The following is a 72089-nucleotide window of genomic DNA, read 5'->3' on the forward strand; positions in this document are numbered from 1 at the left end:
GGATTTTAAAGATTCCCTCTGCTTACGTGGGGACACTTGCTTAGGTCCCACAGCAAATCACTGGTGTAGCTGGGGCTGGGGCTGGTGCTGGGGTGCTCCTCTCTCCCAGTTAGTTCTTCCTTCTCCACCACACTGTCTCTATTATTCCATCCTAACAGTTAAAGGAGCAACATCCTGGTCCTCAGAGAACTCAGAGTCTAGCTACATCACAAAAAAGGCTCCAAAGCTTAAATACCACAGTACCCTCGGTATCTAGAAGAGCGTTGGCCCACAAGAGGTTGTTTATAATGCTCAGTGACCAAATGAAAGAAATCTGGATTGCAAAGCTTCAAAGTTGGACATGACTTCAGAAATCTCTTTGTATGTGCTTTTTCCTCTGCCTGGAGCCCTCTCTTCCCTGCTCTCCACCTTCTTCAGCCCTTCATTTGGCCAGCAGCATGGCTAAGCCTTGAGGGCTTGACAGAGAATCTCTCCCTGTGGAGGAAACTCCGTGGTGAAAATCCTCCAGGATTAGCCTTCTTCTCCCACCACAGGGTCAGCTGTCAAGCCTGGTTTCTTGCTGAAAGACCATCTAAGTTTGGTTTTCCCAGAAGCAGTACTTGAGACCAGGGGCAATTGGCTTATTTGAAAGGTATATTTTCCAGGAAAAACCAGCAGAGGGGTGGGGAAGTGAGACAGGGAAGGGAAAGAGGCTACACAGGGTGTGTTAACCAACAGGTAAAGTCCGTAGGCAACTGAGGCTCAATCCTAAGAACCTCTGTCAGATGGTTTAGAACACCCTCAAAGTTGTTCCATAAGGGCCAAGGAACTTGGCCCACCCACCCAACTTGCTGTCACTCAACTTGCTGTCATCGGTTGAGTCTGCTCCCAGGCACATTAACTTCCCAGCACTTCCAGCCTGCTCTATGAAGGGGGCAAGCATTTTTGTGCTACCAGACAAAGCCCTCAGGTAGAGTTGCAGGGGCTTTCAGTAAGAAGCCATCCCTGCCAACAGGACTGGTAAGTGCAGAGGAGACAGCGGTGGAGCACAGACAGCATCTGCTCTGCTCAACAGATCAAATATCCATTCTCTCCTATCCCTGGTCAATAAACCTGTCAGCTCTACCTAAAAAGTGGAAGAATGAAAAAAAAAAGACAAACAAACATTATTTATAAGGGAAACTTCAATGTATAGGATTGATGTTTGCAAATCAGTAAATATTACCCATATTTTATGGGAGCATATCATGCATTTTTGCTCCTTAATGCTTTTAGTGCATGCTGTCCCACATCTTGAATGAATTATCTTAGAAAACTATTCATCCTCCAAAATCCAGCTCTAATACCAACTTTTCTGTTATACCCTTTCTTTATTCCTCCAGTAGAATTAATTGTACTCCCTTTTTTTGCTCCAAAAGTATGTTGTCCTACTCTAAAACAACATTATCATGTAGTGTCATGCCTCCTTATATGTCCTTATTACTTGCTACTAAGAGTAGTAATAGTAGCTAATATTGGAGTGCTTATTATGTGCCAGGCGCTCTTTCAAATATTCTGTGTATTAACTCATTTAATCCTCTCAACAACATTGTAGTAACCTGAAATTGCCATATCCATTTCACAGATGAGGAAATTGAAATAGAAAGGTTAAACAATCTTCCCAAGATCATGTAGTCAGCAAGTGGCAGAGCTAGGATTTGGTTCCAGAGGTTTGGCTTTCAAATTCCTGCTCTTAACTACTGCATGGAACAGCCTCTCTGGCTGGAGTAGAGAAGAGAATCCAAAAACGAAACCCTGTGGATATTCTAGAAGTTTCTGTAGGGCCTTCATGCCGGGCTAGGAAACATTGTCTGTAGAGACTCTTAAACAGGTAGGTACACAAGATTTTAAAAGATCAACTTCACTATTATCCATAGGATGAATTATAAGAAGAGAGACTGGGAGCAGAGATAACAGTCAAGAGGCTGTTGTAATAATCCGGATGACAGATGATGAAGTCTCAAGATCAGTATGGAACCTCTTCCATGTGCTAAGCCTTGCCTACCTCCCCAGCCTCTGCACTGCCCACTCCCCAACCTGCAGGGCAACCATAAATGGATGTGCACTGCACAAATACACCTGGCCAAAGGGGGGCTTGCGGGGTCTGAAATGTGGCCTAAGATACGGCTACCACCAATGAGTCCTGATGAGAACTGTATCTATCAAGAGAAAAGGGTGCTTCTTCCTCACTTGTACAAGGAAGCTACATGGACTAGCAGTAGCTTTGCCCACATAAGCCCTTCACTCTAGACATTTTAAATTGCTTTTTGTTACCTGATGTTTTAGTTTCTCAGCTGCTAAAACAAATACCATACAATGTGTTTTCTTAAACAAAAGGAATTTATTGCCTCATAGTTTTGAGGCTAAGAGAAGTCCAAAATCAAGGCATCAACAAGGCAATCGTTTCCTTCCAAAGATTGTGGCATTGTGGGGCTGGCTGACCATGATCCTTGGCCCTTGACTTTTCTGACACATGGCAATGCATATGGAGGCCTCTCCTGGCTTCCCACTCTGTCTGACTTCTACTTTCCCTATGCAGCACTCCAGTAATCCAGATTAAAGTCCAACCTGATCCAGTGGGTTACACCTTAACTGAAGCAACATCTTGGAGAGGTTTTATTACAATGGATCCACACTCATCAGAATGAGGACCAAGACCAAGAACATGTCCAAATGGGGATACATAATTTCAACCCATGGCACCTGGTTTTGTCATGAGTTTTCCACCTCTTGTGCTTTGAATATTTGGTTTCCTCTGATTAGGCTGCTCTTTCACTCACTCATTAATTTATTTATTTATCATAAAATAAAAGGTTTTTTTTTTTGCATCCAGAATGCTCCAGGTACTTTTCTAGGTGATGGGGATGCAGTGGGGAGGGTGGGGGGGACTTACAATCAGGGGAGGAGATGAATATTAATGAAATAATTATACACATACTTCATATACATTCTGACAAATTCTTTCATGGTAAAGTCAGGAGACTAGGAGGCCATGGTGTGGTCTGGGGAAGACCTGCTTTGGAATGAACATGGCAGTGGCGAGATGGTGATTAGGCCAATATGGCTTCCTTTAGGATGTGACTTTTGAGCTGAGATGTGAGGAATAAGTAGGAATTAATCACGCAAAGAGGGTAGGGAAGGAGAGTAGCCATCCTTCTTACAATTCCACTCAATTTAGCAGAATGCTTAAAGGAGGTAGGTTTGGAGCCCAGTAGAGGCTCAGCATAATAAAGGGAGGGAAACTGAGGAGGAAGACCAAAAATGGAGAAATGGGGAGACATTAGAGAATTTAGAGGGAAGGAGAATGCAGTAACAGGAGGCTAGAGACGGAGGAGAAAACCTACATGAATTTCTTGTAGTGGGCTGCTGCAAAAAAATTTTAAATGGGGCAATTTTATATTGTTTGTGTTTCTGGGGTTTAAAATTTCTTCCCTCTCCCAAATTTCAGGTATATCAATTGCCTACAAATGCCTTGTGTGGATGTTTTTAGGAAAAAGCAATGGGGAGAGGATGCCTTCCCTGTAAGGATGGATGGAGAAAAATGGGGTTGGGTAACCACATGAGATGAAACACAAGTGAGGTCAACAGGCAGTGTAAATAAAATGACCAAAAGGTATTCATAAAGTCATTCTATTTAAATCGACAACAACAGGACAAACTCAACTGGCCCTCGAATTTTATTTGTACCCAGTTATGGTTATTGATTAGTGTAAAATGACGAACAAAGGCAGCTTTAAAGAGGAACTGATGAGAGTAGGGACAGCCTAAAAGACAGGAGAAAGAAGAAGGAAGGGACAGTCTCATTTTGTGTCTTTGGAAATGGACCAGAAGGGGCTATGGGTTGCATTCTAGACATCTGTGACTCGGTTGTTAAAACTCCAATTTAAGAAGACTCCTTGCTTCCACAAGCTGACAACCCAAGTCACTACTCAGTTGGCCACAGTGCAAGGCTTGTCGGGACTTGGGGGAATTAATTCATTCAGCAAATGTTCATCTGAGCACCAGTTGTCTTCTGGGTACTTAGGACATGGCCCTTGGTCCCTGAAACCCATGGTATACTCAATTTAGTAGGGCAGGCAGACATTATAATACAGTGTGGTCAGTGCTGTGATTAAAGCAAGTACGGGGTTATGGGAGCAGGAATGAGAACTTGACCTAGTCTTGGGCCTCAGAGCAGGCTTCCTGAAGGACACCAAAGTGAGATTGTGATGTTTTCCAGGGTAGGTATAGATTTGGCAGACAAAGGGAAAGGGGCAAAAGCTCAAATGCATTGGATCCTGTCTGTGTACCCCTCTGCAGGGCCAACCCCATCACCAGCACTTACCCTTAATTAAGAGTAGCATGTCTTGAATCCTCTTATTTTCAAAGTCATGACTCTACAGCTGGACTCTTAAGTTCTTCAAGGCCATGGTGACGGTGTGCATATTGGTGTGTGAGAGCAGCAAGTGGCAGTATTTGAGTAGGTGCCAAGGAGAGTCCCTTATCTGAGAGCTCCCTGCCAAAAATGCCCATATATCATCATGCTTAAATTCCACCTTAGGCCTCTCACTCCTTTCAGTCTGAGAGTCACCATTGTGGAGCAACCAATGGAAATATAAGGGATTTTTGGGTAGGGTCATACTATAAATAGATTACTGGGGATTGCTTAAGGGCTGAGAGAAAGGTACAGGAACTAGAAAAGGAAAAAAAGGAAAGGAATATGAGTTAGCAAAGATACTTGGAATTTTGCAATTTTTGTACTACTCCTCTTATATCCTCCACTTTTCTAACCTCAAGATTTCACATACAGTAAAAGCTAGTGAATAGGCTAAACAAGAGGGTGAAAGGAGTATTTTTGAGGTAGGGTGTAAGGTAATGTAATAAAAGAGAGCTGGAGTCTGTTTGAGTCCCTGCTGTGTGACCCTGAGCAAACTCAGTGCTCAAACTAGGTCTCCATTTCTCCCCCTATCAAGCATGGTAGTTGGATTAAATGTTCTTCAGGGACACTTGCAGTCTCAGCCTGCAACCTCCAGTTTGAAAAGCAAGGTGAGAGGAGAGTCTGTCTCTCTGGCTGGCCAGGTTTGGGCTGTGTTTGCTCTGAAGCCAGATCTGTGGAGTCATGCAAAATAGCCCCAGAGGAAGATGTTAATGGCCAGCAAAAGGACAGCGTTGATGTTGCAAATGCTTCTCCAGAGTGGCTTTTCATCGATGTTGGTCAGCTTCTGCTGCAGTGCATCCTTCTCCGCTTGGCTCAGGGCCTGCTCCGGCACTCCAGAGAGTCCACAGAACCAGTTCCAGAGCAGCTTCCCCCAAGACCTCTGTGAGCCTGGAAGAATAGAAGCCAGAAGGGATAGGAGAGCAAGGGATGGGGAGAGGCAAGGAAAGGTTGGAGAAAAGGAAGTGGCGAGAGAGGAGAGAAAAGAGAGAGATGGTGAAAAACCAAAACAAAGGTATGGGATGGGGATGTACAGAAGGAGGGAGTGGCGAGGTAGGGACAATTGACCTAACCCTTTCTGCAAACCACAGCCTGTGTGCTCACTAGGAGCAGTGACAGCCTGAGCTCTGACCCTGGCTACAGCATCCAAAGCCATTTAGCAGAAGCATATCAAGGTTCACAGGGGGGATGGTGTTTTAAGGAGTGAGGATTATGCACTTCATCCCAATTCAGATTTCATGCCCCAGTGAGGATGGAGGGAGGAAGCATCATTCTACCAAGGAGGGAGGGCGCCTTTGAGCCAAACAGACTGCTGCTCCTCCTGATGAAATGGGTTCCCTCTGTTCCAGAACTAGTTCTGACATCAGCTGACGGTGAGGTCATATGCAAGTCACTCAACCTTTCGGAGCTGCAGGTTCCTTCTCTCTCAAAGGAGTCAATGGCAAAGTCCCTCTTCTCTGCCTTGTTTTGCACATCAAATAAGAATGGAGGTTTGACGGCACTTTAAAGTTACCAATGCTAAAGCAGCTGGGAAGAAGTTCTGGAAACCATCATGTTCTAAATGTGCATAAGATTGTACCAAGGCAGATATAGGATGCTCCCCAAAGCAGAAAAAGGTCCTACTCTGAGAATTAAAAGGTAGAATAATTATTTAAAACTAAGTTTAAAAGAAGTAATGAAGAAAGTAAATGTATTTAAATTTTTTTTTGGAGGATTAGCTGATAGCATATCGAAAATAAAATTAAATGCGGGAGACGTGGGTCTGATTCCCAGACCATGCACACACACAGTAATAATAATAATAATAATGACAAATAAATGATGAAATAAAATAAAATTAATATTAAAAACCTTTCACTGAGGTTGACTGCAGTGCATCGGGAATGCTTTAATATCTTACTGGTTTTGGAACTTGGTGCTCAGTAACTTCAATTCCACCACAGAGTTCCAGAAACACAAGGACTCTGGATACCATCTAGTCTGGCTCCTTCACTGTACCAAGAAGAAAAAGGCTCCAAGAAGGTAAGGGACTAGCTTAAGGCCATATAGACAATTAACCTCAGAGCTGGAGTAAGACCAATCACAGGAATTCAGCATTTTGTTTGTAGTAGGCTTTATCACTTTACAAGTCCATCCAATTCTTACAGCAATCCTCTGGGGTGAGAGAAGCACAGAGATTAATGTGCGAGTTCTGATGCCCAGAGAGCCTAAGTCACATAAATATTTTTTACTGAGCCAGAATGTAATAAATTTGTGTTGTATTCAACTAAAACCTACGTATATACTTCTTTTGGATCTACTCTGTTGCCCTTAAAAATTTTTTAATTTTCTTTTTTAGGATCCAAAAACTAAAGTACCCTGTTTTGCTTTTTTAACCCAAGGACAACACAAATGGTTCTGTTGATGGAGAGGGGATTCCCTCTTTGGAGAGGGAATTCTTCTTCCACATTCCTGAAGTTTCCTTCTTTGGGGGGGAGTTTTCTGCATATAACCGCACTGGCCTCTCTCTGCCCTTTCACTTTTCCTTGGGAGGTGGGGAGGAGGGACTTCTCCCAAGGACTTCTGTGTTGGCTCAGTACTTCCTTTGTTCCTTCTGGGACCAATCCACAGGCAGGGTGCAGGCATTCCTCTCGGCTTCTCCAGGAAGAGGCTCTGACCCTTGGCATGGAGGATAAGCCAGGGAGGGTTCCCAGTGACTGCTTGGGTAATTCTGTCTAATTTGGGGGTTCAGTTCTGGGGAGTACACCTGACCCTTCTACCTTTTCCTTTGGGAATTACTTTTCTCACTTCTTCTCCTTACCCTCTCTTGGTAGCTGCCTCATTTACAAAGAGCTTGCACTCTCAAATTGCTCTCTTCCATGCCATTAGTTTTATAGGGGCCAGGGTCTCTCTTCATGATAATTGGGGAGAAGCAATTTTGAGACCCCAATATCTAGTACATGGACCATAAATTTCGAGAAAGATATAGGAGTACCATTTTGCAAAGCAAAAGTACACCTTAACTAATTGGGGCAATTGATAAGACCAAGGAGGGGACTTTGAGTCTTGGAGGTGCTTTCTGAAGGGAGCCTATGTGGGTTTTAACCTTGGAAGTTTGCAAAGAATGGCATTCCCCATTATGGATAGATTTTACAATGGACTATAGGCTTTTAACTGCTGCATCTTGGGCAAGAAGCTTTGAACCTTAGGCTGTGTGATATTTTGACCTTGGTGAGACTCTGGCTTTATGATGTTTATGATGTTATTAACTCTAGGTAAGTGGCTGTTTCTTTGGAGTCTGGGCCTTAAGCAAAGGTAGACTGTCCACAAACTCAGGAAAGGTAGAGGACTTTTCAGAACTCAAGGAAGGCATAAGTCCCCTAGAGCCTTGGCAAAATGTGGGAACTGGGTAGCATGGCACTGCCAACTGTGTGCATCTAGCAGACAAACTGATCTCAGCAAAGCCATGGCCCTATGTAGGCCCAAGGTGCCACCTCAGGGTGCAGATGGCAGCTTCACATTGAGCCATGCCCAGTAAAGGGTAGTTGGGGCCTCAGCAGAAACCCCAACCATTGCCCCTAGGTCACAGAAGTCACATGATTCCATGAAGCTGAGGAAAATTTCGTTTAACCAAAAGAGAACTATTCTTTATGCAGACTTCCTAGGAATATATGTGACTTTTAAAGTGCAGACCAGGTGAGATCCCCATGTGCCTTAGAGTATTCTGTGGCAGTTCTGGCTTTCAATGCCTGGTGCTAATCTAGATAGGCAGCAAAGAGAGCAGCTGTCCCAAATCCCACCTTCAGACAGGGCCAATAAGGGAACAGTGTTGGAGATAGACTTGGTTGGATTCCTGTAGCCTGTCCACAAACTCAGGATTTCCACCACTGTACTTGACCTCAAGTTGGCTCTGAATTCATCTCATATACGGCACACACCTGCCATTGGAGGCAGGTTTCTTAGGTCTAAATAATTCCAGAGCAAGAAGCAATCAATAGAAGCAGTTCTTGGGGCATGGGGGTGAAAAATGCCTGATCAAGGTAGACAGTGTGGCCCTACATAGAGCTCACACTCAGTTCCGTGCTGGGTGTCACATGCCTGGAGATCAAAGGAGAGTGGATATTAAAATATGGTCAATGAGCCAGATGGGAAGGACAGACACTCCAAATAAGGGCAATGAGTGGGCTGACCACACTATAAACCTCTAAACTCTTCTGGAGGCAGCTAAGCTTCAATTATCACTCGGTAAAGAAGAGACATCATGCTGAAGGAGATTCCTTTTTGCTCTAGATATGGTAAATGCTTCATGCCATTGAGTTTAGGTTCTCAGGTCACAGATGCTGGAATCGAGCACAGACTAACTGGCAACTGAATGAGCTAAAACCAAGATAAGGATGTTCTCAATCTCTCCTTCCCTCAGATATACTGAGTCTCTGCCGCTGTCAAAGTCAATACTAAATACTAGGTTTGGGGAAGCTATTTGCTGGAATAACTCCCTTAAGGGCTAGGATTTGCTTATTTTCTAATTTGCTTGATACAAGGTCAGTGCTTTGATAATCTTGCCTATGCTCTTACCTCATCGGAATTATTAAAAGTTTGGCACATCAAGGATGGGTATAAAACAAAGATACTTTCTGAGACTGTAGCAGAGCTATGCCAAGTCTATGGGAGAAAGCAAATGCTGAAGGAAATTTACCTTCATCCAGGCACTCTCTAAATGAAGCAGGAGACACAAAATTTTATTGAATGTTTAACTCACAAGGGCAAGAGAAACTGACTTTTGACTCCAACTTGCAAATTGATTTAACTTTTTGATTTCAATTTTTCCTTGGCAATTTCATAATTTGGGGAATTTCTATAATGTTGCAATTTCATGAGACTATCTTAATGTTATTTCATCTTACTACAGGAAGGCTATGGTTTCAGTAGGTCTAAAACAGTTATGTCTTATAATAATTTTCAACTTTAGGTACTTGGAGTAAATTTAATGAATGTATTTTTCTAACATATTTAAGAGCTTCCAGAAGGCAAAATTTGTATTGTACATCAGCAGCCCAAAGAAGATAACTCTAGCACTGGTGATTGGTTTGGATGAAGCTCGTGAAGATAGGTAGACCTGTTTGAATATATGGCTGCTCATCCCCTGACGGTCAGCCATGACTCTGTGTGACTACAGGCAGAATTTTGAAGCCCAAAGGATAAAATATATGGATGAATAAAAAATAAAAAAAGAATAGTAGGGGAACTAGGAGAAGGGCTGTTTCTTTGATATGCATGCAATTTCCTTCCTTCCTTGTGGAGGGAGCTCAAATAGTGTTCACATCCTTTGCTTTTTACCTTCCTTTATATTCATTCAACCCAGGAAAGAAAAAGGGACTTCCCTGTTGGAAAATTTGGGAAAGATAAACAGGGCATGCTAGCTTAGGCCCTCCCTCCTCCTCCTTGGCTGTGCGATGCTCACACATGCCTTGTTTGGATCCTCTTATGACTGGAAGGTACCTTTGACTGACGCAGAGTTCAGTATTAAGAAGTGCATCTCCCCATGGATGTAAGCCAAATCTTTCCACCTACATTTTATAATTAATGAAGGCAATATTTTGACTCCCATGTGCCTTATCACTTGTCTTATTTCCCAAGTAGTTTAGTAGCCATATCGAAAGGGAACATGAGTGGTATTTATTAGGCCCCCTCAGAGATCCTTTCCTCAATATCCCCCATAAAAGGTCTTTGGGGTCCTTTGACATGGTATCTGTCTCAATCACTCCTCTGTGATGGATGCTCATCCACCGAGCACCGTGTATGCCCTGATCCTACCTCCAGGCAGCTCCTGGCCCTGGCTGGTGTTCTCTGATGCTCTGCTTCCTACAGAGCACTGCCCTGGTGATGTCTCTGGTGAGCCCTCAGAGGCTTCCTTCTCAAGCTCAGTGTGGGGGCAGTTCCGGGTCCACCATGTCAGGCGAGCAAGCTGGTGAGAAAGAAAGCACTGTCTTGAGTCAGTTGCCTCCCATCAACAATGAGTGCAAAGCTATGAGTTAGGAGGCATGGGTCCTGGTGCTGACTGCCCCTTTCTTAAGAAATTAGCACTCTTGGAGCACCCACTCTAATCCAGGCTTGTGTGGGATGCTGAAATACACACCTGAGTCAGGCATGGCCTCAGGTGTCATGAAGCTTGCAGACAAACAAGGAAAAAATGGAACTGGATAGGGAGCTTGTGCCCAATATTGAAGGGCTTCAAAAAGTCAGACTGAGAAGTTGATACTTAAAAAAAAAATTGTAGGCAATGGAGAATCACTGTAGAGGTTAGACAAAGGGGAGAGACAATAAATTTGGGGATTCAGAAAGATCTCTATAAGTAGACTGAATGGGTCCCACCTGGAGGAAGAGTTCAAACAGTAAGCTATTGCAAAGGTGAGGCAAGAATTAATGGGAGCCTGAGGCAATGAATGGGGTGAACAGTCTTAAGGAATGTTAAGGAAGTAAAATCTATTGAACATGGTGACTGATTGAATAAGCCAAGTGAGAAAGTGAAGCGGTTAACACAACACTCAGGTGTTGGTGCTCCTCATAGGGGCAGAGAACATAGGAGGAGTGGGTTTTGGTATTGCTGGCAGTGAGATTTGAGAAAGAAAGAGTGTGAATGTGTGTGACTGTTTGAATGCACACACAAATATGATGATGAGCTTGAAGAGGCTGTAGGACTACCAAGTAGAGATGTTCAGTGAGGAGAAGCAAACCTTGCATCTCCTAGATGGCCCTGGAAGCTTTCTCTCTTCTCTCCTTTTGGTAGCTCAATAGAGAAGAAAACAGTAAGCACTTTGCCTGATATCAGTGGGCTTGATCAAGCTGAGCTCTGAGCTGTCTTCTTTCCCAGCAAGGCTATTCTCCTGACACCTATTGAATCAGGTGTCACCTACCCTGCTCCCAACTGCCAGCAAATATGTGTAGCAGCCCAAAGCAGAAATATTCTTCTGGAGAACTTTCTATTGGGAATCTAACTGTGCCCAGCCCAAGCTGTTCTATGGGATTATGAGAGCTCAGGCTTCCTTACTTTTATTTCTCAATAATCCTTACTTTATGCTTCTACTGTGTCACTAGTAGAATATGAATTCTGTTTCTTTATATCACCAAGAGGCAGCTGAATTTCTGATCTGCATCACAGGGGTCTTGGCTGGAGATAAAGAATTGAGTGTTGTTGGATTCATGGACATGGATAAGATCACTAAGGGACTGTAGGGTGTAGAGGGAAAAGAATTACAGGCCAGGAGAGACAAGTACATGAAGAAGGAAAAAGTGCATTGGAAATGTAGGGGGTGAAGATGGAGGGGTAATATATCATGGAAATAAAGAAAGGAGACGTCTTCGGGAAGCAGGAAGTGGTCCCGGGGTTTCTAGTTCTCCTCAGAATTCAATTAAGATAAAGATAGAGAGTAAACAATGATTTCAGCAACAAGAAAGATTCTGGTGACCTTGCTGACAGCAATTTCAGTGACACGGGGGTGGGAAAGCAGCCAGACTGCAGTGGGTTGTAAAGCAGACAAGAGATGGGAAGTGGAGGTCACTAATGCAAACCGTACTTTCCAAAAGTTCAGCTCTTAAAGGGAGGAGGGTAGACAGCAGTAGCTAGAGGGAGAATTCAGGATCCACGGAGGGATTTTAAATTGGGAAAGACTTCATTGTGGGGGACAAAAAAGCAAACAATGAAAGTGCTCATTTATGGAGTGAGCCACTGGAGAAGTCAGCCTCTGTTGACCTTAGTTCCTCTACTGGACATTCAGGTTAACGTTTGTTCTGCTTGTTTGTAGGAATCAATGAAACCAAGGGTATAATGTTGTTTTGTAAACTCTAAAGCACCGTGTAGGTGAAGGGTATTGTTAATGATTTTTAAGCAACTTCTAGCATGGGTTCTGAGGGAAAAAGGCTTTAAAAGACTGGGTGTCAGTATTCAAAGACTGGTAAATCAATCAGTATGGGAGAGGTGAGGATTTGTCTTAATCTGATGGACCTGTCTGTTTCTTTCTCACATGCTTATGTTTTGACCATTCAGCAAACACCTACCCATTCTTCAAGCTCCAACTAAAATTGACCCGATCAGGGAGCTTTTCCCTGGCCTGTCCGGGTGGGGCCTACCTTTCCTTCTGTGCTTCACTCCTCAATTTGAGCTTGGAGCTCCTACACTTTCCTCTTTGTATAGTAACTGCGTTTGTTTCTGTTTTCCACCCCCAAGCCCCACCCTCACCCTGGTGGACAGTCAATGGCAGGGACCTTGTCTTACACATCTTTATAACCGATTGCATGATGCTTGGCACACATAGTAGGCGCTTATTGAGTGATTTTTGACTTGGATGAATTACTTTTCATTTGGAAATTAATAACTCACTGAGCTCCCCCTCCCAAGGACATTTGCATGGCCACGGAGGAGACCATAGCGGAGTAAAACTCTGATGGAATTCCAGGCATTGGGGATGGGGGAGGAATTCTCTGGGGCCTCAGTACGAGCATGCTACTTGCCTGTTCCTCAGGGATGGGTGCTGTGCAGAGGCTGACAGAGATGATGACAATGGCAGTGAGCCCACAGAGGAGAAGTGCAAAGTAGAGGTAGTGGAAGTTCTTCAGCATGGCTAGCCTTTCGTCCACCTCCCCACAGGCTGGAGCTGGATAGGAGAAGTCCAGGATCATGCGCAGAAGCCCCGCTACCAGGCCAAACATGAGGCCCCAGAAGGCTCCCTGTGGAGAGAAGACAGACCTAGGGAGGGGTGAGACAGGTGGGAGACTAGAAGTGAAAGCCACTCTGCCTCAAAAAATCTCTCCCACTAGTTTATCACAGGGTTGAGCACATTTGTCTCAGTGAGCTCCCCATGAATGCTGAGGCTTTATCTCGATTAATGGTGGGCAGTGGTATTTTATAAAGGAATGGCTCCTAGAGTCAACAGACTCCATTTGGGGATAACACAGAACTAGCTACTCAATCTTGCTCACTCAGAGTTGTCCGATAGGCCATGTTAAGGGGGATTAATGAATAGATGATTAATATTCAACTACAATGAAATAAGCTCTTGTAACAAGCAGTGGGCACTAGAATCCCCCTTCCCACAGTTCTGTTATAATTCATCAGAAATCAGAATAGAGATTTCTCTTTTGTTGCTTCTGGGTTTTTGCCCCCTAAGGACAGCTGTGGTATCTTCCACTCTTATTTCTTTATAGCACCTTTTGGCCCTGAACTATACCTGCTTCCAGTATGTGAAAGTTAGATGACTATTTTCAAAACTAAGATGCTGATCCTGATTTCAAAAACTTTGGCACAAACAGAAACATCCAGAATTTGGTTGGGTCCTGCTATGCACTATGGTTATCCACAAGAAAATTAGATCACTGCAAACAGTAGACACCTTTAGACACCTTGCTTAAGTATGCTGGGGGTGGGGGGAGAGGTGGGTTTCTATGATCTCCCTTGTGATACTCTTGAGCCCTCACATCGCTCTTGTGGAAACTTGTCCATGGATTTCCTTAACTCCCCAAAGAGCAACCTGCAGATTTAGGTTTGCCTTTTCCAGACTCTCCTGGAGAGTAGCCAAGGGTACAGTCCTGGTACTTCTAGCTTCCTCCCAGGCTTCTTGTTACGTTTCAGCAGTTATACGAATGATATGTGTGTGCAACTGTCCCTGTATTGCATACTCTGTCTTTATGGTTAGCATTGCTATTATTTCATCTATATGTAGAATCACACAGTTGTTGAGATGGAATGGACCCTATAGATCTTCCTATTTGTCTGGGGCTTTCAAACACACTGTACTGCGTATCTGGAGTGCTTTCATTAATCCTTCATGTCTCAGATCAGGTCATTTTGTCCAGAAAGCCCTCCCTGACCTCTTCCTCAGCCTCCCATAGGTTAAGTTCTTTAGCTATTTACTCTCACAGCACCCATTCTACTTTATTGTTACTGCTTATTTAATCGTCTCTCTTTCCTGGCAGCACAGTGATGGCAGGCCTATGTTAATTTTGTAAACCACGTATCCCTGGAGCCTCCATAATAGGACCTGGTAAATGTTTGTTGAGTGAATGAATGCATTCAGATTGGGAAGTGAAGCCTAGAGGGGGCAGCTGGTTTGCCCAAGGTCACATAGTCCAAGTTATTGACAGACCAGGTCTCCCGACCCTCTGCTCTGCTGGGATAGACACAGGCACGATGCCGCACTCACAGGCTCTGTCACCCTCTTGCAGAACATGGCCAGCAAGAAGAGGGCGGTGATGGGCGGTGCCAGGTAGCTGGTGACAGACTGGATGTAGTCGAAGAGCTGCCCGCTGTTGGAGCTTTGTATGATGGGGATCCAGACGATGCTGAGGGCAACCAGGAAGACCACAAACACTCTGCCGGGGAGAGCACAGCGCTGTGAGGAGAGCCCAGTTGGCGTGGCATGACGGCGGGTGGGGGAAGCGAAGATGATGCCAGGACACCAGGAAGGAAGAGGGAGGGAACATGTGCAATCGCTAAACCAGAAAACATTGGAAGGTGGGAATCCCAAATGCTGGGATTCTGGAATATTAAAATTCCAGAATATTAGAATTCTAAACTCCAAGAAACCCAGAGAACTGAAACCTCAGAATTTCTTAATTGAAAGACATTGAGGTCATATCTGCTTACTGTTTAGTGGTGGAATCATTCAGTCCACCCTGCCCACCTCCCACCTCAGTAAGTGGCCTCTGGTCTCTGCTTGGGATGCCTTTTCTCCTTGTTCACTTCCAAACCATGTCCAATACTGCCTCCTTCTCCAGGCTGATTGCAGCCTCCAGGGACTTCTCCTTCTTTGGCACTGAGCTCAGGGCAGGGATGCCACCTTCCCTATCGCCTGACTGATCTCCAAAATCCTGGGCCGGACCCAGGTTCCCAGAGGGCTCTATATGTATGTTTTTGCACGTGTGAACAAATTGACGGAAATCTCTCCTGGATGTGTTGCATGTAATAATTCATATGGCCACAAGATGGTGCCCAAATCCCACTGATTGATGAAAGAAGTGGCGGGAAAACTCAGCAGTTTCTGTGCAAAGAAATAAAGGAACACTTCTCTTGGAAGGTCTCTGCACACCTGTCAGCTTCTCTCCTGTCCCTCCTACTGCCCTTCCTCAAGCTCCAGTGGAGCAGCAGTCACCCAAGTGGCCTCCCTGCTGCCCATCCTCTTCCCCCTTGTGCAAACTTTCCTGTACTGGGGTCCTAATACAGTCAGTCCCTGGGCACAGGGCTGGGGACCCACAGATGATCAGGCAGCAGGAATTCATCAGAAAGGCAAGAGTAGAAAGCAGCTGGGAGGAGGGAACAGTAAGCGCAAAGGCAGGGAGCTTTAACAAAACAAGATGGCCAAACTCACATACTCAGCCACCAAGCAGGGGAGAATAGACACCTTAGACCAGAAACGTGAGTTGTAGAGCTTTAAATCATAAAGCAAAGATTTCAGGAAGAGCCCCTGAACCCTGTGTGAGCTATAAACCCTCGGTGTCTGGGAAAAATTAGCCACCAAGCTATACTTTCAAAAGCATAAAACTGTCTCAAGAAGAAGCCTTGGTGCTCAAGGCTCTGCATGATTTGGAGACAATCTTTCTATGAATATCTCCATCGATGCAGGAACCTCAGCATATTGCCCATGCCTCTGCCTTTCTTTTTAGTCTGTGAGCATCCTGAGGGCAGGGCCATATCACTCTTCCTCGAGTGTCAGCATGGTGGATGCTCAGAGTAGATCTGAGAACCTTGGTCTGAAAAGCCTGGAGAGTGAGCTGCTAGCTGACTTGTCTCCCATTTATACATCACACCCTTCATTCCTTAAGTACTTTCCCATTTCCCCTCATTTACCCTGTTAATCAATTCCAAGAGAAAGTTAAACAGGCAGGGAAGTGATTTTTTTCTTGCTGTTTCTCTAGAAGGGAAAGAGTGGTCCAGATTTGGGGAAGGACTTACCTAAGGTCCCATAGAAAGTTGACTTGAGAGCCCAGGTGCTCTAAGTGCCAGACCCAACCACATCTCCTCCAGGGTAACCCACAGTTGGCAGGAAAGGGTCTGGAGGACAGTGCCTGGAGGGAGGGGGCACCCTGTGAGAATGAGCCAGCGCACCTGCCCACCACCATCAGCTCCTGCTCGGTGGCCTTCTTGCGGAAGTGCTGCCAGACATCAATGGTGAAAAGGGTGCTGCTGCTGTTGAAGATGGAGGTGAGTGAGCTCATGAGGGCAGCCATGATCACAGCAATCATCAGGCCCCGCAGACCTGGGGGGAGATGAGGTTTGTGCGGATTGGCTCTGCCGGGAACCATGGAGACTGCAGCATCAATAAAGTCAGGAGCTTGGGGGGTGAGGAGGGACAGGGAAGGCACTGGATGAGGTCCCCATGCAGCACAGATAAGGAATCCAGGAGACCCAGAGGACTAGATGCTGGAGATCCAGGTTCTGGCCAAACCCTGCCTCTGCCTTGCTTTGTGCCCTTGGGTAAGTCATCTACCCTCCCAGAGCCTCAATTTCCTCAGTTATACTGTTAAGGTGTTTAACATTAGGTGGTTTAAGGTTTGCTGAAGCCTTGACATCTCGGTCTGGGTTTCACAACTCTTGGTTAGTGGTCCTTGGGGTGGGAAGTGGGGCCAGAGCTGGTAATAACTGAGTGTTTTTGTACCTTCTTCGCTGACATTGTGGTGCCAGGATAAAGCTCAGGCTGGGAGGCAGAAGACCTGGGTTTGTTTCCTGGCTCTGCAAGTAACTAGCTGTATGATCCTGGACTAGTTCCTTGCCCTTTGGCATCTGATTTTCCAACTGTAACACGAGAGGTAGGGACCCACCACTGTCTGAAGCCTCTGTGAATCTAATGACCAAGTTTCCAGGAAGATGACTGTTCACTCCTGGGAAGACAAGTCCTGGTTCCATCTCACTCCTCTTTCTCTCCAGATCTGTATGTTAAGCCACATCTTGGATGTCTCCCTGGAAGACTCACTGGCACCTTGGACTCAATTTGTCCCATACTCAGACCATCATCTTCCTTCTGTTGCCCTATTTGGCCCCTACCCCACATACTTCAACATTATCTTAGAGCCCTTCTTGGGTCTCCCTTCCCCAGTTCCATCAGCCAGTTCCTCTGAAGTTGTTCTTTGTCACCAAGACGGCTAACCATCTCTACTATTTCTTTGTCACCTTTCTCATTCTAAAAGAGGGAAGGAGTAACCCAACTCATTGATTTCCCACCACAAACCTGCCTTTATTCCTTTATCCCCAGACTTATCACTGTAAACCCAGCTTCTAAAACCTGAGACATGGGAGGTGTCTGATTCCTCAGTCTTTCTTATCCTTCAAATATAATCAGTCATCACATCCTGCCAATTCTCACAAATAACATTTAAATCCCTTCCTTCCATCATTACTCCATTGACTTGGACCAAGCCACCACCAATTACCATGTTTCTCTGTCTTGTCTCTCTGCTTTGTCTCCTTGCTTTACCCTAAACCTTTCTCTACACTGAATCCTCTATGCCAAATGAGCCTTCTGAAGCACACATCTGAACTTGCACTCTCTGGCCTAAAACGCCAGTGACTTAGAACTGCTCTTAGAGAAGGTTGCACTGTGTGAGAAGCCTTGACCATGATCTCCTCTCTGGGGAAGGTTGATTTCATTCCTCCCTTGCCTCTGAGTCTATATGGAACTAACTTTGATTCCTGCTTCATACTCTCTCTCAGCTCTGGACCTCTGCACACACAGTTTCTTCTCCCAGGAGTGACAGTTCCCACTTCTCTCCTGCTTTATCTTCTAAGATGTTCTTGGAGCTCAGCTGCAGTTCCTTTCCTCTGGGAAACTTTCCCTGACATTCCCTCAGACAGGACCAGGGGCCTCTTTAAAGATTCCTTAGCTCCCACTGTGTCACCACACTGGTCAGAGCGCATCATGCCATTTGTGAGACGAGGCCCGAATGGATACTGCATGAGGGCAGGGGCCCATCATTGTCACTTCATGTACAGGACCAGGTCATAGAAAAGGTGCCTTACAAACCCTTGTGAATAGTGGTGGTGGCATATGCACATGTGTGCATGTGCCTGCATGTGTATGTGCTCATGTATGCTGTGTGCATGTGTGTGCACTGAATGTGCATGCACGGCTGTATGCATGGATGTGCACTGCGTGTGCATGTCTATGCTCTGTGTGTGCATGCATGTCTGTGCACATGTGTGTGCACTGCATGTGCATGCATGTACATGTATGCATGTGTATGTGTGTTGGGGTGAGTACAGTGGTGAAAGTTTTTCTTTCTTCTTCCCATCCATTCTTAGAATCCTGGGCAATAGGGATTAGAGGAGGTTGGGAGGTGAGAACGGAGGGTAGGTGGGGAAATGAAGACTCACCAATGGGCATGAGACCCATGACCAGCTTAGGGTAGGCAATGTTGGAACATCCCACTCGGGTCCCACAGATTCTTTGGCAGATATCAGGGTCCACACAGCCCACCTCATCTGCAGAAGAAGTGATGGCAATTAGAGCTGTATGATCTTGGGCTCTCCCCATGCCTTCTCTGGTTGACCTGATATTTACTTTCTGACACTATAGCAAAGTGTTCACTGGAAACCTGGACAGGGACAAGTTACTAGAGAGTCAAGGGAAAGATGGGTGTCTTGGTACTGCAATTCAGAAGTCTTTGGGAAATGTCTTGCCCCAAACACTACCCTGCAAAACCTAACACAGTCCTTTGTCTTTTAGGCCTTATATATCATGATAAAAGGCAAATATCCTTGGGCAGTGCCAAGAATGCCTTAACTGGTCTTTCCATTATAAAAGGGAAGCATTTTAAATGCGATGGCATTCAGACCCAAATTCCTCTTATGGAAATACTTATATGCCTAGCCCACGAGGCCTAAACTATTTGCTGTCTGTTCTTAACAGAAAATATTATCTAGTCCAAGATTGCCCAGGACCATCTCTGGAAGCCCCTCAAAGGCCCGAAGAGTGAGACTAGCTCTTACCTGGGTACAGGGCCCGGCTGATCATGCCAGGCATGACGATAAAGAACATGGGGAGCATCTTCAGATAGCCCCCCAGCACAGAGCCTCCCTTGGCATGGGACAGACTCTTGGCAGAGAGAGACCTCTGCACGATGACCTGGAATGGCAGCAGTGAAGGTCAGCCACTAGGTCACTGTTCACTGACTGTGGCCCCATGCCCGTCCCAGAATGAACCCGACCCACTATGCAGCCTGGTTTTCCTGCAGAAAGTCACCTCACTCATAGCGGGTTAGACCAAGCCCTGCTTGGGGCGTTTACCTGGTCCGTACACCAGCACCAGGTGGCCAGCACGGAGAGCCCGAAAATGAGGCCCGGCCAAGGGATATCCCCGCTCACTGGGTCCCGGAGCATGTGGAAGGCATCGGGCCGTGGGAGGTGGCAGGTTGTGTTGGGGACTGTGGCATTGGGGATGGCTTGCCTGTACCTCTGCTGCAGACCTGGGTACCAGCCCACCTCCTGAAAGCCTGTGGGGAGAAGAGTGAGACAGTCCTGAGATCCAGTGAGCCTGTCCTCGGCCCATGTCAGCTTCCAGCCCCATGCATGGACTCTAGACTTGGAACTGGTGTGGGACATAGGGATGGGAGAGGGAGATGAGGCTCAGACTCAAGACCCCTGGTTTGGAGTAGAGAGAGCCCTACTCTTGGGAAACACCGTCCTGTAATGGGGACATGTCTTTGTGCTCTGGGAAGTTCAGTGAAGCCATGGAGATGATAGGCAAAGATAGGTCTGACAGGAAGGGAGAGGTGAGGGTGGGGCTGCATTTAGGCCTCTTCCTTACCCAGAAACATGAGAACCAAGGCTCCCCCGACCATGATCACCGTCTGAAGAGCATCTGTGTAGATCACAGCTGTGAGGCCCCCTGGGGACCCAAGGACAAGGCTCATCAGTCAACATCAGTTGGGGCTTCCTCTCTGGTTGCCCACCCTGTGCTTGGCCACACTGAGGAGACCAGAGAACACATACAGCCCTCTTAGGCAGAGGACCCTGGCCATATGCCTTTTTTCAGCATGCAGTGTCCCACTCTATCCCACCCTGGCAGGTTAGAGGGGCTGGTCACAGTCAAACGTCAGCTTTTCCTCTCCCTGATAGCCTCTGAACATTGTGCCATTAGCTCCACCAGGAAACCTTTCTCCTGTTCCCTCTCGATGATGTCTAAATTTCTCTTCCATCTTTCAAGGTGGAATTTAGCAATCTGTAACCCTGAGTCAGTCTTCCAGTGTGCCCAGTCCTTGGTGAGGTGCTTTGGAAGTGACAGGAGAAAACGAGTTTGTGGCTTTTGCCTAGAGCAGCCCACAGCACAGTTAATAGTCTCCTAAGCTCTCCTTTACTCCCCATTGTAGTTTTCCTTTACCTGGTTTCCTTGGTGTCTCATTTTCCCTGTCTCTTTCAGTCTGACTCTATTTCTTCTTGTTGTTTCTCTTTCAATCTCCTCTTTTCTTAGTTATACCATGTCTTTAAGTTTTGCCCTCTGGGCTTTTCTCTTGTTCTACATCTCTGTCTCTACCTCTCTTTCTCTTGGTCTTTTCCTATTTCTTATTCTCTCTCAGGATCAGTTTTGTATGTCTCTCTGCTCTCCTTCCTTGTGTCTCTCTCCTTCAGTCTGCCTCTCTGCCTCTGCTCCTCGACTCACACCATTCTGAAGTCTCCCTTTGAACTTACCTGCAATAGTGTAGACTGCTGTCACCACCAACAGGACCACCGTGGAGAGATAAAGGTTCCAGCCCAAGGCCATCTGTATGAAGAGGGCTCCAGAGAAGATGTCAGTCTGCAGAGAGCCAGGCCCCAAGAGTCCAGGTCACTTGAGGAACTGGTGTGGCTGCCATGGAGGTGTTACCTACCTGTTCAGCTCCACGTGCCTTCATTCCTCATCACACAGTGGAGACAGCTCTAAATGCTATGCTAAGGAGTAAGGGCTTGATCTTGCAGACACTGAGGAGATTTTAGAGCAGAGGATTACCACATAAAGACTTGAAATTGAGAAAAATTGAATCTGGTAACACCAATAAGATATATATAAAGGAGGTGGTGAAGGAATGAAACGAAAGACTGAGGAAGTAAAGGGAAGGCTGACGTTTCAGGAGAAGTAGTCATTTAGGAGGAAAGAGTAAGAACCCAGGGGGTCCCTGACAGAGCAATGGGCCCCCACTCAGCTTCCAGATGGACCCACAACTGACCTAATGCCCTAGTGTAGATAAACACAGGTTCTGGATAATCTAATTTAGGTATTAGAGGACTTAGGGACATATCCTTTGCCAAAGTTGACTTAGGGTTATTCTGAAGCATTGGTGGAACAAGGGTTGTATTAGTTTCCTATCTGCTAAAACATATACCATGCAATGGGTTGGCTTAACCACAGGAATTTATTGGCTCATGGCTTTGAGACTAAGAGAAGTCCAAAATTGAGGCATTAGCAAGGTGATACTTTCTACCAGAAGACTGTGGCATTGTGGGGCTAGCTGCCTGTGATCCTTGGTCCTTGACTTTTCCGTCACATGGCAATGCATATGGTGGCCTCTTTTCCTTTCTCTTTTGGGTTCCATTGACTTCCAGTTTCTGACTGCCCTCTATGGCTTCTCTTTAGCGTCCAATTTCCTTTGCTTATAAGGACTTCAGCTATATTGGATTAAGGCCCACCTCATTCAGTTTAGGCACACCTTAACTAGTAATATCTTCAAAGGCCATATTTACAAATAGGTTCACCTCTACAGGACCAGGTATTGGGACCTGAACATGCCTTTCATGGGGGCTGAAAGCCAAAAAAGTGTTTAAAATTATTGTTTTTCACCACAGAATTGGCAACTGAATGATTCAGTTCTCCTCAATGTATATTTGTTGATTCTATTCCATGATTGTTTTATGAACTAATTACAGGGTCTAAAACATGGCAGAATAGAAGAAGACCAGGTCCAGAAGCTGACCTGGACCAGGGCAGGAGAACTGAACTTTAGTTCCAGTCCTAAAGAAAGCCTTCTGTGTGAACTTGGGCAAGACATTTGAACTGCATAGATTTCTTTCCTGACTTTAGGTCAAAAGAGAAAGAATAAGGATATTTCTAAGTCTAATATTATAGGCAATTAATACCTCATTGCTAAATGAAGAATCAATTAATGGAAAGATAAATGAGGTAATGAATAAAGAATGAATGAGTGAAGAATGAATTCTAGATTGTGAATTCTTTGGAGTTAAGGCTTACCATTCATTCAACATTTATCATTCATTTGTGGTTCCTCCACAGCTGAGGTGGAGCATACCTTGAAAGTATGTGGATGGATAGCTATATGAAGGAGTGAAATCATCTGTCCATTCATCCATCTTTCCATCTGTTCTAGTTTGCTAGCTACCAAAGTGCAATATACCAGAAACAAAATGATTTCTAAAAGGGGGAATTTAATAAGTTTTAAGTTTACAGTTCTAAGGCTGTGAAATTGTCCAAATTAAAACAAGTCTATATAAATGAAAATCTAAGGCATTCAGGGAAAGATACTGTTCTAGTTTGCTAGCTGCCAGAATGCAACATACCAGAAACAGAATGGCTTTTTAAAAGGGGGATTTAATCAGATGTTAGTTTACAGTTCCAAGGCTGAGAAATGTCCCAATTAAAACAAGTCTATAGAAATGTCCAATCTAAGGCATCCAGGGAAAGATACCTTGGTTCAAGAAGGCCGATAAAGTTCAGGGTTTCTCTCTCAAGTGGGAAGGCACATGGCGAACACAGAGTTTCTCTCTCAGCTAGAAAGGCACATGGTGAACATGGTCAGAGTTCCTCTCTCATCTGGAGGGGCACATGGTGAACATGGCATCATCTGCTAGCTTCTTCTCCTGGCTTCCTGTTTCATGAAGCTCCCCGGGAGACATTTTCCTTCTTCATCTCCAAAGGTCGCTGACTGGTGGGCTCTGCTTCTCATGGCCATGTCTTCTGCTCTGCTCTCTGAATCTCTTTCATTCTCCAAAATGTTTCCTCTTTTATAGGACTCCAGAAACTAATCAAGACCCACCCAAATGGGTGGAGACATGTTGTCACCTCATTCAGCTTAACAACCACTCTTGATTAAATCACATCTCCAGGGAGATGATCTGATTACAGTTTCAAACATACAGTATTGAATAAGGACTATTCTGCCTTTATGAAATGGGATTTAGATTAAAACATGGCTTTTCTAGGGGACATACATCCTTTCAAACAAGCACAGCTGCCTTGGTTTAAGAAGGCCAATAATGTCAGCGTTTCTCTCTCAGCTGGAAGGGCACATGGCGAACATGGCACATCTGCTCGTTTTATCTCCAGGCCTCTTGTTTCATGCAGCTCTCCAGGAAGAGTTTTCCTACTTCATCTTCAAAGGCCGCTGGCTGGTGGACTCTGGTTCTCTCATCCTTCTGTTGTAGTTTTGTGACTCTCTTCTTGTTCTCGAAAGGAACTCTCCCCAAAATATCTCCTCTTTTATATGATTCCGGTAAACTAATCAAGACTCACATAGAATGGGTTGAGACACAACTCCATCTGATCAAGTTTAATACCCATAACCGATTGAGTCATATCTCCATGGAGATAACCTAACCAAGCCTCCAACCTATAGTGCTGAATAGGGATTAGAATGAACCGCTGCTCTCACAAGATTGATTAGGATTAAAGCATGGCTTTTCTAGGGTACATAAATCCTTTCAAACCAGCACACCATTCAATCTGATTGTCAATTCCCTCATGATAATACATTTAGCAGCTTTCTAATCAGCATTTCCAGAGAGACAAGATGGCATATTGGAATGGGTACTCACCGATATCTTAGTGAAGATGTAGAGGATGAGGGATAAGACAGACATGTACACCTGGATCCTCTGCCCCCCAAACCGCTTCTTCAGGTACTGTGGCATTGTGACCACACCAGCTGCAATGTACACGGGGACAAAGATCCAGCCGAGGGCCAGGAGCAGCCAAGTTGCCTGGGAGAGTGAAGAGAAAACATCCAGGTACCACATGCAAATGGAGAGACAGCTTACTACTCAGTCCTGTGCTGTGGGAGTTCCCTGAGCAGAGCAGTAAGGGACCTGGGAGCTGATCTCAGTCCTCCTGCTAATAGCTGTGTGACCTCTGACAAGCCTCTCTGCCTTCTCCAGGACTTGATTTCTTCCTGTAAGATGGGTTCTTGATTCCCCTCTCCAAGCAACTCTGTGGCTTCTCTCAGCACTAAGGCCAGGGACAGGACTAGGTAGAGTGGGCTCAGACCCCCCCATGATCCTTAGAACAGCCTCCAACCCAGCTTCCTTACGTTCCATTCGAAGCCACCCACAGCAAGGCCTCCAGCAGCCCCTGTCCCAGCCAAGCCGATAAACAAGCCACTGCCCACATTGCTGGACATCAGAGATGCTCCGATCTGCAAGGCACAAATGGAGTCAAGTGTCAGGCCAGGATTAATCTATATCAACCTGGAGTCAGAACCACAGGCTTCAGGAGCTGGGAAGGAGCTAGAGACAGCAGGACCGGGACTCAGGAAATTTGAGGTCAGTGGGAGGAAGGAAGCTATTGGGCACCTACTGTATGCCAACACTGTGCTAGGCACTTTATAAGTACAATGTATTTAATATTCACACATTCCTGGAGGGGTTCTGTTGGGTACTAACCTTCCCAATTTATAGAAGAAGGAACTACCGTTCAGAAAAAGGAAGTCCCTGGCTTCAGGTCACCTTCATTCTCCTTCTCCTTGGAGGGCCCCCAGGCAGAGCTTTCAATCTGTCCTCCCTACTCAGACCCTACTTCCCACAGCTTCCTTTCTTTCCCACTTTGCCACTTACTCACTGGGGAGGAGAGGAGGGGAAGGTCCTCCTGCCACCCCAATTCCCCCAGGGTTCTGAGGCAAGGTTGAGGAACTGAAGGTTGAGCCAGGTCAGCCTCTGAGTTGAGTTAACTTTTTTCTAAGAGAGCAGCCATCCAGGGCAGGTGAAGCCCAGCTACTTCACAGCAGTAGGAACGATACTGAGGATGATGAAAATGATAACAGTCATAGAAGTTCTACTTAGCATTATCCAGTGCCAGGTACTACTGAAAATACTTTACCTGTATTAGCTCATTTAATTCTTATGACAACTCTGAGGGTGGCACTATTGTCCCTATTTTACAGATGAGGGAACTGAGGTACAGATAAGAAATGTATTCAAGGTCATAGAGATAATTAGATAGGATGAGGATTCAAACCTTGACAGTCTTGCTCTAGTAACCAGTGTGTGAAATTAATACATGTGAAGAGGGAGAACAATGCCTGGTCAGTGTTCTATCTTATTATTCAACAGGATCCTTGACTGGGAGGGGAGAGAAGGCAGAGGAAAGGGGTTCTCAGGCCTGGGAGGAGGTCTACAGGACACCATGGGGTCAGTACTAGACACAGGCTTTTGAGGGCACCTTTACCTGCAGCTGCAGGTGAGAAGCTATGTTCAAACTTATACCTTGTGTCGCTTTAATAAAATCACTTCCTCTCTCAAGGCTTCAGATTCCTCACTTACAAAATGCAGAGACGACCTCCACCCAACTTCTTCTAGAGGAGCTGGGGAAGTAGAAAGTGAGAAGAAATGGAACATATTGAGAAGTTCAGAGAAGAGGCAGCAGAGCAGTTCAAAGGTGCAGAGATAACAACTAGCCTGGGATTGCTGAGTAGTCTTTATGCTACTTCCCTCATCATTCCCCTCCCTTCCCCTCCCCCCACTGTTACTTACTCTCTCAGATGGTCTTGGGGATGCTGGCTGGACCAGACAGACAGAGGAGAGAGCACTGGGCCTCCTGCTTCAGAGGGAGAAGTTTCCCCCAGGTTCTTTGCAGAGAAGCCAGGTACCTCCACCCCCATCCAACCTAAGCTCATAACTCAAGGAGACATCATGAAGCTCAGCAAAGGGAGGAGGATGGGAGGGGTGTCTCTGGAACAGAGCTCCTTCTGCTCTCAGTTTCTCAGCCACATGTTCTCCTCGGGGCATAGGAGGGAAATGAAACACTTCTCAGGACTGGCTAAGTAGAGAAGGGTGCAAAGATATTGGACATGGTACAGATAGACACCCAAGTTCCGGGAGGTAAATGGGACTGAGATTCCCCTATCCAGAGTGGGTTTTGATCCTGGCCTCAATCTGAGCCTTAATCTCAGGTGCAGGAGACACAGCTCAAAGTCTCACATCCCCACAGTGTGCAGGACTCCACACCTCAGCTCTGCACGTCATTTGGGCACAGCAGCAGCCCAGGTGAGCCTCACAGCACCGTCTTCATGCTGGGAGGCCTCAGGTTTTCCACCACTCCTACTGGGAGAGCCGGAGCTGCACGCTCTGTGGGACTGAACGGGTGCTTCCCTGTAGGCACCAAAGGAGAGGTCCTCTTCCCTGCTGCTCTTCCCTCCCAACGACTCATTTCTAGAGTTGTGGTTCTGAGTGAGCCTCAGCCGAGTACAACGGTTTCAAAGGGGTTTTCTTCTGACAAGGGGGTGGCTGTCAGCACCAGTGGCCCTGTCACTCTCTGGGGACTCCATCATGATAAATAGCATGAGAGCTCCTTGCCCCAGTTCTTATCCCAGATGCCTCCTGTAGGCCTCTAGGGCTTCCTCTCTTTAGTGAGTCCATGATCAATGGTGGGCAGGGAAGGTGGTGAGAACCAAGAAACAAGTAAGAAGAAATGGGAAGATGATGATACTGTGTGAATGCACAGGTATCGTGTATGTGAGGTGTGCATGCCTGAGCAGTATGCAGTTTTAGCTATAAACCATGGGATGATGATGACCTGCCAGTTTCCCAAGCGAGGCTTACTTCCCTCCAGCCCATTTCAGGAAGAAGAGGTTAGTTTGGAAGCCCAAGACAAATGTGTGAGGTGGCAGATGGGGTCAAGTGAAGCTCACAAATGGTTTGGGGATCAATTTCTTGTGAAGTTCTTGGGGGATTTTATCTCTATGATCTCCTTGATTTAACTGTTCTTCAAAGTTAGTCTTATATGTCATCTTCCCAAGAAAATCTTTCCTTAATCCCCTCCCATGTCTTACAGTTTGGGAGCTGGGGGCTTCCTCCAACCTCTCTTCCTTTCCTCTAGCTCCGCATTGGCCACGTTGTTCATGAGTCTGTCTCTGCAGCTCAAGTGTGAACTCCTCTAGGAAAGGGGCATTCTACATTCATCCCTGTAGGTCCAGGGCCCCGCCTAGGAGCCCCCAGTACATGTTATTCCAGGTGCACCTTTTCAAGGTCACTCAGGCTGTGGGGTGGATATGGGCTGGAGAGAAGGAGTCCAGAGTCAGGAAATCCAATAGGGAGACTTGGCGCCCTGGTCCAGGCAAGAAATGATGAGAAAAAGACTGTGGCTAGTGGGATGAGGGGAAGAGACGGCAGCCTCCACCAGGGAAGACCAGGAGAAAGTCCACTTACTGGCCACCAGCTCATGGACCTCCCTGCCAGGAAATAGCCTCCAATGGTACCTCGGCTTGCGCGAATGGATGACTAGAAAGGAAATGGAGAGAGATGAGGATTTCCGGAGCCTTTACCCAAACTCTGCCTCCCACCCCAGCTTCCCTGTCCCTTGGGGCAGGCAGCACGGGACTGCAGAGGGTATAATCTGCAGCCAGACAGAGCTGGTCCTTGTGTGGTTTCTCCATTTTTAACCTATACTTTTGGGAGAGTCACTTCCCCTTTATGAGCCTTGCTACTCATCTCCCAGGGCTGGCATGAAGAGCAAAAGAGGGAAGCAGACTTCATAATGGCAAAGTACTGCGCAAGTCCATGAGATATTGTTATTGTACACTCCAATCCTTTTATCATTCCCTCCTTCCAAAATCGGCTTTCAGGAAATGATTTTGGAATCTTCTTCTGAGGCTTACAGAGGTTCTACTCTCCCCTCCTTCCAGCAGAATTCCCACAACTAGAGGCAGGAAGGACAGAGACGGTTATGGTTCTGGTGATGGAACTTTGGGCACCAGGCAGTGTTAGGGGCTCTTCTCTTACTCTGGCTTGAAGTCCAACCACATTGGTTAGCCCCAGCTGGGGCCCTAGAACACAGGCCTGTCCTGCACCAGCAGGTGGTCAGTTATCAACCTAAATGGGGAGTTGATGTGAAGAATGAAAGGAGAGTGAGGAGTAAAAGAAATTTCTCTGGGATGCAGGGGCAGGGCAGGGGGTAGGGAAAGATAGACTTTGGACAGTTACTGACATGCCAAAGCCAACAGGTCTCTGACTGCGTCTGAAGATATGAGAACTACTTGAAGGAGAGGAAGGAAAAAGGGAAATTTAAAAAAGAAGGTTCTCTTCCCTAAGAGGAAGTAATTAGTCACTAGGGAGTGATAATTGTGGGGGGACCTGGTGCTTGTCAGACTGCACTCATTCTCCCAGGGTCACCTCTGATCCTCTGCGAGGTCTGATGAGCAGAAGTAATTCCATTTTACTTATGTATAGGGACTGTGAGGCCTAAAGAAGAGGAGCAACTTGTCCCTAGTCACAGGGGCGTTGGTGGTTTCCATGACTGACCCCCTCCCAGGAGCCAGCTGATCATCTGTTTGCCAATTTCTTTCTCCCACCAGTGCTGGGACAAGGGACTTATTCACCTCACTTCGCAGATGAGGAATCCGAGGCCCAGAGAGGATTCCTGGCTTTGCCACAGCTAAGTGACCCAGTTGGGACTGAAGTCACAGCAGGGACTAAAGGTACTGGCATTTTTCCTGAATGCTATGGAGATAAGAGGGATCATTAACTGCTTGTCAGTTGTGTGCCAGGCACTGTGCCAGATGCCTAAATGTGTCGCTGAGCAATCACAACAGCTGTAGAGGGCAGTGCTCATTATGGTTCTTGTTCCAGATGAGAAAAATGAGGCTCAGAGAGGCTTTACATATTCCCAAGCCACATAGTTACTAACCAGTGGAGTTGGGATCTGAACTCAGAGGTCTCTGACCTCAAAGATTGCTCTTTCTACTGCACCGAGACTCCTGTGAACAGTGGTAAATAGAAGGACCTTGGAATTTGCTTGGCTCCCTTCCCTTTAGGGACATTAGTCCCAATCCCTTTAGAAAGCATGGTTCCTTGGCCAAGAGACTAGGTGGTGGAGAGTTGGGGTGTGGCAGGGAGTCAAGCATTCACGGAGTAGGAGATTTGGGTTGGGAATGAGGCTCAGGAATAGCCAGGGATGGTTGAGGCCAAAGGCAGCAGTAGTCTGGCCACAGAATCAGGGGACTGGGGCTCTACGCCTGGCTCTGCTAGTAGTTTACTGTGTGACCCGGGGCAAGTTATTCCCTGTCTCTGGTCCTCAGTCTGCCCCTCTGGAAAGGCAGGGGTTGGGAGAGGTGAATCCTGAAAGTCCTTTCAAAGTGGACTATGGTTCTGGGAACTGCCTTCCTGTTCTTTCCACCCCTGCCCCCTGCTCCATGATCCAGCCAAAGATGACAGCCTGCCCCTGCCCCCCAAGCCAGGCCCCAGCCCCCAGCCCCCAGGCCTACTCACCCAGATCCCCACAGCAATGACGAAGACAAAGTAGACGACCACAGCCCCGATGTCGTAGGCGTGCAGGCCGATCCCGGAGCCCGGTGCCGAGCGTGGAGCTGTCTCAGCCCTGTCCCTATAGCCCAGAGCTCCAGGCCTCACTGCTGCCAGCTCCATGCTCATGTGTTAATATCAGTTACCACCAGGCTGGACTTTGAGGTGCCCCTGGCTTCATTCCTTTCCTTTAATGATTAAACAGCCCCAAGTGCTACTAGCCGCTGGAAAGACTCTGAGCCCCACTGGCATATAAAGTTCTGATCCCCTTTTTCCCCTGTCACCTCCATTTCCCCATGCACACACAAACATGCATTCTGTCCCCAGAGAAGCAGGAGAGGAAGGAGGAAAGAAGCACTCGTAGAATCCTAGAGCTGGGAGGGACTTCAGAAATCAAGGTGTTTGTGATTCTACTAGTGTGGAGGGGAAACTGAGCCCCAAGGAAGGAAAGATCACACAGGGGAGTAAGGAGAAGTTGGGACCAGAAGCCAGATTTCTTGACAGCCACTCTGTCACAATTTTCCTTATACCCTGTGGGAGGGAGACAGAGGAAGAGAGGCAGATAGAGCCTACTTTGTCCTTTCAAAGCTGTTTGCATCTGCCATGCCGTCCTGCGTGTCATGCAGCCTGCCAAGGCATCATCCCATCCCTCCCCTTTCTTTTACAGTGAAGAAAGGAAGGCCTGGAAATTATTCCATCAAACAGAGCAGATCCATCTGTGACAGAGCAGGGTAAGAATTCACATCTTCTGATCCCTGGTCAGAGCAGGGTAAGAATTCACATCTTCTGATCCCTGGTCCAAACTTCATTTCCTTGTGCCATGACAAAGGAACTTCCTCTCTTAAAGGATTCAGTACACTGGTCCAGTAAAAAACATCTGCCCAGAAAGTCAGGCAGCCAGCTGCTAGTCCCAGCCGTGCCTCCACCGTATGAATTGTGAAAGGAGTTTGGGCCGATGGCTAAACGTCTTTGAGCCTGGGAGTCTGTGTGACCTATGTCCTGCCTGTCTCTGTGGGGCATCACCATGTTAGGATGCAAACCGTGAGTTTCTGTGTGCTTTGGGGGTTAACTCAGAGGAACAGACAGGACCACCATCTAGCCAAGGGGCCCACCAGGCCCACAGATACACTCATTCGGTCCTCCTGCAATAGAAGCATTTGGGACATCAGATGACCCTGTTCTGCAGGCATCTGCTGCATACGCAGGCCTGGGCTGAGGATGGAGCAGCCCCAGGTAAAGGGGCCCCACTGGCCCTCACCCCCTCAGCATTCAGTGAGCGTCGCAGAGCTAGGTGCCTCCTCACCCCTGGGTCCCTGGCACAGAATAGCAGCATCAGGGCATGCTGACCCCAGAGGAGAGGGGCACGGCTTGTCTTGAGAGACGAGGCTGGGAGGAGGAGCAGGGTGGTCTGCAGCTGGATCAGGGTTCAGCCTCGACTGGGGCCCATTCGGATTAAATGCCAGTGGGGCTGAGATGTAGGTCAAGGTCTTTATAGAGGACGTGCCATTCGGGCTCATATTTAAAGGTGAATGAATAAGAGTATTAACAAGAGGGCAAGGGAAGACAACAGGGGATGTAGAAGGACACAGGTGGGGCAGACGGTCCCCCGATGGCCCTTCAGGGTGAGCTGCATGGAGAAGCCGTGGGAGACGAGGTTGGCGAGATCCTCGGTGTTTGTCAGGGAGTTCAGAGGGAGAGACGTGAGCTCAGGCCACCCAGAGCACCACAATGCGGGTTACTGGGTCCCAGTGAAAAAGGTAACTGATGGATTGATTGACTGTGCATGAGATGTCATTAAAACCAGATCAAAGATAAAGCAAAACTCATGCCAAGAGGAGTGCAGTTGGGAGGAGACAGCCCTGGCCCTTGGGCTTCCACTGCCTGCCTGCCCTGTTCCTCTTTCCACCCTTTCAAAGATGGCTAAGGCTGAGCCCCAACCCCTGCACAGTTTGCCTAAGCCCAGATCAGCAGGTTTTGGCTCACAGCAGCCACTCCTCAAATGCAACCATGACTCACCTGTTAGCTAACCAGGTAGTTTGCCAACCCACAGCCCAGCGGAATTGCCAGCAAAGGAGCAAAATGGGCTTTGAAAAAGCCAGGATAGATATTCTAAAGCCTGTGAACAAGGCCTGAACTTTTGGGTTATCAGTGAACCTCTGTGACCCTCACTCAAGGCCTTTCATTTTTGGTTTACATAGAAGTATAAGCTTCGCTATTGTTTTCCAGCTGACAACAAATTAGAAACAGCTCATTAGGAGTGGAGAGGGGCTGCCAGAAGCCGGCAAGGCTGCACCACGACAGCAGTGAAAAAGGTAACTGATGGATTGATTGACGGTGCATGAGACATCATTAAAACCAGATCAAGCAGAAAAGATAAAGCAAAACTCATGCCAAGGGCAGTGCGACCGTGCAGAATTCTCGCCTGCTGTGCCGGAGACCTGGGTTCAATTCCCAGAGCCTGCCCATGCAACAAAAATAGTCATGCCAAATCGGGACAGACCAACCTATAAAATAGGGCAGACTAATTCTCAAGAAAGGGCAAAGGTTGAACAGCAGTAGTGAATTGACGTGCATATTGATTTCCCTGAGTCACTGAGGACAGCTTAAAGTATGGCCAGAAACTTCTGTTTCAGAAGGTCTGGAATGTGAAATCCAGGCAGGAAGAGTTTCCTTCAAAATGGTTTAACATTTTAGACAGGTGTTGGCATTCAAGAACTAGGCCTCACCTGTGCAGGAACTTCTCCCAGCGAACTCCTGAGACTGAAAGCTTCTCTCCAGTGACCGTGCTTACGATAAGTGAACACTTACTGTGCCCCCAGCACTGGGGGGGCACTGGAGACAGGGGAGCACGTGTGGTCCTTCCCACGCCCGTGGGGAACACAGCCTGTCACACAGCACACAGAGGGATGAAATTCACCCACCCCTTCTTCTTACCCTTGGCAGAAGAGCTCAGAGGAATGAGGAATGAGCAATGAAGCCCAGGTGGGGAGATTGGGCTTTTGGGGAAGTGAGGTGGTGTGAGGCAGCTCTTAAAAAACACAGCGTGTAACAGGATGCTAAAATGGAAATTTCCACTGAGGCAGCAAGATACAGTACACGTAAAAATTCCAAAAGGAGGAGCAGATTTGCAATAGAAATATTAAGAACTGGATTTACCAATCTAAAGACTCTGTTTAAGTAGGGCATAAAAGAACTGTGAGTATTTCTTGGGATAAATCTTTGTATGTTTCTTCAACAAAAAGGGGGAAGGGCATAGGCGCTGCTTGACATTTGCCCCAAGTATAGATTCCAGTGAAGAGACTTTGGCAGAGAAACCTGGAAAACTTGGTAAGTGTTCTCCTCAGTTGGGGTCACTGGTCGGATTCAACCATGAAATTTGTAGAGGACAAGAACCTGTGCTGACTTGCTGCTTCAACTACGGGGTGGAGGACAGTGGTTGGTTTGGGATTGGCCTACACTTCTGGGGCTAGACAAAGCATGGGTGAACTTTTTCTTTTGTATGGGTGGAGCAGATGTGAGCCACACATATGATAAAAACAGCATGGGGATCTTCTTAGGTGCTGTCCAATCACCCTAGAGGGGTGAGGGGTCTCAACTGAGACTCTGAAAGTGGCCCACTGGTTCTGTGGAGACCATGAAAGAACTCAAATGGCCAGCCAATGAGGGATGCAGTGCTGAGCAAATCCCAGATAACCCACTGGAGCATCCACAAGGGAAGAGTCAGCCTTAAATTGTGTCCAGTCCCAGCAAGCCAAAGCCATTTTAGGAGTGTCCTACTCAAGTCAGAACTTTCCTGCACTGTGACTTCTCCTTCATCCTTGGCACTCCAGCTCTCCCAGATCAGAAGCAGTATTTCTCAAGTGGGGAGGAGAAAAATGAGAACATAACAAGGTGACAATATCTTCTTTTCCCAAGGCAGGCAGGTCCTGCAGCCAGCCCTAGGTGGGGGAGGAACCAGTAGGACCACAGCAAGGAACCATTCAATCTTGAATAACAATTGAGGTGTTGAATAATATATGACTCTGAGCATTATAATTTCTGAATAATTTTTGAATTGAAGCTGTGTTTTCAGACCTAAAGTGACAGCCGGGATTTCTATTATTTAATTACAACCAGAAATCTCATGGCAATGTCTGAGTTTTAATCTAGGGTAAATTACTCCATTGAGCAAGTTTATTAAGGGTCAGTTGCATAAGAAAGTTACTTTTAGGATTACCTTCCCTGTGTCCTGTTTATTCTATGTAGCAGTTCCCAGGACTTCCTTTAAAAAAGACCTGGTATGCATAGCCTTTGTATCACAGGGCTCTTGACTGTGCATTTACTGAAGTGTCTGGAAATCATGGTTCTGCTTGATCATGGTGCCAGCTAATCCTGCCAGGCTCATAGACTTGTCTTCCAAAGACATAGACCCCCCCAAATGTCACTCCCTTTGGGTAGCCCACCAATCCCGTCCTCCCGTCCTCACAGAGTCCTGTGTTTTCCCCACCCCTACCCAGCTTCTCACCTCTCCTCTCCCTCTCAACCATTCTCCAGGGCCCATGGTACACAAATGCCACTTTCTTCTGAACTCTATACTGGTAGTTTCTCCACCCATTGTCAGAGCTAGCAGGCTGTCCCATGAGCACTGGCTCCCTCTGCAGCATCCACACGCAGGCCCTTCCTTCTCCCATGCCCATTTGGGTAAGAATATTTGCATTTTTGCTGCACAACATGTGGCCTGGAGATCCATGCTCTCCCTCGCCTCCAGGTCTTGTAGATGCTGTTTCCTCTACCACAGCCCTTCCTTGGAAAGTTTCTCTGGAGTCCTAACCTAGGTGACTTCCAAAGCCCCAATGTACTTTCCTGTTTATCTCACTGATTGTAACTGTTGATTTCTCTGTGTGTCTCCCTTTCTAGATTTGAACCCCTCAGGGACAGTCACCTTGGTGCCTTATTCATTTTCATGCCCCAGCAAGTGGTACAGTCAAGTGCTTAAAGAATGAAGGTGGAATGTTTTGTAACAAACTGTGTTGCAGGGAGCGAGGTGGATATTGGACAGGAGTAGGAGATACTGGGCTAGACAGGTACTCCTGGAGGAGAGAAAAGAATGAGCAAGACAGAGGAGTGTAAACAGGCATAATGTGTTCAGGGGACGGCTTGTTCTGGACCACCTGGAGTCTAGATGGAGCGTGTGGGACAGGGGGGTGATGAGGACGGAATCAGACTGGCATTTAGAAAATCCTGCTTGGGCCAGCATTGCGGGGTGGATGAAAATTAGGAAGCTGGTGCAATAGCTTAGGTGGAGATGAGGACTTAGCTGAGGGCATGGAAAAGAGAGGTTGCTGGCTATTCTTACTGAATTGGAAGCATGCAGACCAGCCCTGCTTCCTCTCCCCACTGGGCTCCCTGCCCCAACCCTCAGACCAGAACCAAGGCCGTCCATTGTGGGTGACCCCACCCCTTGGTGATGCTTCCCCTCAGCCTCCAGTGCCTATAAATGCTCTTTCACTTCAAGTAGCACATTCCCTTCTAGGAGCCATGGGTGAGAGTCAGCCTTGGATTTGTTCTAGTCCTACGGAGTCTGACATTGTGATAGCTAAGATGGAAAAACTTCAGCTAAGGAATGAAGCATTAAGGGTGGGGTTTTGAGCATTAGGAATCAAATGTTAATGCTATTAAGTGGATCCTCATCCCTTGGAGCCCCTGAATCCAAGCCGTAGAATAAGAGTTTTCCGAATGGAAGAGTACCCCCCTACTTGTTGTTGCCTGGGTGTTCCTTTTCCTCCTTCCAGCACTCCTGCCCCCAGTAGACTCCCGAGGAGATTCTGCTATCCCTCTGGCTGGCCACCACCTTGAATACCTACAAGTTCTTCCAGAAAAACCACTCTCAGACTCCCTTCCTGCTGAGAACTTCCTCTTCCAGAACAATGAGGGAGAAGGAAAGTAATATTTACCAGTATGTGCCAGACATACTGTGTAAGGCATATCACATCACAAATCTGGTCTCAATTGTTAAATTAACAGTATGGGTTAGCTTTATTATTCCCTCATTTTGCAGGTGAGGAAACTAAAGCTCATTGGTGAAGTCCCTAACTAGTGGAGATTTTGAACAATCCTGTAGATTGTTTGGGGTTTGAATTTGAGTTTGACTGACTCAAAAAACTGTGCTTTAACACCACTCCCTTTTCTCTTAGCCTTATATTGGGAGAATAAAAGCAAGAAATGTTTCCCTCCTGGTGGGAAGGAAGAAACTGGTTCTGTTTTCTCCCTTCCAGTGGGACGAAGATCGCTGAACTGGGGACAGCAGCCTTGATTCTAGGCTCACTTCCAGAGATCTTTTCAGCACCATCTCTTACCACCGAGCCCTCACTCACCCCTCCTTTCCAGGCTGCCTCTGTGCTGCCCCTTGCACTGCTCTTGCTTTTAGCCCACATGGCCCAATGATGCTATTTTTCCTTTCACACACCGGAGTTCTTCTTAATTCGCATTCAATTCCACTTAATTCACCCCAGTCACTCACTGATCATACTCTGGGCAGGGCCCACGTCAGGGTTATCTCATTGCACAATTCCAGGGGGCACCATTCCCCAATAGCACAATGTCAATGGTGCCCTTGGTGTTGTGGAGGGCAGTGGCTCTGCCCTCTGCACGGGCATGGAGAGATGAGTAAGGAGGAGCTCTGCTGGGGGAGAAAATGCATTGTGAAGAACAGGAGTGGCACTTCTCCTTGATGCCTCCCAAGCCACCAAAGGGCTAAGGCATCTGGCATGGTTCCATGTCCAGCTCACACTGCGAGCCCCTGTGCAGACCCCAGACAGACAGATGTAATTCTGAGAGGAAATGGTTGTTAAATAGGAGGCTAGACACTGAGAGAGATGGTGACAGAGAACCAGCGCTGCAAAAGAGAGAGAGAAGAGAAAATACAGGGGAGTTGCATGTTCTAGTCACTAAGAAGTTGTCCCTACCAGACCCAGCCCAACCCCTACCTGTGCAGCCTGGCCTAGACGAACCTCCTGGGGTGAGTGTCTCAGCCTCAGGCTCCTGGGGCAGCAGCTCCACAGTCATGATGTGGCTCTGGCCTGGCTGCTGACAGCTGCTCTGTCAGCTCAAGTTAAAGTTGGTGTGGATGAGCCCTGGCTCCACCCCCGGGTGAGCTGGCAGGGGCAGGCTTTGGAATTGCACTCCAGCCCACTGGGCCTTGGGTGGACAACTCCTGACCTTGCTACCAGAGACTGTGCTGGAGAAAAGAGAACTCATCCTGGGCTTAGAGTTCTCTAGGACCCCAGGGTCAGAGGTGGAAGACCACAACTCAGGATTAGCTGGCAGCTCCAGGCCCCACACACCTGGCCAAACCAGTTTCTTAAGGCAGGAGGAGGGTGGGGCAGGGCTGGGAGTAGATGCATGGACATTGTCTGGACCTTGGGAGGTCTTGGCAATGGACCACAGGTGTGACTGGCACATACAAACACTTGCACGAATGACTGGTGACTTGTCCAGGGGAACACTGTAATATTAATAAGCACACAGAACTCAGAGTCAGAATCCCAGGTCCATTTGGGCTCCTTCACTCACTAGTAAGGTGATGAGGGCAAAACATTTCGTATTTCTGAATCCCATTTTTCTCTTCTATAAAATGGAGAGAACAGCCATCTCACAGGTTAGGAGGATGAAATTAAATAGTGGATGTGAAAATATTTTCTAAACTGCAAAGTGCCATGAACCTGGGAGGCACCGCTATTACCTAATTTATAGTAGGATTTCAGATTAACCTTGGTTGCCCTCCAGTTTGACCTGGCATGGCAGTGTTGGTATAGTGGCAAGGTCCTAACAGGAAACCAGAATTTGAATCCTGGTTATGCCACTCACTAGGTGTGATAGGAGAATCATTTGCTGGCTAAGCCTATGATTTTGTATCTCTATAATAAGATAATACCTACCTTTTAAAATTGGGGAAATTAAATGAGATAATTCTTATGTAACAAGATGTTGAAATGGGACACTTACTGTCTTAGCTTTGGCTAAGGCACAAAGGTTGAACACAACATAACAGGTGCCTAATATACCCCATGTTCAAAAAATGAGACAGAACCCATGCTGGAGAGCCCAGGAAATGTGCTGAGTTCAGTTACCTGCTGCAGGAACAGAACAGATTAACAGTCCCAGCTGCCACTACTCTGGAATGAACACTGCATTCACAATTTCATCATTTTCAGACCTGCCTTTCTGTCTGAGAGCTCTCTTCCTATACCTGTTTCCTCCCCTTTATCCTTCAGTCATTTCCCCTAGTAAATCTCTCATATGGCTGAGCTGCTACACTTCTCAGTGGAGCCATTTTTGCCATCATCATTGGTCATCCATCTCTAGCCTGTGAAAGTGTAGCTGTTCAAGGGTCAGGAGTAGTAATTGCTTTGGAAAGAGTTACTGGAGTGGTGTGGCATCACCTCCTCCCTTTCCCTCTCTGGTGGCAGAAGAGATGGGCTCTTTTAAGATCACAATGGGCCAAGAGAGAAGAACTTCCAGATGTTTATTGGCAGAGCCTATGGCCTGGTGATTTATTGGAGGAAGATGGTCTAGGCCAGGTCGTTTTGAAAGAGGAACAAGAGCCCAGTCAAGAAGCAGACCTCTAGAAGACCAGGGTCAAGAGCACAAAAGGCTGGACTGCACCTGTCAGAAAAGCTGCAGAGAGGTTCCTGCTCTGGGTAGACAGGTCTAAGGGTGATAAATGTTTCTGCCAACACCACTCTTTACTCTTTGCTTGTTCCAACCCTCTTGAGCTCTCAAGGTTCCTCTTACTGATAGCTCATGTTTTTCCTTTCCTCTTCCCTCTGGCTGTCCACATGAAGCCATCCCTGATACCCCAGGTGGGTGAGTTCCTTCCACTGGATTCTCTTAGGCCCTGTGTGTCCCTATCACAGCCCTGAGCACACTGGGCTCTCCTTGTCTATGTCCCCTACTAGAATGAGGTCTCCTTTAGGGGAGGAGCTGGCCCTTATGGGTCCCTGTGGCCTAAGACAAAGCCCATCTGGGGAATACCTGAGCATTCAGAGAAAAGGTGAATGAGAGGATGGGTGGGTGCCTGGTATTGGTGTCTTCTCTGCAGACATTATTTTAAAGAGGAACCAAGAACTCAATCTGATAGAGAACAACTGAGTCCAAGTAGCAGAAAGTCAACAGAGGCACAGAGGAAACAGGTCAGGCCTGGGAGCCAGAAGAGCCAGGACTGGGTTTTGCTTCTGCCCCCAACATGTTTGTGATCTTGGACAAGTCTCCATATCATTTTGGGCCTCTAATTCCTTATCTGTGAACTGAGATGTCTGGAGTTGTTTTAAATGACCTTGAAGTTCTAAAGTACCATCAACTAAATTATCTACAAAGTTCCCTCTAGCCTTTTGGTTCTAAGAGTCATGAAGGAGGTAGGATCCAGCTGGAATTACAATCAAAAAACAGAAGAGATAGGGAGTCCATAGGCTGGAAAGTCTGGAAAGTCTGGCATACCTGGGATCCAAGCCTGACACAGGTACTCACCAACTGTGCAATGTTGGGCAATCTGCTTTCCCTCTATCAGCCTCATTTTCTTCATATGAGAAGTGAGGAGAACAAGGTGGATTTTACATAGTCAACTTGAGGTATAAGGTGAGTGTGTAGAGAGCACATGGCCTGGTATATTTGGACTCATTCAATAGGAGCTATTGCTGCCATTAATAATTATAATTATAATTGTCATTGTAATGGATTGAATTGTATGTCCCACATTGGACATGTTCTTTGTCTTGGTCCATGTTTTGGTGGGTATAGATTTATTGTAAATAAGATCTCTTAGAGAAGTTACTTCAATGAAGGTGCGGCCCAAGTGAATCAGGTTGGACTTTAATCTGGATTACTAGACTCCTTTATAAGCAGAGGGAAAATCAGACAGAGAAGCCACAGGCAGCAGCCAGAAGTTGGAAGTTAATGGAACCCAGAGGAGAAATGAGAGGATGCTGCCATATGTATTGCCCTGTGACAGAAAAACCAAGGACTGAGAATTTCTGGCACCCAGCCCCAGAATGCCAGTCTTCTGGGAGAAAGTATCCCCTTGCTGATGCCTCAATTTTAGTCTTCTTGCCTCAAAACCTCAAGCCAATAAATTCCCATCACTTAAGCCAACCCACTGTATGGTGTTTGTTTTAGCAGCCAGGAAACTAAAACAATCATTATCTTTATTATTGTATGTGGGATGGGTCCACCTGGCTCTGCACTGGTGTTCACTGGAAACAGCCAAGCCACTTGGAGACTCCCTTAGTCCTGCCAAGTCCTAGAGTCCTAAGAGGACCGGGGGAGGTAGCTTAATAGCTGGGTCAATGCCACCCTACCTCACCCCAGCCTCTTCAGAAAGCAGAGTCTGCAGCTGCCCAAACAAGTCTCTGGAGAGCTTTTCAAGGAGCATCTGGCCCTAGCTAGGACCACATGTTCTCTGCTGCCTCTCACAAGAAATCAGGCCAAGGAGACTTAGAGGAGCCTGGGATTAGCAGCTGGAGGCAGAGCATAGGATCTGGAGTTCATGGCTCCTGTCCACCATTCCTGGCCCACCACAAACATGTCCTTCCTCAGATTCTGGTTTGGATGGCACCCTGCAGCTGCCTATGCTTTCCCCATTATAGCACATACAATTGTGGTATAATCGCTTGTCTGTTCCCCCCGCTGGTGGTGGATTCCCGCAAGGCAGAGGCTTTATGTAATTCATTTCAGTCCCAAGAACATGGCACAGGGCCTGTCATACAGTAGATGTTCATTACATTTTCATCACACAAATGAATGCCTTTTACATTAGTTTCTTCCTTTTTTCTCCAAGCTTTTCATAAACCATACAACTCCAAATCAATGTAAATTGTTGTTAGCAGAGCCACCTGTGTCAGCCGGGATTAAATTTATCTGCGAAGAATGTAAACCCGAGTTAACAGTACTGTAGAACAAGGAAGATGATTACTTTTGTGTGAAAAAGTCCTAGGTCAACAGAACAGGATTGGTATAGAAATTCCGAATTATTTTAGCAACCCCAGCTTCTTTTACCTTGCTTTTCCACCATCTTCCAGGTCACCGCCTAAAATAACTGCTCAAACTCCAACCATTGCATCTATATTCCAATGTACGTGTCCTAGAAGTTGCACATAACACCTCCACTAATCTCCTGTTGCCCAGAACTTGGTCACATCTAGCTTCAAAGGAGGTTGGGAAATGTCATTTGGGTGGAGGGCAGGGGGGTGACTTTGTATCCAGCCAAGAATTGTAAGTTTTCACTCATGAGAAGAGAAAAGATGCTGGAGGATATCTAGGAGTGCCTGGTCCACACTTTATGGTCTGAAATGTCGATCTTAGGCTTTAGGGCCATTATCCCCACGTTACAGTACAAGGAAGTGAGACTCTGAGATGTCAGCGAGTTTCTCAGGGTCACAGGGTGAGTTTACGGCAGGGCTGAGATTGACATCCAAGGTTCCCAGTCACCAAGTTCCTGCTCTGTCTGCCTCATCTGTACCAGGGCTGCTTGCAAATGGTGGAATTTGGGTTCCTCCCTCACAATACACTCAACAACATTTGGCAGGCACCTGAAGTGTGTTCACTATACACTGGGGACAGAAAGAAATCAGGCCCAGTCCCTTTCATGACCTCATGGATTGATTGGGGAAGGAGACGATCTTTAAACTAATTCTTAGAATGTATTGCCATAAATGATGTAAGAGTTAGAATAAACTTAGGCAGCTCCCTGAGCCCAGAGGACAGGTAACCATTCGACTGCACAAGACAGAATTTTAGGTTCTTTCCAAACTCTAGTATTCGGTCTGGGATATGAGATGGGGTTGGAGAATTTGGATTGAATTTAAGACCTTAGAAGGACGTTACTGTGTATCGTTGATGTGGTATAGTACAACAGCTAAGATTACAGGCTTTGAAATCAGAAAGCTTTGGGTCAAATCCTGGTTCAATTCTCATGGAAGGTGACAGTTATGATCATTATCTTTCATGTGAGCAAACAGGCTCAGAGAATTCTAGACACTTGCCCAAGGTCAGATAGCAAATGCGTGGCAGAGCAAGAGAGCACAAGTCTCCTGACTTCTAGGACAGACCTCTCCCTTAGCACAGTTTGTTTGGGCGGCTGTGCAGGCACTCGACTGCTCATTTAAAGAAAACCATTTGGCAACTCCACTGACTCTATCAAGGTACTGAAATTGGTTGATGATAAATCAATCCACCAATCCTCAATTATTAGCCCATTTTTAATCATCGGCAGCAGTTTTCAAGCTTCTAATATGTATCCAGCCCTGTGCTTGGCCTAAGGTTGGGGAAAAGAAGGTGGAGACTGGATTTCTCCCTTCAAGGAACTCTAGCTGGAGATGTTAGAATAAGAAGTGAGGAAAATAATGGGGGAAGGGGGTTAAAATCAGACAGATTTGAAATACAACTCTTCAGATTATTAAACATGTGCTCCTTCATTTTTCTCCATTTGTCAGGATACCTGGCTTGGTGGTTGTGATTAGTAAAGGAAATACTACAAAACACTTGATCTGTCCATGGGACCCAGTAAGTAAGTGCCATTGATGGTAACTGGAAAGTGCAGGATGAATGCACCCAACTATATGTTTTATATATCTCACTATTTTTTTTTTTTTTTTTTGCATGGGCAGGCACTGGGAATTGAACCTGGGTCTCCGGCATGACAGGCAAGAACTCTGCCTGCTGAGCCACTGTGGCCCACCCTATATCACACTACTTAAAGTTAGACAGAAATTCCCAGAAGGAAGAGATTAATATAAATTACTGTATAAGACCTTGGTTTGAAGAGCAGGTAATTCAGAACCCCTGTAGGTCTGAGGCCATGAAAGAGTTGCCTTCTTTTTCAGAATTTGCAGTGCAATATATGGCCTCAGGGGGGAAGAAGAGGACAAATTTTAGCATCTTCCATTCTGCTGCTCCTCTGGCCATAGAGATACAGCAACGACCTTTGTTTACACCATTTCATGTTGCATGTGAAGTTCAGCTTCCACAGCTGAAGAACTCATTGGGCTTCTCATTTTGCAGTGAGATGTTGAACGTTCTCTGAAACATTCCTGGCATGTGGGAAGGTCAGAAAATCTCTGACTCCATCTGAATTTTTCTGTATTCTCAACCTAGTTCAGAATCTTTTCAATTTCTCTCTGTAACTTTCAATCCTTCTCTGAAAGTCTGAAAATATCCACAGACCTCTGAAAGTGTCTGAAACATTCAGAAGCTTTCTCTAGAATACTGAGACAGTCTTTCTGAAATAAACTGAAATGGCCGAAAATTCTGTGACTTTCTGTAAATCTCTGAAATTCTAAATCTATCAATGTCTTTTCCATGTTTCTGAATTTCTTGGTGAAGCAGAATAATTCTCTGCAACTCTTCATCTCTTTCTGTTCTCCAAACTCGCTCTGGAAACTCCCTAAATCTCACAGAAGCAGTACAAATCCTTTACCACAACGCCGAATTTCTCGGAATATCTATTTCCCTGAATTCTTCCACCCTTCCTCCAAATTGCTCTTTCCTTCTACTCTTTGAAAACCACAATTTTCTCTTTGAGACTCCCTGAATCTCAGAGATTTTCTCAGTCCAGCTGTCTACCACAGCTCATTATCATTTTGCAAATGGATGTTGAGCAAATTAAAATGTTGTTTGTGACAAACACTCCCTTCACATTCACTAGCTCATCAGGAAGGTACTCACCTCATCTGGGCTATACCATTTCTGGTTCAGAAGAAGATGAGATCATTCCCGCAAGAGCAGTTCCCGTTAGAACTGGAGCCAGAGGAAACAGCAGGCACTCGAGTCAGTCAAACCCAGTTCTGATTGCCCACTCTTCAACTCACTATTGGTGTGTCCTTGGGCAAGTTGCTTCTTTCCCTCCAAGTGTCTCTTTCCTAATCTAGCAGAAATACTAATGTGGATTGCAGGATTGTCGTGAGTATTAGAGGAGATAGTACACAGCCCACAGCTGTACGGTCATGGTCAGGAGGAGGTAGCTTAGTGTGAAATGCCCAGGTGAATGCCCCTAGCTGACATTATTTTTTTACTTTATTATTATTATTATTATTACTACTTGTTCTAGTTTGCAAGCTGCCGGATTGCAATATACCAGAACTGGAACAGCTTTTTAAAAGGGAAATTTAATAAGTTACAAATACACAGTTCTAAGCTGATGGATATGAACAAATTAAGGCACCACCAAGAGGTCACCTTCACTCAGGAAAGCCTGCTGAATCTAGAACAGCTCTGCCAGCTGGGAGGTCACATGGCTGGCATGTGCTGGTCCTTTGCTTCTGGGCTCCATTGCTTTCAGCCTTTGTTCCTGTGGGGGTTCCTCCCTTTACTTCTCCAGGACTGGCTTTCATCTCTTGGCTTCCCTTGGCTCTCTCCAGGTGCTGGCTTGCTAACATCTCATGGGAATATCTTCTGGGCTCCAAGCATCTCCAAACATCCATCCCTCTGTTCTCCATGCATCCACATCTGTGTCAGCTCTGCTGGGAAGTTTCTGTCAGCTCTGAGGCTTCAATCATTTCTGGCTCTTTCCAAAATATTTTCTCTTTTAAAGGATTCCAGTAAACTAATTAAGACCCACCTGGAATGGGTGGAGTCACATCTCCATCTAATCAAAAGGTCACACCCATAATTGGGTGTGTCACAGCTTCATGGAGATCATCTAATCAGAAGTTTCCAACCTACAGTATTGAATTAGGGTTAAAAGAAATGCCGCCTCCACAAGATTGAATCAGAATTTAAACATGGCTTTCCTGGGCCACATAATATCTTCAAACTGGCACATTACTGTTATTGATTTATTAGAGCAGTTATATGTTTACTGACAGATCCTGCAGAATGTAGAGTTCACACATACCCGCCCCTCCCACACACAGAGTTTTCCCGATCATTAGCATTTCCCTATCATCAACAAGTGATTTCTTTGTTACAATTGATGAATCTATATTATTATAATTATTTTAACTATAGTCCATAGTTTGTCTTAGGGTTCACTGTGTTGTACCAGTTCTATGGGTTTGTTTGTTGTAAATCTTATTCTGTAACATATATACAAATACAATTTCCCATTTAACCACTTTCTTACTTTAGAATGTGCAATTCAGGGGTGTTAATTATGTTCACAACGCTGTGCTACCGTCACCACCACCAATTTCCAAAACGTCTCTATCACTGCAAAAGGAAATTCTACCAATTAAGCATTAACTTCCCATTCCTAATTCCCACCCTTCTCCTGGAAACCTGTATTCTAATTTCTGACCCCATGAATCTGCATATTCTAATTAGTTCACAGACGTGAGATCATACAGGATTAGTCCTTTGGTGTCTGGCTTATTTCACTCAACATGATGTCTTCCAATTCATCCATGCTGTAAGATGAACCTCAGTCCTTTTTAAAGCTGAATAATATTCTATTGCATGTATGTAACACCATTTTGTTTATCCAGGGTTGCTTCCATCTTTTAGCAACTGTGAATAATTCTGCTATGCACACTGATATGCACCCATCTGCTCAAGTCCCAGCTTTCAGTTCTTTCGGGTATATATCTAAATGTGTGATTGCCACGTCATATGGAAGCTCTATGCTTAACTTTCTAAGGAACCACTGGACTGTTTTCCACAGCAGCTGCAGTTTTACAATCCCACCAACAATGTATGGGGATTCCCATTTCTCAACATGCTCACCAACACTTGCTATTTTCTGTTTTTCAGTCATAGTCATTTTAGTAGGTGTGAAGTGGTATCTCATTGTGCTTTCTTTAAATTTATTTTTGATTTTCAAAAATTTTTAGATTTTAATTTTTATTAGAGAGTTAGGGGTTTTTGGAAAAATGATGTTAAAAATAACAGGGTTTCCATATACCACCCGATTATTAACACGTTGCATTGGTGTGGTAGATTTATTACAGTTGATGAAAGCACATTTTTAATTGTGCTGTCAACTTTAGTCCGTGGTTTAACTTAGGGTTTTGATTTGTATTTCCCTAATGGCTAATGGACTAACATGATTTTAAGTGAGATAGGAGTTCAGGGAATGGAGAGATGTGTGCAGGTTTTTCATAATCACTTGGCATGGAGAGGGGATAACTCAGAGATTCCATTGTATTTAAGAAATTGCTTTATGTAAATCCACAATATTCTCTCCTCCACAGATTCTGTGGGACTGAGGCCCTGAAAGAATTAGATTCTTACTTTAGAATGTGCAATATCAGGTGTTGAACACAAGGTGGGGCAATGGGGCAGGTTTCAGCATCATCCGCTGTAGTTAGCATTTAGTGATGAGGCGTAAAGCATTTGATGGCACCCCCAGATATTATCTTAGGTGTGACCCCAGTACCTGCCAACAATGTTTAGTATAGGCTGGGGATTCGTCGTGCAGTTGGAAGTCTGGACTTTTGCTTGACAGCATATCTCTGTTTAGTGTCTAGACCAACGTAGTTCAATAGAACTTTCTGCAAAGATGGAAATACCTGTGCTTTCCAATATAGGCATACTTCATTGATATTGTGGGTTCAATTTTAGACCACCAAATAAAATGAATATCACAATAAAGCATGTCATACAAATGTTTTGGTTTCCCAGTGCATATGCAATTTATGTTTACATTATACTATAGTCTATTAATTGTACAGTAACACTATTTCTAAAACTCACTATTCATACCTTAATGTAAAAATACTTTACTGCAAAAAAATGCTAATCATCATCGTAGCCCTTAGCGAACTGTAATGTTTTTGCTGGTGGAAGGTTTTGTCTCAGTGTTGATCACGAGGGTGTTTGCTGAAGCTTGGCGTGGCTGCGGCAATTTCTTAAAATAAGACAACAATGAAATTTGCGGTATCAATTGACTCTTCCTTTGAGAAAGATATCTCTCTCAAAGCCTACCGCTGATCTATCAACTACGTTTATGTAGTATTCTAAATCCTTCATTGTCATTTCAACAATGTTCACAGCATCCTCACCAGGAGTAGATTCCATTTCAAGAAACTGCTTTCTTTATTCATCCATATGAAGCAACTCATCATTCATTAAATTTGTATCATGAGATTGCAACAATTCAGTCACATCTTCAGGCTCCACTTACAATTCTCTTGCTGTTTCCGTGACATCTACAGTCACTTCCTCCACTGAAGTCTTGAAATCCTCAAAGCATCCAAGAAGGTTGGAATCGACTTCTTCCAAATTCCTGTTAATGTTGATAATTTGACCTTCTCCCATGAATCAAGAATATCCTTCATGGCATCTAGAATAGTGAATCCCTTCCAGAGAGCTTTCAGTAGACTTTGCCTAGATCTATCAGAGGAATAACTCTCTATGGCAGCTATGGCTTTGCAAAATGTATTTCTTAAATCAAAAGACTTGAAAGTTGAAGTTACATCTTGATCCGTGAACTGCAAAATGGATATTGTGTTAGCAGGTGTGAAAAGCACATTCATCTCATTGTACATCCCATCAGAGCTCTCAGGTAATCAGGTGCATTGTCAATGAGCAATAATATTTGGAAAGGAATCTATTTCTGAGCAGTAGGTCTCAATAGTGGGTTTAAAAATTCAGTAAACCGGCGGGGCCAAGATGGCGGCTTAGTAAGGTATGTGCGTCTTAGTTCCTCCTCCAAAGCAACTACTAGGTGAACTGAAACAGTGCAGAACAGCTCCCAGGGCCATGGCAGGGAATGGACACACAGCGTACCCCAGTCTGGACTGGCTAGTCTGACTGCGAGACTCGGCTGCGGTGAGATCCCCGAGCAGTGCGCGATTTCCCGAGCAGCCGCAGCTGTGGCGGCCGGAGCTCCTCCCTCCCTCCTTCCCGGGCCGGCTGAGAGTCTTGGAGAGGCAAGTTTCCCAAGCCGAGGCGGCCGGCGCCCCTCTTTTGTGGGCAGCTTCCTGGTCTGGCTACGAGTCTCGGATCAGAGGGCTTCCCAAGCCGCGGTGGCCCTCCCCCGCGGGCAGCTTCCTGGTCCGGTGGGGAATTCCACAGGCCGCGACGGCCAGTGACCGACGCCCCTCCCCCGTGGGCGACTTCCTGGTCCGGTGGCGAATTCCCCGGGCCCGCTGCGGCCGGCGACCAGCCACAGGGTCCCCTCAAGCCACGGCAGCTGACGGCCTCACCATGCGTGGCCCCCCGAACCAACGGAGAGAATTGGATCGGAAATCCCCAGCCGGGGAGATCGGTGACTGGGGGGATCCCTTCCAAACACATGAGACAAGCGTGTGCCACGAGCGCCACCTACTGGGCAGGATAAGAAAAACAGAACCCAGAGATTTCACAGAAAAATCTTACAACCTTGTTGGGTCCGACACCCAGGGAAATCTGACTAAATGCCCAGATGCCAGCAGCAGAAGATAACGGTTCACGCTCAGAAGATTGAGAATATGGCCCAGTCAAAGGAACAAACCAATAGTTCAAATGAGATACAAGAGCTGAGACAACTAATGCTGAATATACGAAAAGAAATGGAAAACCTCTTCAAAAATGAAATCAATAAATTGAGGGAGGACATGAAGAAGACATGGGCTGAACATAAAGAAGAAATAGAAAAACTGAAAAAACAAGTCACAGAACTTATGGAAGTGAAGGATAAAGTAGAAAAGATGGAAAAAACAATGGATACCTACAATGATAGATTTAAAGAGACAGAAGATAGAATTAGTGATTTGGAGGATGGAACATCTGAATTCCAAAAAGAAACAGAAACTATTGGGAAAAGAATGGAAAAATTTGAACAGGGTATCAGGGAAATCAAGGACAATATGAACCGCACAAATATACGTGTTGTGGGTGTCCCAGAAGGAGAAGAGAAGGGAAAAGGAGGAGAAAAACTAATGGAAGAAATTATCACTGAAAATTTCCCAAATCTTATGAAAGACCTAAAATTACAGATCCAAGAAGTGCAGCGCACCCCAAAGAGATTAGACCCAAATAGGCGTTCTTCAAGACACTTACTAGTTAGAATGTCAGAGGTCAAAGAGAAAGAGAGGATCTTGAAAGCAGCAAGAGAAAAACAATCTGTCACATACAAGGGAAACCCAATAAGACTATGTGTAGATTTCTCAGCAGAAACCATGGAAGCTAGAAGACAGTGGGATGATATATTTAAATTACTAAAAGAGAAAAACTGCCAACCGAGACTCCTATATCCAGCAAAATTGTCCTTCAAAAATGAGGGAGAAATTAAAACATTCTCAGACAAAAAGTCACTGAGAGAATTTGTGACCAAGAGACCAGCTCTGCAAGAAATACTAAAGGGAGCACTAGAGTCAGATACAAAAAGACAGAAGAGACAGGTATGGAGAAGAGTGTAGAAAGAAGGAAAATCAGATATGATATATATAATACAAAAGGCAAAATGTTAAAGGAAAATATTATCCAAACAGTAATAACACTAAATGTTAATGGACTGAATTCCCCAATCAAAAGACATAGACTGGCAGAATGGATTAAAAAACAGGATCCTTCTATATGCTGTCTACAGGAAACACATCTTAGACCCAAAGATAAACATAGGTTGAAAGTGAAAGGTTGGGAAAAGATATTTCATGCAAATAACAACCAGAAAAGAGCAGGAGTGGCTATACTAATATCCAACAAATTAGACTTCAAATGTAAAACAGTTAAAAGAGACAAAGAAGGACACTATATGCTAATGAAAGGAACAATTAAACAAGAAGACATAACAATCATAAATATTTACGCACCGAACCAGAATGCCCCAAAATACGTGAGGAATACACTGCAAACACTGCAAAGGGAAATAGACTCATATACCATAATAGTTGGAGACTTCAATTCACCACTCTCATCAATGGACAGAACATCTAGACAGAGGATCAATAAAGAAATAGAGAATCTGAACATTACTATAAATGAGCTAGACTTAACAGACATTTATAGGACATTACATCCCACAACAGCAGGATACACATTTTTCTCAAGTGCTCGTGGATCATTCTCAAAGATAGACCATATGCTGGGTCACAAAGCAAGTCTTAACAAATTTAAAAAGATTGAAATCATACACAACACTTTCTCGGATCATAAAGGAATGAAGTTGGAAATCAATAATAGGTGGAGTGCCAGAAAATTCACAAATACATGGAGGCTCAACAACACTCTCCTAAACAACGAGTGGGTCAAAGAAGAAATTGCTAGAGAAATTAGCAAATACCTCGAGGCAAATGAAAATGAAAACACAACATATCAAAACTTATGGGACGCAGCAAAGGCAGTGCTAAGAGGGAAATTTATTGCCCTAAATGCCTATATCAGAAAAGAAGAAAAGGCAAAAATGCAGGAATTAACTGTCCACTTGGAAGAACTGGAGAAAGAACAGCAAACTAATCCCAAAGCAAGCAAAAGGAAAGAAATAACAAAGATCAGAGCAGAAATAAATGAAATTGAAAACATGAAAACAATAGAGAAAATCAATAAGGCCAGAAGTTGGTTCTATGAGAAAATCAATAAGATTGATGGGCCCTTAGCAAGATTGACAAAAAGAAGAAGAGAGAGGATGCAAATAAATAAGATCAGAAATGGAAGAGGAGACATAACTACTGACCTCACAGAAATAAAGGAGGTAATAACAGAATACTATGAACAACTTTACGCTAATAAATACAACAATTTAGAGGAAATGGACGGGTTCGTGGAAAGACATGAACAACCAACTTTGACTCAAGAAGACATAGATGACCTCAACAAACCAATCACAAGTAAAGAAATTGAATTAGTCATTCAAAAGCTTCCTAAAAAGAAAAGTCCAGGACCAGACAGCTTCACACGTGAATTTTATCAAACATTCCAGAAAGAATTAGTACCAACTCTCCTCAAACTTTTCAAAAAAATTGAAACAGAGGGACAACTACCTAATTCATTCTATGAAGCCAACATCACCCTCATACCAAAACCAGGCAAAGATATTACAAAAAAAGAAAACTATAGACCAATCTCTCTAATGAATATAATGCAAAAATCCTCAATAAAATTCTAGCAAATTGTATCCAACAACACATTAAAAGAATTATACATCATGACCAAGTAGGATTCATCCCAGGTATGCAAGGATGGTTCAACATAAGAAAATCAATTAATGTAATACACCATATCAACAAATCAAAGCAGAAAAATCACATGATCATCTCAATTGATGCAGAGAAGGCATTTGACAAGATTCAACATCCTTTCCTGTTGAAAACACTTCAAAGGATAGGAATACAAGGGAACTTCCTTAAAATGATAGAGGGAATATATGAAAAACCCACAGCTAATATCATCCTCAATGGGGAAAAATTGAAAACTTTCCCCCTAAGATCAGGAACAAGACAAGGATGTCCACTATCACCACTATTATTCAACATTGTGTTGGAGGTTCTAGCCAGAGCAATTAGACAAGAAAAAGAAATACAAGGCATCAAAATTGGAAAGGAAGAAGTAAAACTATCACTGTTTGCAGACAATATGATACTATACGTCAAAAACCCGGAAAAATCCACAACAAAACTACTAGAGCTAATAAATGAGTACAGCAAAGTAGCAGGTTACAAGATCAACATTCAAAAATCTGTAGCATTTCTATACACTAGCAATGAACAAGCGGAGGGGGAAATCAAGAAACGAATCCCATTTACAATTGCAACTAAAAGAATAAAATACCTAGGAATAAATTTAACTAAAGAGACAAAAAACCTATATAAAGAAAACTACAAAAAACTGCTAAAAGAAATCACAGAAGACCTAAATAGATGGAAGGGCATACCGTGTTCATGGATTGGAAGACTAAGTATAGTTAAGATGTCAATCCTACCTAAATTGATTTACAGATTCAATGCAATACCAATCAAAATCCCAACAACTTATTTTTCAGAAATAGAAAAACCAATAAGCAAATTTATCTGGAAGGGCAGGGTGCCCCGAATTGCTAAAAACATCTTGAGGGAAAAAAACGAAGCTGGAGGTCTTGCACTGCCTGACTTTAAGGCATATTATGAAGCCACAGTGGTCAAAACAGCATGGTATTGGCATAAAGATAGATATATCGACCAATGGAATCGAATAGAGTGCTCAGATATAGACCCTCTCATCTATGGACATTTGATCTTTGATAAGGCAGTCAAGCCAACTCACCTGGGACAGAACAGTCTCTTCAATAAATGGTGCCTAGAGAACTGGATATCCATATGCAAAAGAATGAAAGAAGACCCATATCTCACACCCTACACAAAAGTTAACTCAAAATGGATCAAAGATCTAAACATTAGGTCTAAGACCATAAAACAGTTAGAGGAAAATGTAGGGAGATATCTTATGACTCTTACAATTGGAGGCAGTTTTATAGACCTTAAACCTAAAGCAAGAGCACTGAATAAGGAAATAAATAAATGGGAACTCCTCAAAATTAAACACTTTTGTGCATCAAAGAACTTCATCAAGAAAGTAGAAAGACAGCCTACACAATGGGAAACAATATTTGGAAACGACATATCAGATAAAGGTCTAGTATCCAGAATTTATAAAGAGATTGTTCAACTCAACAACAAAAAGGCAGCCAACCCAATTACAAAATGGGGAAAAGACTTGAATAGACACCTCTCAGAGGAGGAAATACAAATGGCCAAAAGGCACATGAAGAGATGCTCAATGTCCCTGGCCATTAGAGAAATGCAAATCAAAACCACAATGAGATATCATCTCACACCCACCAGAATGGCCATTATCAACAAAACAGAAAATGACAAGTGCTGGAGAGGATGCGGTGAAAGAGGCACACTTATCCACTGTTGGTGGGAATGTCAAATGGTGCAACCACTGTGGAAGGCAGTTTGGCGGTTCCTCAAAAAGCTGAATATAGAATTTCCATACGACCCAGCAATACCATTGCTGGGAATCTACTCAAAGGAATTAAGGGAAAAAACTCAAACAGACATTTGCACACCAATGTTTATAGCAGCGTTATTTACAATTGCAAAGAGATGGAAACAACCAAAATGCCCATCAACAGACGAGTGGCTAAACAAACTATGGTATATACAGACAATGGAATATTATGCAGCTTTAATACAGGATAAAATTATGAAGCATGTAATAACATGGATGGACCTAGAGAACATTATGCTGAGTGAGTCTAGCCAAAAACTAAAAGACAAATACTGTATGGTCACAATGATGTTAATCGACATTCGAGAATAAACTTGGAATATGTCATTGGTAACAGAGTCCAGCAGGAGTTAGAAACAGGGTAAGATAATGGGTAATTGGAGCTGATGGGATACAGACTGTGCAACAGGACTAGATACAAAAACTCAAAAATGGACAGCACAATAATACCTAATTGTAAAGTAATCATATTAAAACACTGAATGAAGCTGCATCCGAGCTATAGGTTTTTGTTTTGTTTTGTTTTGTTTTGTTTTGTTCTTACTATTATTACTTTTATTTTTTTCTCTATATTAACATTCTATATCTTTTTCTGTTGTGTTGCTAGTTCTTCTAAACCGATGCAAATGTACTAAGAAATGATGATCATGCATCTATGTGATGATGTTAAGAATTACTGATTGCATATGTAGAATGGTATGATTTCTAAATGTTGGGTTAATTTCTTTTTTCCCATTAATTAATAATAAAAAAATTTCAGTAAACCACATTGTAAACAGATGTGCTGTCATCCAAGCTTTGTTCTTGCATTTATAGAGCACAGACAAGTAGATTTAGCATAATTCTTAAGGACGAATAGGGTTTTGGGAATGGTATATGAGCATTGACTTTGAATGAAAGTCACCACCTGCATTAGGCCCAAACAAGAATCAGCCTAACTTTTGAAGCTTTGTAGTCAGTCATTGCCTTCTTTCTAGCTATGAAAATTCGAGATGGCATCTTCTTCCAATATAAGGTTGTTCTATCTACATGAAAAATCTATTGTTGGTGTACCCACCTCCAACAATTATCTTGGTTAGATCTTCTGAATAACTGGTTGCAACTTCTACATCAGCACTTGCTGCTTCATCTCCTACTTTTATATGAGGGAGACATCTTCTTTCCTTAAACCTAATGAAACAACCTCTGAGAGATTCAAACTTTTCTTCTGCAACTTCCATGCCTTTCTCAGACTTCATAGAATTGAAGAGAGTTAGGGCCTTTCTCTGGATTGGGCTTTGGCTTAAGGGAATGTTGTGGCTAGTTTGATCTTCTATCCAGACCACTAAAACTTTCTGCATATCAGCAGTATGACTGTTTTGCTTTCTTATCATTCATGTGTTCACTAAAGTAGCATTTTTTATTTCCTTCAAGAGCTTTTCCTTTGCATTCACAGCTTGGCTAACCATTTGGAACAAGAAGCCTAGTTTTTGGCCTATCTGGGCTTTTGACATGCCTTCCTTACTAAGCTTAATCATTTCTAGCTTTTGATTTAAAGTGAGAGACCTGCAACTCTTCCTTTCACTTGAACACTTAAGAGGCTATTGTATGGTTATTAACTGACCTAATTTCAATATCATTATGTCCTAAGGAATAGGAGGCCTGAGAAGAGAGAGAGAGAGATGGGGAAACAGTCTGTTGGTAGAGCGGTTAGAACACACACAACAGTGATCAATTAAGTTCACCGTACTAGATGACACAGTTTGTGGTGCCCCCAAAACAATTACAGTAGTAACATCAAAGATTACTCATCACAAATTACCATCACAGATATTTAACAATGAGAAGACTTGAAAAATAACATATATACAAATATTGCAAGAATTACCAACTACACAGAGACACAAAGTGAGCCCATGTTATTGGGAAAATTATGCTAGTTGACTTGCTCAATGCAGCGTTTCCTCAAACCTTCAATTCGTTAAAAAAATAAAGATGAGGAAAAGCAGTATCTGTGATGCACAATGTAGTGAAGCACAATTAAATGAGCTTTGCCTCATTTAATTAAAATTAAATTTAAATTATTAAAAATAATTGAGCTACAGCTTGCTGAAGCCTCAATGCTGCTCTAACAAGCTGATGGCACTAGTCAGCATATGTCAACATTGGCTCCATATTCCACTATCCTGGTATTCTAGATGTAAGCCAAGTGCTCACCTCTCATCACATTTTCTCCTCCTTCATAACGGGGTTGTGGGATTGCCAGATGAGCACTTCCTGATTTTTCCTGTAGCTCATCTATACGTTTACATGTATCCACATAAGGCAATTATGTGTATCTATACCCACTGTAGTTTTACACCCAAATTATTTGATAAGGTCCAAAATGGTCATAGTCGGGATAAAAACCCATACTGATAATTTTCTTTTTAAAATGTTTTATATTGTGAAATATAACATATATACAAAAATAAAAGAAAAAGCAAGAATTTTCAAAGTATATCCCAACAAGCAGCTATAGAGCAGATTTCATTGTTTGGTATGGATTACCATTCCACAGTTTCAGGTTTTTCCTTCTAGCTGCTCCAAACACTGGAGCCTAAAAAAAAATCAATATAGTTAACAGCATTTGTTAACTCATTTGTTAAATCCTATCTTCTCTGTTATAACTCCTCTTTCTACTTTTATCCTTCTTACACTCTATAAGGATCTTTGGGCCATGCCTTTTCTAACTTTATCATGTTGGAAAGGGATGTCAGTAACATAGGATAGGGGGATGGAATTGCTTGATATTCTTGGAGAGGGTGGCCCCTCTGAGTTTCAGGGTTTATCTAGCTTAGGAACCCCCTGGAGGTAATAGGTTTCAGGAAAGTAAACCTAGTGCATGAAACTTTTATAGAGTCTCAGTTAGAGCCCTGGATGGTCTTTATGGTTAATAGGCTTGATGTTGTTTGGGATTTGGCAAACCATGGCAATTAGCAATACCTAGCGAAAGTTTGCACAAGAGTAGCCTCCAGAATAGACTCTCAACTCTATTTGAACTTTCTCAGCTACTGAAATCTTGTTTTCTAATGTTTCTTTTCTCCCTTTGGTCTGGAAGACATTATTGATCCCATGGTGCCAGGGCCAGGTTTATCCCTGGGAATCATGTCCCTTGTTGTCAGGGAGACTTTCACCCCTGAATATTATGTCCCTCGTAGGGAGGAAGGTAATGATTTTCCTTGCAGAGTTGGACTTGGACATAGCTGAGCAACTAAAGAGGTTTCCTGGAAGCAACTCTTAGGCCTTGTTATAGGTAGTGTTAGCTTTTCCACTACCGAAATAAGTTTCATAAAAGCAAGCCTCAAAATCAAGGGCTTGGGCTATTTTTTCGGGCATCCTTAAGGTTTGAGAGAGCACCAGGGACTTCCCAGATGGGAAAGTTTAACAGTTCCATATTTTTTATCCAGTCTCTCAAGGGACTCTACCAATACTTTTTAATCATCAGCCCACCATAGTCTGGGATATCTCTGGGTATTACATAAACTATACAGAACTACAAGGCCTTGCACCCATTCTGGTCTCCATGTGTTTGGGTTGTTTAAATGATCTATCCAGACAGGTTGATTTAGATGGTGTGTTACAGAAAATCTAAGCTTTAGACACAATAAACTTCTCTGTTTTTGGTTTCATATAATAGGTAAAGCTCTAGAGTACATACATGATCATCCTTTGCCCTGTACCTTAGTCCCAACGAGATCAACTTCATCTGTAATTGAAGCCTGATCTCTTTTTTGATACTTTACTGTTATTGCATGTAGCAATGCTGCCTTTCAGAGCTGCAGAGCTCTGACTCTTAGGTGACACAGAGGTACTCAAAGTTCCAGGGAAATACCAGCTTGTACACATACATATAGCTCTGTGTCTCAGCATCCAGAAATACACTTACAATTTTGGACCAACCGTGGCTGCTATAAGAGCTTACAATCTAGGCTCCAATTTTCTTATAAGTATTTTCTGAACATGACCATAGCGTAGTTGTTCTTTCGTTTCTGATTTACTTTGCACAAACATTGTCCCCAAGGTTCATTCAGTTCGTTGCATATTTCATGACGTCTTTCCTTTTTTTTTTTAGCCACACTGTATTCCATCATATATCACAGTTCGACTTTCGGCTTCTCAGTCATTGCACTCTTCGGCCCCCTCCATCCATTATCATCATGAATAATGTTCAAAATAAACAACCATGCCTTACAGTGTCGTCACTTGGTTGTACCATCAATGGCACTCTCAATTTTAGACAATTTTCACTGGTCCAAAGAGACAAAGAACCGATAAACACAGCCTCATCAAATATCAAATAAAAATATCCCGTAATCTCTTGCCCCTGCCTTCCAATTATTTACTCCTGATATTGCTGTGGTATTGCTGCTATACATATTTTAGCTATAGGCCATAGCATGCAATATTAGTTTTCCCCCATACCCTTCTATTATTAACTCTTTATACAAGGTCAAACCTTTGGAGGAGTTTACCTGAGAGCTTATATATAATTATAGAGTTAATCAGTGGGATACATTGCACTATACACCCTTTTTCAATCATGTTCGCCTTTGATATGCCAATGTTACTTATAACCCCACTAATTAGTTACCATCACTTCTATTGGTTCCCTTACATTTAAGTTCAACCTCATTGGGTAATCTTTCCCAGTCTCTAACATCTGTGTAACTCTAGATCCCCTATATTCTACAGTGTAAACCTTTGAGATTACTTTTATCAGAGTCATGATAGTGAAATTGTATAGTATTTATCCTTTTGTATCTGACTTATTTCACTGAGCAATATGTCCTCAAGTTTCATCCATGTTGTCATATGCTTCGGGACCTCATTTCATCTTACTGTTGCAAATATTCCATCATATGTATATGCAACATATTGTTTATCCACTCTTCTGTTAATGGCCACTAGGGATTGTTTCTATCTCTTACTATTGTGAAAAGTGCCGCTATGAACATTGGTGTGCAAATGTCTGCTTGTGTCACTGCTTTCAGCTCTTCTGGGCATATACTGAGTATTGGAATATGCTGAGTATTGGTACTGGTCAACTCAATAGTTAGTCTTCTGAAGAACCACCAAACGATCTTCCATAGTAGCTGTACTCTTATACATTGTATAATTTCTTCATGTATACGGAATATCAAACTTTTATCTGATATGTGGTTTCCAAATATTTTCTTCCATTGAGTTGGTTGCCTCTTTATCTTTTTGAGAAAGTCCTTTGAGGTGCAGAAACTTTTGATTATAAGGAGTTCCCATTTATCTTTTTTTTTCTTTCTTTGCTTGTGCTTTGGGTGTACAGTTTAAAAAGCTGCCTCCTAAAACTAGGTCTCCAACATGTTTCCTCATATTTTCTTCTAGGAGTTTTATGGTACTGGCTCTTATATTTAGGTCTTTAATCCATTTTGAATTAATTTTTGTATAGGGTATAAGGTGAGGATGCTCTTTCATTCTTTTGGCTATTGATACCCAGTTCTCCCATGCCCGTTTATTAAAAAGACTGTTCTGTCCCAGTTCAGTGGATTTGTGGGTCTATCAGAGATCAATTGACCAAAGATTTGGTGGTCTATCTCCATACTGTTGATTTGATTCCATTGGTGGATACTTCTATCTTTGTGCCAGTTCCATGCTGTTTGGACCACTATGACTTTATAGTAAGCTTTAAGGTCAGGAAGTGATAGTCCTCCCCCTTCACTGTTCTTTTTATGGATATCTTTAGCTATTCTAGGTCTCTTTCCCTTCCAAATAAATTTGAGAGCTAGCTTTTTCAAGTCTTCAAAGTAGGTTGTTGGGATTTTGATTGGTATTGCACTGAATCCGTAGATCGGTTTGTGTAGAATTCACATTTTGGTGACATTTAACCTTCCTTTCCATGAGTACAGAATGTCTTTCCATATATTTAGGTCATTTTTTATTTCTTTTAGCAATGTTTTGCAGTTTTCTGGGTACAAGTCCTTGGCATCCCTAATTATTTCTAGATAACTGATTCTTTTTGTCGCTATTTTGAATGGATTTTTTCCTTAATCGTCAGATTAACCTTGTATCCCACTTTGTCATAGATTTCTCAGGGCTTTCTTAGTATAGGATCATGTGGTCTGAAAATACTGAAAATTTTACTTCTTCTTCTCTGATTTGGATACCTTTTATTTCTTTTTCCTGCCTCATTGCTCTAGCTAAAACTTCGTATGCAATGTTGAATAATAGTGGTGACAATGGGCATCCTTGTCTCATTCTTGATCTTAGAGGGAAAGCTTTCAGTCTCACTCCATAAATATGAAGCTGGCTATGGGTTTTTCATACATGCCTTTTATGATATCAAGGAAGTTTCCTTCAATTCTTACCTTTTGAAGTGTTTTTATCAGGAACAGATGCTGAATTTTGTTTAATGTTTTTTCAACATCAATCGATATGATCATGTGATTTTTTCCTTTTGATTTGCTAATGTGTTGTATCACATTGATTTTCTTAGTTGAACTACCCTTGCATTCCTGATATAAACCCCACTTGGTCATTGCATCAATTTGTTATGCTGCCAGAATGCAATATACCAGAAATGGAATGGCTTTTATAAAGGGAATTTAATAAGCTACAAGTTTACAGTTTTAAAGCCATAAATATGTCCTAACTATGGCATCCAGAGAAAGATAACATGACTCAATGAAGGCTGATTTGGGAAGGAACGTGGCTGGCATCTGCTGGTCCTTGTTCCCAGATCTGTTGCTTTCAGCTTCCGATGCCAGTGGTTTCCTCTCTAGGCATCTGTGGGCCTTCACTTAGCTGTTCCAAGTCAAAACTCTGTTTCATTTCTTAGCTTAGCATTTGCTGGGGCTGGAGATTTCTTCTCTTTAATGTGTATTAAAGTCTCCTGCTATTATTGTTGAAAGCGTTTGAGCAGGAAGGATTGGAGAGTGGTGTATTAAAGTCTCCTGCTATTATTGTTGAAATGTCTATAGCTCCCTTCAGTTTTGCCAGAGTTTGCTTCATGTATTTTGGAGTTCCTTGATTGGGAGGATAAACATTTATGATTGTTATTTCCTCTTGGTGAATTGTTCCTTTTATTAATATGTAGTGTCCTTCTTTGTCTCTTACAATGTCTTTACATTTAAAGTCTATTGTATCTGATAATAGTATGGCCATCAGTGCTTACTTTTGGTTACAACATCATTTTCCATCCTTTCACTTTCAATCTATTTATTTCCTTGGGTCTGAAATGCATCTCTCGTAAATAGCGTATAGATGGATTATATTTTTAAATCTATTCTATTATTTCTGTGAGTACTCGCTTAGCATCTGGGCTATTTCTGTCTCAACTTCCAAATGCCTACATCAGCTCTGCCTGTCAGCTTTGAGCTCTCTCTAAAATGTTTCCTCTTTTAAAGGGATCCAGTAAACTAATCAAACCCCACCTGGAATGCGTGGAGTCACATCTCCATCTAATCAAAGGTCACGCCCATAATTGCGTGTGCCACATCTCAGTGGAGAGAGTCTAATCAAAAGCTTCCACCCTACAATATTGAATCGGGATTAAAGGATTATGGCATCCCCCACAAGACAGGATCAAAATTAAAACATGGCTTTTCTGGGGTACACAATAGATTCAAACCAGCTCAATTGTGATGCATAATTCTTTTAATATGTCATTGGAGTTGATTTGCTAGTATTGTATTGAGAATTTTTGCATCCATGTTCTTTAGGCTGATTGGTCTGTAGTTTTTCTTTCCTGCAGCATCTTTATCCAGTTTTGGTATTAGAGTGATGTTAGTTTCACAAAATATGCTAGGTAGCATCCCTTCTTCCTCCATGTTTTGGAAGCGTTTGAGCAGGAAGGATTGGTGTTAATTCTTTTTGAAATGTTTGGTAAAATTCCCCTATAAAGCTATCTAGTCCTGGGCTTTTCTTTGTGGGAAGATTTTTGATGACATTGAATCTCTTTACTTGTAGTTGGTTTATTGAGATCTTCTGTTTCTTTTTGAATCAATGTAGGTAATTCATGTGTTTCTAGGAATTTCTCCATTTCATCTAAGTTGTATAGTTTGTTCATGCATATTTGTTCATATTATTCTCTTATGATTTTAAAAATTTCTTCAAGATTTATGGCAATGACTCCCCTCTAGTTTCTGATTTTGTTTATTTGAATCCCCTCTCCTTTTCCTTTGTCAACCTAGGGGTCGATTCACTTTACTGATTTTCTCAAAGAACCAACCTTTGGTTTTGTTGAATCTTTCTATTGTTTTTTGCTGTTGTTGTTCTCCAGTTCATTTATTTTTTATTTAATATTTGATATTTATCTTCATCCATTTGATTTGGGGTTAGCTTGCTGTTCTTTTCTAATTTCTCCAGGTGAGCAATTAAGTCCTCAATTTTTATTCATTCTTGTTTTCTAATATAGGCACCTAGGGCAATAAATTTCCCTCTCAGCACTGCCTTTGCTGCATCCCATAAGTTCTAATATGTTGTATTATCATTATCAGTCATCTCCAGATATTTATTGATTTATCTAGCAATTTTTTTCTTTGATACACTGATTGTTTAAGAGTGTATTATTTAATCGCAATATGTTGTGAAAGTTCTGGTTCTTTGGTGATTATTAATTTCCAGCTTCATTCTGTTGTGGTCAGAGGAAGAGCTTTGGATCATTTCTATCTTATTAAATTTACAAAGACCTGTTTTGTGTCCCAGCATATGCTCTATCCTGGAGAACTTTCCATGGGCACTGGAGAAGAATGTGTATTCTAGCATTTTGTGGTATAATGATCTATATATGTCTATTAGGTCTAATTCATTTATTGCATTGTTTAAGTTGTCTATTTCCTTGTTGATCCTCTGTCTGGTTGTTCTATCTATAGTGGAGAGTGGTGTATTAAAGTCTCCTGCTATTATTGTTGAAATGTCTATAGCTCCCTTCAGTTTTGCCAGAGTTTGCTTCATGTATTTTGGAGTTCCTTGATTGGGAGGATAAACATTTATGATTGTTATTTCCTCTTGGTGAATTGTTCCTTTTATTAATATGTAGTGTCCTTCTTTGTCTCTTACAATGTCTTTACATTTAAAGTCTATTGTATCTGATAATAGTATGGCCATCAGTGCTTACTTTTGGTTACAACATCATTTTCCATCCTTTCACTTTCAATCTATTTATTTCCTTGGGTCTGAAATGCATCTCTCGTAAATAGCGTATAGATGGATTATATTTTTAAATCTATTCTGCTAATCTGTATCTTTTAATTGGTGAGTTTAGTCCATAATGTTCAAAGTTATTACTTTAAAAGCAGTTCTTGAATTTACCATTTTATCCTTCAGTTTTTATTTATCAGATTTACATATTCTTTCCCCTCTCTCTCCTTTTATCCTTTAAACTACCCTTACGCATACTCTTCAATTCTGTGCCCTCCTCCAGACCTTCCTCTCCTGCTTTTTTCCTTCATCTGACAGGATTTCAGTTAGTATTCCCTGTAAAGCAGATCTCTTGTTAACTAGTTCTCTCAATCTTTGTTTGTCTTTGAAGAATTTAATCTCTCCCTCAGTTTTGCAGGACAACTTGGGTGGATACAGAATTCTTGGCTGGAAGCCTTTCTCATTCATCTTAAATATCTCATACACTGCCTTGTTGCCTCCATGGTGCCCGTTGACTAGTTGAAATTCAGTGTTATGTTGTCACCTTTGTATCTAGTAGATTGAATTTCTCATGTAACTTTCAGGACTTTCTGCTTCTCTTCCACATCTGACAGTTTGATTAGGGTATGTGTCTTGGAGTAGGTCTATTTGGATTTACTCTGTTTGAGGTTCATTTGGCCTCTTTGATTTGCATATTTATGTTTTTTAGAAGGGTTAGGAAGTTTACTCCAATTATCTCTTCAATTAACCTTCCTGGCCCTTTTCTCTTCTCTTCTCCTTCTGGGAAATCAGTGATTCTTATATTCATGTCCCCTTTGTTGTCTATCATTTCCCTGAGACTCCAGTTCCATTTTTCCATCTTTCTAGCCATTTGTTCTTTTGTGCACTCTAGTTCAATTGGTCTATCTTTTAGGTCACTTATTCTTCCTTTCACTTCTTCAAATCTGCTAATTTGGATCTTAGTATATTTCTAATTTGGTCCACAATATCTTTCATCTCTGTGAGATCTGCTATTTTTCTATTTACTCTTTTGAATTCTTCTTTGTGCTCTTCTAGTGTCTTCTTGATATCCTTTATTTATTTAAATAACCTTGAATAATTGTTCCATATTCTGAGACCCCTCTGGTGTTTTGATTTGGTCATTTAGCTGGTCCATATCTGCCTGGATCTTCACATGCTTTGTGATTTTCTGTTTTGTTTAGGTTATTCAACTATCTTAATATGCTTATTTTGCAAGTTGATTTCCTTCACTTGTCTAAAGTTTTGTATTTACCTGGGTTTATATCAAAGGCCCCCTTTTGCACTTGGTTTGTCAGTAATTCCCCACCAAACCAAGGTCTGGATCTCATGAGGGGGATGCAGTTCTACTTGAGGGTCCATTAAAAGCTAGGAACAGTGCACAGGTGGTTCAGTGGCAGAGCACCCATCCACCACACAGGAGACCCGGGCTTGACTCCCCACCATACACCCAATAATCAAAAAAAGAACACCTCAATGGTAGTAGACATGCCAAGATATATTAGGAATGAACTCAGACTTCTGCCCACAGAAGAAAAAGAGAGAAAACAGAATTAAAAATAAAATATAAAATAAAACATTAACAAACACAAAATACAAAAAATATAAAGAAAATTAAAAAATTTAAAAAACTAGGTAGATTTGCCAGGCTGTTCTTACTGCTTCTTCCCAGTAGCTGGCACTCCTGAGTCACCTCCTCTCCTCAGGTCTACCTCTCCCTGTAGCACACTGGCCAAGATGGCATGCGGAGCAGCAGGAATCAGGTCCCAGCATGTGGGATGGAGCAGCTGATCAATGCCTGGCAGAGGCTTATCACAGTGCCAGTGGGCAACTGATCACAGCACCCAGCTCCCAGTGGATCTATCTCTCACAGCACCCTACAGGCCAGCTATTCATGGCACCCAGCAGAGGGACTGATCCCAGCACCCAGATGGTGCATCTTTTCATGGTGGGTAGCTAAGCACACCTCTGGGTGCCCCATGGGTGCTGCTGGCTGCAAAGCCACATGGGAAGGTTTCCCCAGCTAGCTCCCAGGGAAGGTTGGATTGGAAGCATGGTCCATTCCCTCGGATCTGCACTCTCCTGTGTGCTGCTGCCCATTCCTGACTAGGTCATAGCTAAACAGCCTCAGTCTGATTTTCCTGTCCTGATCCCCCTGCCCTTCTCTACCAGGACCTCCCCGTGAAATGCCAAAGACCCTCTTCAATCACTCACCACCTGGGACTGCAGTCCCGATCATTTTTTCTGTCTCCTCCCTTTTTGCTCCATGGAGTAGAGATGAAATCAGCCTGCCCTACTTTGCCATCTTTCCAGAATGATAATTTCCTTATTAGTAAATAATTCAATTTTGTTACCTACACTCAAAGTACCTGTCAAGCACAATATGAGAAGGAAGAAAAGGAAAAGGAAAGGGAATATGACCACTAGTGATGTCCTGCCGGTTGCTCCCACCGCACGCAGGGCAGCAAGGCTCCCAGTACAGTCAAGATTATTTATTTAGGTTTGCTTTTAATTTTTGGTGTTTGTATTTGTTTTCTTTAAGTAGGTAACATTACACAATTCTGAGTTCAAAGTTATCTAGAATGGTATAGAGAGAGAATTTTAATTTTCACCCGTCTTCTCAACTCATTACCTCCCTTACCCATGAAGGTAACCATTTTATTAGCTTCTTGCTACCTTGTCTGTTCCTTTATCCTCTGCCCCAGTTTTAATAGGTACCCATTTTTATTAGCATTTAAAAAATATTTCCACAAGTGTCAGTATATAATATTGTCATTGCCCATTTCTTGAAGAAAGGGTAGCATGCCAGATCAACTATACTCTACCTTGCCTTTTTCATTTAACAATATAGCTTAGAAATCTTACCATATCAGTCCGTGAAGATTTTCCTCCTTTTTTTTTTACAGTGGCATAGTACTTCATTTGTGTATATTCCATTGTTTATTCAACCAATCTCTTTTTTGCTGGCATGTGAATTGTGTCCAGTTATTTTCTAATACATAAAATGCCACAACAAATAAAAAAATAAATGTGTATTACTTTATATTTGTACAGGTGAACAGGTAAGATAGATTTTTAGTAATATTGCTGGTTCAAAGGATAAATTAATCTATAGTCTTATTATTGAAAATTCTCCACTATAAGGAATTTTATCATTTTGCATTCTCACCAGTAATACAAGAAAGTGCCCATGTCATCTTTGTCTGATTGAGTTGAAAACCTTTAAAACTTTTCAATTGAAATATATCATATAGACAGAAAAATGTACAGATCATAATTGTAAGTTAAATGAATTTTTACATAAAGAATACACCCAAGTAACCATAACGAGAAAAAAAAATAGAAGATTCCTGTGTGGGTTTGAAGCTGTTATGTACCCCAAATGCAGAGTCTCACCATGCATTCAACCACTGAAACTTTATTTTGTCTCATTTCTCTCTTCCCCTTTTTGGTCAAGAAGGCTTTCTCAATCCATGATGCTTGGTCCTGGCTCATAGCAGGATTTCTGTTCCATGTTGCCATGGAGATTTATACCAGTGGGACTCATGTCCCACGTAGTGGAGAGGGCAGTGAGTTCATCTACCAAATTGGCTTAGAGAGAGAGAGAGAGAGAGGCCACATCTGAGCAACAAAAGAGGTTCTCTGGGGGTAACTGTTAGGCATAATTATAAGTAGGCTCAGCTTCTCCTTTGCAGGAATAAGTTTCACAGGGGTGAACTCAAGATTGAGGGCTCAGCCTATTGATTTGATTGTCTCTGTTGCCGGCAAGAATATCAGGAATTCTCCAAATGGGGAAGTTTAATATTCCCTCCTTTCTCCCCAGTCCCCCAAGGGGACTTTGAAAAAATTTGTTAAATCACTGCCCAAATTACATAGGATATATCAAGGCATCACAACAACCTGGACAAACCAACAAGATCTCACACCCTATTCAAGATTCCATGTATTTATGATGTTCAACTAACCTGACCATACAAGTAAATTAGATAATGTGCTGTCCAAATGATAAATTTTGCATCAAATAAAAATCTCTCCCTTTGGCCTCACATAGAAGTTAAAGTTTTTAAGTATGGACCGAATTATCCTTTACCTTGCATTCTGATTTAGAATAATCCTATCCAGATCAGCTTCATTCACTTTTTCAACTTTTTAAACAGTTCCTGTATGGGATACTGCTGACTTTCATAGCCTCAGAGCTCTAATTCTGAGTCTCAGGTGTCACATAAACACCTGAAGTTTCTGGGAATGACCAGGTTATATACAAATAGCTCAGTACCCCAGAATTTAGAAATAATGGTTACAATTCCTGAATATATGTGACTGCTGTATGAGCTTACAATCTAGAACCCTTTACAATAGGCCCCAACCTGATAACCCAAGCTATCAACTTCAGTTTACTGTTTTTACATTGTCGTTAGTCCATATGAGTGAGGCATGATATTTGTCTTTTTTGTTTCTGCCATTTCATTCTACACACAATTCGTAAGGTTCATTCATCTAGTTGCAGCCTCACAACTTCATTCCTTCTTGCAGCTGCTCAGTCCATTGTATGTGTACACCACAGTCCCCCTTTCCTTCCCTCAGTTGTTGTACCCTTAGGCCACCTCCGTTCATTGTGAATCAGGAGCACTCCACCATAAACACCAGTGTGCAAACGTCCATTCGTGTCCCCACACTCAGTTCCTCCAGGTACGCACTGAGAAACCGGCTTGCAGGATCATATGGTAACCCCATCCCTAGCCTCCTGTGGAACCACCACACTGCCCTGCAAGGGGCTGCACCTCTCAGTTTCCCTACCAACAGTGAATAGGTACATTTGTTTCTCTGCATTTTTTCTTGCAATAGTTTCTTTCTATTCATTTTTAAACAGTTTTATGTGCACATCAAACAATCCAACCTAAGTAAATAGCCATGCCTTTGCCACCATAATCTATAAGGAGACATTTCCTTTTCTTCCAAAAAAATCCATATGTCTATGCCATATCCCCCATCTGTTGGCATGTGGGTTTTTCATATATTTGCTTTATCATGTTGAAGAAGTCCCCTTCTAGTCCTATCCTTTGAAGTGTTTTCATCGAGAAAGGATGTTGAATTTTGTCAAATGCCTTTTAGTATCAATTGAAATGATCATGTGGTTTTTCTAATTTGATTTGTTGATATGGTGTATTACATTAATTGATTTTCTTATGTTGATCCAGGCTTGCACACATGGAATAAATCCCACTTGGTCACGGTGTATAAATCTTTTAGTGTGCTGCTGGATTCGATTTGCAAGTATTATGTTGAGGATGTTTGGATCTATATTCATTAGAGAGATTGGTCTGTAATTTTCTTTTCTTGTAGTATCCTTGTCTGGCCTTGGTATTAGGGTGATGTTGGCTTTATAGAATGAGTTACATAGCGTCACTTCTCTTCAATTTTTTTTGAAGAGTTTGAGCAGGATTGGTACTAATTCTTTCTTGACTGCTTGGTAGAATTCACATGTGAAGTCATCTGGTTGTTTTGGGGAGCTTCTTGATGACTGATTCAATCTCTTTAATGATGATCGGTTTGTTGAGGTCATCTGTTTCTTCTTGAGTCAATGTGGTTGTTTATGCCTTTCTAGGAAGTTGTTCATTTCATCTGTTTTCTAGTTTATCAGTAGACAGTTGCTCATAGTATCATCTCATTATCTCCTTTATTCTGTGGGGTCAGCAATTATGTCCACTCTTCCATTTCTGATTTTATTTATTTGCATCATCCCTCTTTTTTTGTCAGCCTAGCTAATGGCCCATCTATTTTATTGATATTCTCAAAAAACCAATTTCCAGTTTTGTTAAATTTCTCAATTTCATTTATTTCTTCTCTAGTCTTTGTTATTTCTTTCCTTTTGATTGCTTTGGGGGTTAATTTGCTGTTCTTTCTCTACTTCTTCCAAATGAGCAGTTAATTCTTTGATTTTTAATCTTTCTTCTTTTTTATTGCCTTTTTTAAGGCAATAAATTTCCCTCCAAGCACTACCATTGCACCCCATAAATTTTAATATGTTGCATATTCATTTTCATTTGCTTTGAGATATTTACTAATTTCTCTTGTAATTTTTTCCTTGACCCATTGATTGTTTAAGTATGTGCTGTTTAGCCTCCTTGTATTTATGAATTTTCTGGCCCACTGCCTATTATTGATTTGCAATTTCATTCCATTATGATCCAGGAAAGTGTTTTGTATGACTTCAATCTTTTAAAATTTATTGAGACTTGCTTTGTGACCTGGCATATGGTTTATCCTTGAGAATTATCCATGAGCACTTCAGAAAAATATGTATCCTGCTGTTGTAGTGTGTAATATTCTGTAAATGTCTGCTAAGTCTAGTTCATTTATCATATTATTCAAAATCTCTGCTTCCTTATTGACCCTCTGTCTAGATGTTTTATCCATTGATGAGAGTGGGGAATTGAAGTCTCCAACTATTATGATATACGTTTCTACTTCTCCCTGCAGTGTTATCAGTCTGTGCCTCATATATTTTGGAGCACTATGGCTCGGTGCACAGATATTTATGATTGTTATGTCTTCTCATTGAATTATTCCTTATATAAATATATATAGTGTCCTTCTTTGTCTCTGTTAATTGCTTTACATTTGAAGTCTAATTTGTCAGATATTAGTATAGCTACTCCTGTTCCTTTCTGATTGTTGTTTGCATGAAATGTATTTTCCAAATTTTTCATTTTAAATCTATTTTTTTTGTCTTTGGGTTCAAAGTGAGTCTGCAGTAGACAGCATTTAGATAGGTCTTTTTTATATATAACTTTTTAATTATATAATATATCATATATACAAAGCAAATAAATAAAAAAACAGTAGTTCCCAAGGAACCCCTCAACATGTAGTTACAGGACAGATCCCAGAGTTTGTCATGGGCAACCATACAATCCTCTCAGATTTTTCCTCCTAGCCGCTCCAGGATATAGGAGGCTAGAAGGCATAAATATTTTTTTATCATCACAATGAACTTTTTTTTCTTTTTTGTGAAGAATAGCATATACACACAAAAAAAGCAACAGCACCACAATTAGTTGTTGAACATATTTTAAAATTTGACATGGGTTACAATTCCACAATTTCAGGTTTTTACTTCTAGATGCCCCAAGATACTGGAAGCTAAAAGAGTTATCAATTTAATGATTAAGCAATTATATTCATTTGTTAAATCTTATCTCCTCTCTATAGCCCCATCATCACCTTTGATATTTCTATCCCTCTCTTTGGGGGTGTTTGGGCTATGGTCATTCTAACCTTTTCATTTTGGAAGGATCTGCCAATAATTTGGGGTAAGGAGATGGAACAAGCTGATGTTCTGGAGAGGCTCGGTCCTCTAGGTTTCAGGACTCATCTGGTCCATGGACCCATCTAGAGATTGTAGGTTTCTGGACAGTTACACTGGTACATAGAACCTTGTGGAATCTTATATATTGTCCTAAGTGTTCTTTAGGTTCAGCTGTAATGGTCATGGTTGGGATTTGGCAGGTTATATATAATACGTAGAATGTCTAACTGAAGCTTGTATAAGACAACCTGCAGAGTAGACTCTGAACTTTATTTGAAGTCTCAATGCCACTGATACTTTATTAATTACACTTCTTTTCTCCCTTTTGGTCAGGATGGAACTGTTGCTACCACAGTGCCATGGCTGGATTCATCCTTGGGATTCAACTTCCACACTGCCAGGGAAGCTTTCACCCCTGGATATCATGTCTTATGTAGGGGGGAGGGCAATGATTCACTTGCAGAGTTGGGCTTAGAGAGAGTGAGGCCACATCTAAGTAACAAAAGAGGCCTTCCAGAAGTAAGGTAGTCTAAGCTTCTATGATACCCACATAATCTTCACAAGAGTAAGCCTCAGGATCAAGAGCATGACCTATTGATTTGGGTGTCCCTAAAATCTGACACAGTACAAGGGGATTCCCTGATGGTAAGGCTTAATAGTTCCATATTTTTCCTCCCATCTCTCAAGGGGCTTTGCTAATACTTTTTGATTATCTGCTTAATATACTCTAGGATGTATCCAGGCATTACATTAATCTATACATTGGTCAATATTTCTATATTTGTACCTGTTCTAGTTTGCTAGCTGCCAGTATGCAATTCTCCTTTTAAAAAGCAGAATTTAATGAGCTGCTGGTTTACAGTTCTGAGGCTGAGAAAATGTCCCAATTAAAACAAGTCTATAGAAATGTCCAATCAAAGGCATCCATCCAGGGAAAGATACCTTGGTTCAAGAACGCTGATGAAGTTCAGGGTTTCTTTCTCAAGTGGAAGGGCACGTGGCAAACACAGTCAGAGTTTCTCTCTCCTCTGGAAAGGCACATGGTGAATGCGGGCAGGGTTCCTCTCTCATCTGGAAGGGCACATGGTGAGCACAGCATCATCTGCTAGCTTCTTCTCCTGGCTTCCTGTTTCATGAAGCTCCCCAGGAGGCATGTTCCTTCTTCATCTCCAAAGGTCACTGGCTGGTAGACTCTGCTTCTCATGGCTATGTCATTCTGCTCTGCTCTCTCTGAATGTCTCATTCTCCATAGTGTTTCTTCTTTTGTAGGACTCCAGAAACTTATCAAGACCCACCCAAATGGGTGGAGACATGTCATCACTTAATCCACTTTAAAACAACCAGTCTTGATTAAACCACATCTCCAGGGAGATGATCTGATTACAGTTTCAAACATACAGTATTGAATAGGGATTAATCTACCTTTACAAAATGGGATTTTGATTAAAACATGGCTTTTCTAGGGGACGTACATCATTTCAAACTAGCACAGTACTAGTACCATGCTGCCTTGACCACTGTGGTTTTATAATATGTTTTAAAGTCAGGAGTGTTAATCCTTGATTGTTCTTTTTTTAGGATGCTTTTATCTATTCAGGGTATCTTTCCCTTCTAGATGAATTTGGTAATTAGCTTTTCCAAGTCTTCAGAGTAGGTTGTTGGAATTTTGACTGGTACTGTGTTGAATCTGTAGATCAGTTTGGGTAGAATTCACATCTTAACTATATTTAGCCTTCTTTTCTATGAGCAGGAAATGTCTTTCCACCTATTTAGATCTTCTTTGATTACTTTTAGCAATGTTATATAGTTTTCTGTATACAAGTCCTTTACATCTCTAGTTAAGTTCACTCCTAAGTACTTGATTCTTTTAGTTGCTATTTTGAATGGAATTTTTTCCTTAACTGACACCTCGGTTAGGTCATTGCTTTTGAATGGAAATGTTACTGACTTTTTGCACATTAATTTTGTGTCTCACCACCTTGCTGCATTTATTTATTAGCTCAAGTAACTTTGCTGTAGATATCTCAGAATCTTCCATGTATAGTATCATGTCATCTGCAAATAATTAAAATTTTACTTCTTCCTTTCCAATTTGGAAGCCTTTTATTTCTTTGTCCTTCCTGATTGCTCTAGCTAGAACTTCTAGCACAATGTTGAACAATAGTGGTGACAGTATGCATCCTTGTCTTGTTCCTGATTTTAGGGGGAAAGCTTTCAGTCTCTCTCCATTGAGTATGATTCTGGTTATCAGTTTTTCATATATTCCCTTTATCATACTGAGGTAACTAGCTTAGATTCCTATCTTTTGGAGTGTTTTTATCAGAAAAGGATGTTGAATTTTTTGAATGTTTTTCAGCATCAATCAAGATGATCATGTGGTTTTCCTATTTTGATGTGTTAATGTGCTGTTTTACATTAGATGAGTTTCTTGTTTTGAACCATCCTTGCATTCCTGGTATGAACCCTACTTGGTCATGGTGTATATTCTTTTAATGTGCTGTTGGATTTGATTCACTAATATTTTGTTAAGAATTTGTGCATCTATATCCATTAGGAAGACTAACTTGCAGTTTTCCTTTCTTATAGTATCTTTACCTGGTTTTGGTATTAAAATGATATTAGCTTCATAAAATGAGTTAGGTAGAGTTCCTTTTTCATCAATTTTTTTGAAAAGTTTGAGAAGGATTGACATTAGTTCTTTTTGGAATCCTTGATAAAATTCCTCTGTGAAGCCATCTGGCCCTTAGCTTTTCTCTGTAGGAAGATTTTTGATGTCTTACTGAATCTCTTTATTGGTGATTGGTTTGTTGAGATCTTCTATTTCTTCCTGAGTCAGTGTAGCTTGTTTCTGTGTTTCCAGGAAT

At 43.1% G+C, this 72089-nt stretch overlaps 1 protein-coding gene across 3 annotated transcripts; it reads right to left on the bottom strand.

Moving 5' to 3' along the window:
• Positions 1 to 2949: 2949 nt before the first annotated feature.
• SLC5A9 (solute carrier family 5 member 9) lies at positions 2950 to 36981 on the bottom strand. Of its 3 annotated transcripts, none has more exons than XM_077149746.1 (15): positions 29859 to 29876; positions 27801 to 27872; positions 27425 to 27648; positions 24689 to 24793; positions 24198 to 24362; positions 21084 to 21189; positions 20203 to 20283; positions 19683 to 19888; positions 19386 to 19521; positions 18771 to 18878; positions 16509 to 16659; positions 14608 to 14776; positions 12920 to 13135; positions 10226 to 10376; positions 2950 to 5323 (listed from the first exon to the last, which is right to left on the bottom strand). In XM_077149746.1, the coding sequence occupies exons 4-15, from the start codon at positions 24776 to 24778 to the stop codon at positions 5115 to 5117; spliced, it is 1788 nt and encodes a 595-aa protein (XP_077005861.1). In that variant the 5' UTR covers positions 24779 to 24793; positions 27425 to 27648; positions 27801 to 27872; positions 29859 to 29876; the 3' UTR covers positions 2950 to 5114. The 3 variants fall into 3 exon arrangements, with proteins under 3 accessions (XP_077005861.1, XP_077005860.1, XP_077005858.1); XM_077149743.1 differs by lacking the exon at positions 27425 to 27648 and adding an exon at positions 36857 to 36981 and having other exon boundaries at positions 2951 to 5323; positions 29859 to 30079; XM_077149745.1 differs by having other exon boundaries at positions 27425 to 27872; positions 29859 to 29907.
• Between the last annotated feature and the right edge of the window lie 35108 nt (positions 36982 to 72089).

This window comes from Tamandua tetradactyla, chromosome 2 (assembly GCF_023851605.1).
Source record: "Tamandua tetradactyla isolate mTamTet1 chromosome 2, mTamTet1.pri, whole genome shotgun sequence".
NCBI lineage: Eukaryota > Metazoa > Chordata > Mammalia > Pilosa > Myrmecophagidae > Tamandua > Tamandua tetradactyla.

Bases quoted from the DNA above. Each gene is read 5' to 3' on its own strand.
- SLC5A9 (XM_077149743.1), bottom strand. From the start codon at position 30,020: ATGAGCATGGAGCTGGCAGCAGTGAGGCCTGGAGCTCTGGGCTATAGG. The intron at 27,873-29,858 runs GTGAGTAGGCCT...TTTCCTTTCTAG, and splicing joins TCATTGCTGTGGGGATCTGG to TCATCCATTCGCGCAAGCCG. The intron at 10,377-12,919 runs GCAAGTAGCATG...CTTTCTCACCAG, and splicing joins CACCCATCCCTGAGGAACAG to CTTGCTCGCCTGACATGGTG.